The sequence below is a fragment of the Mustela nigripes genome, chromosome 7, assembly GCF_022355385.1.
Source record: "Mustela nigripes isolate SB6536 chromosome 7, MUSNIG.SB6536, whole genome shotgun sequence".
Taxonomy (NCBI): Eukaryota; Metazoa; Chordata; class Mammalia; order Carnivora; family Mustelidae; genus Mustela; species Mustela nigripes.
Window position 1 is genome coordinate 58,308,030 of NC_081563.1, and position 72,089 is coordinate 58,380,118.

Sequence of the window (72,089 nt, forward strand, 5' to 3'; positions counted from 1 at the left end):
AGGTCACTAAGGGAACCTGAGTGCCTGAGTTTTGGAACTAGGAGGTGGGATAGAACGAAAATCATCCCTGACTGCCTCTCCATTAAATCCTCGTCAACTATGACACAGGTACACCTATTTCTTTCATCAGTTTTTCCTAAACTGTTATGCAAGACTTGTCTTCAATCATCACAAAGCCTGCAAACCCGGCTATGCCGCACAGTGACATGACTCTTCCCGCAATGTCTACGCAGCTCTGTTTCCAGGGGAACTACCAATCACAGCCACTTCTGGATGGTTCACTTCCAAAGTACTCTGCCTACAGGAGGAGCGCGGGTGCCTGAAATCCACAGAGGTGGACGGCTCATTACAACCAGCAGCCCCAACCTGCTCTTCAGACCTTGTCACCGCCTGGAACAGCTAATACGGGAGCATTTCCCCTCCGGCCCCCTGCTGCCACCTCCTGCCCTCCGGGAGGGCTGGAGGTGGAAAGGAAAAGGTCAGCACCTCTGAGTTGTCCTCAACCCACACGAGACACCCTGGAATCATCGAGAACCACCTAGATGATATTTTCAGCATCCTCCCTTCATGCTCTGCTTTGCAGATCACTCAACATGCCCTGCGTCATGGATGATTTACCAGCTTTTTTACCAGTTGCATTACTTCACAGTGGGTGGAAGCTTCCATTTGGCCTGTAGCCCTCCCAATCTTCAAAACAAGCCTATTTTCTACCATACTGAGCTCTCCGGCGCCAGCCATCACGTTAATATACCTGAGCCCCAAAGGACCTCCTTAAAATAGGGGAGCTCCAGATAGCTGTCCTGCCACATGGGCCTGTTTCTTGTCTAAATTAAAAACGTCCACATCTATTTTTTCTCCTCTTTCTGGGAAGATGACCTACACAAGTAAGGATGTGCTATAAATGTCTTTCAAGACTCAACTTGTAGGTTCTAATTATAATTAAGAGAATAATAATATTACTTTGCATTTCCCTGTGCCTTTCTTCCAAAGCGCTCGGAGCATTCTCAGCGGCGTGAGGGCAGGTATTACAAGTTCGTTTGTGTCTACCTGCAGATTCTAATTATACCTTCTTTTGATTCTGGTTCTAAACTCATCTCCCTTCCCAGAGCCCGAGGCCCAAGAACGCATCACCCGGGCTCACTTTCCCGGGTGTCTGGCCTGCCCTCCCACCCCGTGTTATCTGATGGAGGCTCTTTTCACCTCTCCGATGCCCTGGTGCTGGGCCTCCGGTGTTTTTAGAAGTGCTGAACCGGCTCTGTCTCATCCCTGCCTCTTGAGCCTCTCCACCTCCGCCCTGGCTCCCCAGACTCCCCGGTGCCAGGGAGGCAGCTCAGCTTCCTGCCTCTGCGCCAGGAAAGGGCCTTTCCTCTGACCGGGCAAAGACTCCCAAACCTGCCCTGGGTGGACCCCGTGCCCTCATTGTCCCGGCTTCAGGGCAGGAATGGGCTCGCTTATGTCCAGGTCCCTGCTACTCTATGTCAATGTGACGGGCCAGAAGCTCTGTTTTGTTTTTCAGGATGCCTTTGAACTTGTAGTGTGGGCTCTTCCCCTGACCTTGGAAAGAAACCCAGGCAGGACCTCCGACTTTTATGGTCCCTCTTAGCAAAAACTAGAGCCCTGTGGTCACTGTAGTCACAAAATAGTCTCAATCCAGAAATTAAAAGGTCCAGTCTTCTGTCATAATGAAAAATCTGAACCAGATTGAAAGTTGAGGCCTCTCCTGGCTCCCAGCTCAGGCCAATTGTTGGGCTGGGGTGGGGGTGGGGAGAGCCCTGATTGATTCTTTCCCTACTTCTCCTCTCTGAAAGCACAAATTGCAGTTTCCCCACATGCTTCCCCCCCCCCCACCTCCCCAACCTTGCCCCCCAACCCCACACAGCTGGAGAAAGGAGAACTGGAGGAGGGAGCAAGAAAGTGCCAGAGTGGACCTTCTCCAGACTTGGCCAATATGACAGTTCCATTTTCTTCAGAGACCCCACCAACCCCCCAGCACTGCTGGGTTCTCTCACCTGTGTGCCTGGGGACAGCAGTGAATGGGACAAGATCCAAGTGGTTTCTTCTACTTCTTTGGTTCCTGGAAATTCAGCGATGTCTATGCTTCTCTTAGCAGAAGTCCTTTCACACTCCACCTCCTAGTAACGCTGCCTTCAAGGTGACTCCCCAGGGTGCAGTGCCCATGCCCCCATACTGGTTCTCTAAACATACACAGTGTGTGGATGTGTTCTTTGTCCTACATGTCCTCGGCCAGTCCTCTTTCCAGCTCTGCCAGCGAGGCCAGCAGCCCTAGTCCATGCAGACTAGTCCAGGTTGGCCCAAGCCACAGTGATCCCCAAACTGAAGGCAACATGCATTAAGTTCTTCATTAGTCCCTCTGTGGGGAGGGGAAGGAGGCGCATCCTGCCTCGGTTCCACAAGTGTGCAAGGATGTGGGAGCCCTCAGCTCAGCATGCCATTGGCTTTCTCCAGAAATCCTTAATGAAAATCTTGCCTCTTAACTCTGTTTTTAAGTTGTCTGTTGAGAGGGCATTATAAATAATTTCTTTGTACCTCTTTTTGAACATGGTTTCTATTGTTCCTGGTTCTTTGGATGTGACCCAAACCTGGTAAGAGAGGGAAGCATGAGCACAGATCCTGGCTGGCCTCCCTTGGGGACTTGAGCATCACACGCTTCCAAGAGCCTTGATTATTAGAACACAGGTCTTCCCCACTTCCAAGTTGGATCTCTCATGATGCAGGAGTGTTGAAACTCTGAAGGAAAATGGAGTTAGGATTTCTTTGTGTGGGCTTTCCTGTGAAAATCAGTAGAGCTAGATCTTCTTGGCCTCTACCAAAATTGACGTAGGTTTTCCAACAAGAACAAGCAAGCCAGCCACAGTATTTGAGCTCGCGTTACAAATGCATCTTGTGGGTGCCTGATATCCTGGAGTGTATCCCCTGTCATCTCAATCTCCTTCCCTAATTAAGACAACTGTAATATGCTTTGGCTTACCTACCCCCTTCCATTAGTATTCTCTGAGTGTCTGAAAGAACACTTTGGAGAAGCATCTAGACATTTTGAAAAATGGTCAGAGACAATGCCTGATATATTACCTAATGTTTTACCTTATGAAGGTAACTGCATGATAAAACATATATCAAAATTGAGTATCAGAGGATATCTCTATCCATACTCGAACTTGTGTGCTTTCTTTTATTTGTCAATGAGAGCTATACAACTTGGTGTATTTCTCATTTTTCTCTGCCTACCAGGAAGCTCAGCACTAAAGTGAATGCTCCATTGCAATAACAGATTCATCCCCAAAAAGCTGGTGTGTCTACCTCATTCTGCTTTTAACTGGTTTCCATTATTTCTTTCTATCTTGAAAAGTTTTGCTATATTTATGGATATATTTTAACATTGTAAACCACCTCTAAACCTTTTTGTACTTTTGTCATCCGGATGTAAATCCTAAATAAATATGAATAAAACTCACATTCATACATTCCTTCAAAAATATTCATTGATCACTTGCCTAGCACTTCCACATTGGTGAAGAGGAGATGGTATCACTAGTTACCTTCCCTCCTCTTGGAACTTTCATCATACTGTAGAGTGAGAAACAATGGTGAGCAAGCCAACCTTCTCTCCCCTCAAAGAGCTCACAGGGAACCAGGATCACATGGAGACGGAGGCACACTAAGAATGCAGGGCACTGGAGATGACCCTGTGAAGGAAAGTCAAGACATGGTGGAGTTATAGAAGCCAAGGGAAATGAGTGTTTCCAAAGAAAGAAAAATCTCCTATGACAAAGAGACCAAGAAAGACAAGAATTGAGGTGTGCCCACCCAGCAACGAGAAGGTCATTAGCTACTCTACCTGGACCAGTTTCACCGCAATATTGGATGGGAGATGAAGAAGTAGAAACAGTAAGTGTAGACAGCTCTTTCAAGAAGCTTGGCTATGGCAGAGAGAGATAGGCTGGAGGAGGGTGTGATGGCTGTGCTGAGAGGGGCTCAGCCTCATCTGCGTAACTTCAAATGATTATTTGAATTTCTGTTGAGTTTTAAGTCTTCTTGTGCTTAGGATGAATACTAATTTTCCAGAAAAGAAAGCACCCCAGGATGTCTGGGCTAGCAGGTCAAGGAGGTAACGAAGGATGCAACACTTGAATTGCTTGCTGGTTGGCTATCTTCTCTTAAATATCACTGTGGCAATGGCTGATATCTTCTCTGAGCAACCAGGATCCCAGGAGCACCTAAGGACTCTATTCTTGACTCCAGTGTCTGGCACACTTGGCTGCCAGTCCACGGCTGGCCTCCATCCCAGCTTGACTTAAGAACACCACAGCTTTCCAAAATCTGCACTATCAATTCCTCCACATAGCAGAAGGAGAAGGTTGCCAACAAGCCCCATGAGCATGGGAAATACATTCACATTCCACTTTCCCAGCCCTGGCTTCAGGTCCCATTTGGGCCTCTGCTGGATGCTTTTTTTGTTGACCCTGCAGTAGCTTGATTCCTATTAAGGATGGCTCTAATGATTTATGAAAGCAATCTGCAGTGTGCTTTTAATGTTGGGAGTCTACAGAAGGAGCCAGATAGTTTTAAGGCAGATAGAGGGGCCATGTGAAGTTTTTCCAAATTTGCTTTCCCAATTGTTGAAGGAAAGTGGTAACTTTCTCAAAATCATAGTGACTCAATATATAATTACACGATATTCCATCCACTCTTACTTTTCTATCATGCACTTAACTTGTATATCACATAAACATTCAATCAACTCTCTCCTATCTTATAGTGAGAGTTCTGTGATTGCTTGCATTTCTTTCTTTGTGTTGGCTTCCAGGAGGCTCATATTTGGGTTTTATTTTCAGATTCAACAATCTTCTTGGATTTTTTTGGTTGACATATTTATTTATCCACTCTGTTTTATTTTATTTTATTTTTTTTATTTTGCTCCTATTTTATTTACTTCCTATACATGACATTTTTGGAAGCTACTTCATTTTTTTTAATGAGGTAGGGAATAAATAAAATCAATAAACCATTTGCAATCCCCTGTTTTGTGAATTCATTCTGCTTTTAACTCACTCTCATTTGTGATGTAGGAGGGATTCTTTTTTTTTTTTTTTAAAGATTTTATTTATTTATTTGACAGACAGAGATCACAAGTAGACAGAGAGGCAGGCAGAGAGAGAGGAGGAAGCCAGCTCCCTGCTGAGCAGAGAGCCCGATGCGGGGCTTGATCCCAGGACCCTGAGATCATGACCTAAGCCGAAGGCAGAGGCTTTAAGCCACTGAGCCACCCAGGCACCCCTGTAGGAGGGATTCTTAACCTGTTTTCAAAGATAAGCTCTTTGCTGTTTCACTGAACACTTCAGGTAGGAGGGTGTATATGTAATAAGACACAGCAATGTGAACTCTGAAGGAAGACTGCCTGGGTTCAAATCCCAAATCCACCACTAACTAGCTGAGTGACTTTAAGTGAGTTCTTTAATTCCATGTACCTTAGCTTAAATTATGAGAATAAGACTTACTTCTTAGTGTGATTGTAAAGATGAAATGTTAAGACATTCACACATGGGAAGTACCTAGAACAGGTGCTCACTTACTGTGAAGAGTTACTGTTGGTGTGGGACAGGCAGGTAATGCTGAAATCAAGGCTCTCTACAGAGGGCGAAGAGGAGGTGGCACCACTAGCTGTCCTCTCTTCCTGGGCCATTAGCTAGTCTGTAGAGAAGAGAGACAGGGCTGGGTGTGCTGACTGGTTTGGAAATCAACCCCCTCTGCCCAGTAGGCCTGTTTCCTAGTGGAGACTCTCACTCACCGCGGTCTGATCTTCATTTTCCAACTTAATGGGTTGGACCAAAAAACTCCTGAGCGAGCTGTGTCTATTCTTAGGTTGAATCCATCTCTCAAGCTTTTAATTCCAATGGCAAGACTTCAAGTTTGGTTCTTTGTTATTATTAGTCAGTCATGGAATCCATTTTTATTTTTATGACGTTACATGTACTCGTTGTTAAAAGAGACAAAGAGTCCTATGTGGGAATCCTCTGTTCTCCTCAGAGAGGTCACTTTCAGCTCTATTAGTTAATTATTTGGGGTTAACTGCTTTCTTTCTAAACAACGTGTTCATATTGTTGTTTCTTGCCTACTTATTAGCTTGGGCAGCTGGCATTACGCTGCAATCCCACTATAGAAGATAAGGGTTGAGTTTGCTTCCACTCATGCTTCCCCACGTCACCCATTCTCCTCACACTCCATCCTTCCTATGGTTATGCTCTCATCTGATTAGATCACTACTCAGTATTTGGATTGTTGTGACTATATAAACACATTTGATGGCCAGGCAGTGTAATGTATGAAGAATACTTTTCCTTTCCAGTAACAGTTTTATTTCCCATGGAACCAATACTTCCTTTTCTCAATTGCTTATTTTCCTATGAATTTATTGCTCATGTAATCCCAAACCCGTTGTTTAAACCTTCTCTTAGCCTGTTCAAATACATCAGGTATCTCATTAGCTACGTCTTTTTCTTATTAAAAGAGGTTTTTATATAGTCAAAATATTAATCCTTTGCTAGTTATGTTTATTTCAAATATCTTCTCTCATTTTATATGTTGCTTTTTCACTCTTTTAGAGGCACGTTATGATGAACTGCTGTTTTACTTTTTTTAACATACTTAAATTGCAAGTAATTTATTTTATGTTTTTACAAATTTTCTGGTTTATGAAAATTTTCCTTCCTTAGTTGTCATAAGAACATTCCACATTTTTTGTAAAATGTTTAAGTTTTGACTTTTTAACACTTAACTATTTCATCTACTTAGAATTGATTTCTGTGTGTGAAATGACATAGAAGCTCAAGTCCCTCCCGCCCCCTTTTTTTAAAGCACATACTTCTATTCACCTCTGACTTTGAGTTTTCTTTTTACTTTTGCAACTTGGTAATTTTCCTTTCTTGACTTCATGCTTAGTTATACACAAAAACATTTTGATTACATTTCATCTAGAAGTTCTATACTGTCCAGAGTAAGTGAAGGGCTTCCACTAGTGTGTTTATTATCTTTAGCCAAAGTCCTCCCTATAACTCTGCAGAACATCTCTCAGTTTCACAAATGAATCAGAGGTTGGAAGTCTGCGATAGAGAGGACAATGTCTGTCTGTCCTTCTGTCATCAGCCCCGTCTGTCTGGGCCAATTCCTATCCTGCTCCTTTGGGGCTTCCTGACTTAATTTGGAATGTCAACAAAGGCACATCTACTTCTTCAATACTCCAATGACTTTTAAGAAGCACTCAGTGAGGGCACTTGGGTGGCCCAGTGGGTTAAAGCCTCTGCCTTTGGCTCAGGTCATGATCCCAGGGTCCTGTGATTGAGCCCTACATTGGGCCTCTCTGCTCAGCAGGGAGCCTGCTTCCCCACCCCTCTCTCTGCCTGCTTCTCTACCTACTTGTGATCTCTGTCAAATAATTAACTGAAATCGTTTTTTTTTTGTTTTTTTTTTTTTAAAAAGCACTCAATGATAGCAGAAGTGAACCCATTGAGAGCTGACTGCTAAGTTTGCAAATATTTGTTATTTCTTTCACGGAAGGAAAAATTGAGAAACATCTGTGATAATAGCCAATAGTGAAACTTTTCTGAACTGCAGATTTCAGGTCTTTATTCCTTCCTCTCTTTTCCTCCTTGCTGTAACAAAAATGCCCGTTAACCCCGGAGGCTATCAGACAAATGTCCATTGTGTTGACCTTGCTTGACTCCCTTTAGAAAAACTGCATACCATTAGAAAGAATTTGCAGAGCTGTGATCTCAGCCAGCAACTACAATGTCAGTTTTCAGCAAGCTCCTGCTGAGTAAGAAAACAGAAGATTTAACCACATTGGTGAGAAAGTCAGATGTTTTACATATAGGCCACAAGACTGTTGCTGGCTGCCTTCTGCAGAAAAAAATCCTAGGCAAACGTATTTCCTCTCTTGAGAGGATCAGACTCCTACAGAACCACTCTCTCTCCCCCGTACGCAGTACAGTCAAGTGAAACAAATCATAGATGATGTAGGAAATGTCTCTGACAGAGAAGGGTAAGCAGAGGATATTTCGCAGAGAATGGCTGGGAAGTTAAACACAGTGCTATCTTGAAGTGAGCAGGAAACAGAGAGTTGGAAGATGCAGCTCTGTTTCTCCATGGGCCTGAGCTAATTTCTGCTCTGTGTCTTTGGGTCCTCATTTGGTGTCAGACTAGATGAGATTCTGAGTGTTCATGACTCTCAAAATAAAAACATGATAAAAGAATCCTATATTCCTATGATCAGATGACATATCTTGTTTAAAAATAATAACGATAAATGCAATCAAATATGAATTAAAAGAGAAATGACTGCATTGGAAGGTGTTTACTTGACACTCGGAGGAAGAGAGGCTGTCTGGCCCCTCCTTCTTTCCAGGGAATGGCAAGTCTGGGAACAGAACGATGGTTTGGGCTCCAGGCGTCATAAGGGATTTCAAGTAGTAGAGGTTTTGCTTCTTTGTAGTCATCAGAGAGATGCCTCAGTCTCAGAGGAAAAAAGCAAGCTGGGGGGCTTGGGAGGTGGGTGGACCCGGTTACTAGGAACTGGAGTTTCAGCCACTGCAACTCTGTGAACTTAAGGAATGAGAGCAGCAGAGAGGCCCCCTCTAAGTGCTTGCATAGTGAGCAAGCACATCAACAAGTGACTGGTGTGAGCGGAAGGCCTCCTGGAAAGTTCTGCTTTGTGTAAGTTTCCTCAGACCCTCCCCTAGCTTGAGGGGAATAGTTTGAATAATGAATAAACTGCAGAGAGTGGAGGCTCAGCATAAGATGTCATTTGATTTAGAAAGCAATCAGAGAGATGTTTTTGCACCTAAGTGTGCTGTTTACAAATACATACACGCCACAAAACCACTGTTTTTCCTTAGCATTTACATGCTGGGATTGGAGTTAAGTTTGACATGCTAACATCTCACAAAAATCATTTCCGTGTATGTATTACCATTAAATTAGACACAGCTTTGATGGGGAGAAATGTCCGACATCCTATATCCTATAGGACAAAAATATTTTAAACCATTTAAACCATTTAATCCTGGGCTGGGAAAAACCAACTGACTCACAGGAAGCCCGCCCGCAGAACCACAGACAAAGGCCTGACGGAGCAGGGGTGGCCCCCACCAAACAAAAACCATTTCATGCCATTACCTCTAGGACTATCCCCACATGCCTGGTGGGGGAAACGAGACATGGGAAGATGAAGCAGCTGCCTACAGTCACCCTGCTGACCATAAAAGAGACAGGAACTGAACTCAAAGTCATCTGGTTTCGAAGTCTATGAAATTTTACTGATGAAATTGATCCTTCTGCCCCTCCCCTTCCCATGATGTTTTGATGGTTTTCCTAAACAGGACCCATTCTCCAACAGGAAAAAAGAACTGCATTTTGACCCCCCGCAATGACCTTGCCGATTGGAAGCGAGAGAGAAACGGCACCAGGAGCTGCGCTGTTATCTGTGGGGTTTTTCTTTTCTCTTTCTTTGGTCCTTTTTAAGCACAGAGCTCTGGAAGCAAGGTGGTGTTAGAGGCACACAGAGCCACATTGATTCGGCTTGTTGCTTCCAAAATGCAGTTTCAGAGCTGCTTCCATTCCCTCTCGCCCCAACCAGCCAGACGTCCTCCCGCCCACCCACCATGTGCTGGCCGTGTGCAGTTAAGCTGCCTGTCCCTAGCACCTCTGCGGGGTGGCACCAGCTCGGTCCTATCAGAGCTTAGCTGCAGAAACCCTGCTGTTCATCAGCACCCCTGCATCTCGAGCTAGAAATAGCCCTGCAGTTTCCAAGTACCAGAAAGAACAGAATCGGGATGGGTGTGGGTAACTGTTTTTTTCAAGCTATTTGGCACTTAATTGTTTTTCTATTAGGCTGCGTATATGAGTCCTTTCCAAAGTCAGTAGCATCTATCCAACCTTTGGGGAAAAGAAGACTTCACCGCCAGCCAGTCCAGAGTCCTGGACTGGCCGGTCCAGAGTCCTGTTTTCTGCTCTCCCATCTCCCTTCATCTTCAGGGAAGCAGGCGGGGCCTTTCTTCTCTTTCTGACAGCTTCGGTTTTAGATGTTTCTTACCAATCTCTCCTGCAGTTACTAGCAGACAGCCATTATCACTCTGAGAACTGAAGGTGCCAGAGTGGGATTATAGGGGTGTGGGTAGGTGAGGGGCAGCAGTCAATGGTTCACAGAGGAAAGTCGTGGGGTGAGCCACCCTCCACCTCACTGATTTCTGATTGAATGCTAAGTGCAGTTTCCCTCTACAATCTCCCTCTAACTTTGTCAGTCTTCCTAAGAACCTGAGGATTCCCCACTGAGAGTGAATGTGGGCCACCTTTGGTCCTTAGTGTGACACAGCCTCTTGCCAGGGTTCATTGCCAAGGAGAAGATCTTGGCTAGATATGCCCTTAGTTGAATGCCCTTGCACAGGGCACAAACTGCACGGCTGTGCGTAGGGTCCCTTGTCCTATCTGCCCATTTCCTCCTGCCAGTGTAGAGATGTCATTTCTCTCATTCACTTCTGCTTTTCAGAGTAGTTTTCCTGAAGGTCAATGAATCAGCTGCATTTTATGCACCTTCTCCTGATCCGTTTTAATCTGAGAGCTATCGAGAAAGGAAGAGTCCCTAGACACCTCGGATATACATTGTAGGAAGGATTCTTAGTTATCAGGTTCTGTTAGCTTGGGCAACCATCACAGAGTCTGCAGTTTTCAAATGCTGGGGGACATAAGTCAGCTTTCAAAATGTATTATTGCCTGAATCTTCTATAAAGAGATCCTTCTATAGGACGGGATATAATAAGGGTTAGTAAAAACAGAAGAAAGACAATTCTAAGTCTTAAATAAACTGAAAGCCCTTTATTCATTATCTGCTCACCAAATATGTATTAAGTGCCCATTGTGTGCCAGCTGCTAGTACACAAAAAAGACATGAGACGTGATTCGTGCCATTATAAAAACGACATAGTAGGAAAGAGAGAATTTAAACAAAGAATCCCACAAAAGCATATCATTAGAAGCCATTCAAGTTCTATGAATGAGCAGTACTCACTGCCCTTTGAGAACACAGAGTATGGCTCATTTGTTCTGGTACCTCCAATGTCTGTTACTTAATAGGTGCTAAATAACTATATATATAGAATCAATGGATGGATAGCTACATAAAAAAAAGAATAACTGCATACCACTAGAACCATCTAAATGTACATGATTAGTGAGATACCGTTATTTCTGGGTGATTTTTTTCACCTGGGTTAAAGTTTCATGTCAATCTCAGATGATCAGATCTCTCTGTGGGTCAGATATAAATTAGGTGCTCCAGAGTCCTAGGCATGCAGCATCTCCTCACCAGACCTTGTTTGCTACTCTCTGAAATTCTTGGACTAGTAACCTGTATGTTCCTGGGAACCATGTACTGGAAATAGTCCTTCAGTAAGGAGAGTCAAAACCTGCATCAGGCATGGTGTATTTCTACCTCATTGTTTTCATAGCCTTCTTTAGGTTTTCCCCTGGGTTTATGGCATTGTGGTCATCTCTGACATTCTGATTCTACTTGTCTGGTTTGAGACTCTTTGGTTATAAAATACTGAAATACATTTAAGGAAACTAAAAAAAAGCAGGGGGGAATCATAAAGAAAGAGAGGGGGTTTCATAGGAGCCAGTTTAGAAAATAGAACCTATCTCTCCTTCTCCCTTTCCCTCTCCCTTCCCCTCCCCTTTTTGCTCTCCCCCAACCATGTCATCTGTGGACAAAAAGTTTGATATTTTCTTTCCCAATCTGTACATCTTTTAATTAATTAATTAAGTCTTATTGCATTTGCAATGCTTTCCAGTGCTATATTGAAAAGGAGACATGAGAAGGGACATCTTTGCTATGCACCTGATCTTAGTGGAAGATCTTTGAGTTTCTTACCACTGAGAAGGATGTTCGTTGTAAGTTTTTTATAGATCGTCTTTATCAAGTTGAGGAAGATATAGATTTTTTTTTGACACATCATTTTTCTCTACCTGAAATTGTAGCTATTTCTTTCAGCATCTTCCCTTAGGCTGTTCTCGGTGGGTCAAGTGCAGAGGCCAGTTCTCACCCATTCTTGGCACTCAAAGACCCACTTATGTTCTTTAGGAGCACACCCCATAGGTCAGATGCTCTGGAGTTCCCTGCTAAATCATGAAGTCCTTTGGGACAGTCCCTCCTTCACTGCTGTCAGTCAACTCCTCCCAGAACACTTTATTATAAATAGGGCACAAGGGGAAGATTCTTCTTCTTCTTCTTTTTTTTTTTTTTTAAAGATTTTATTTATTTATTTGACAGAGATCACAAGTAGGCAGAGAGGCAGGCAGAGAGAGAGAGGAGGAAGCAGGCTCCCTGCTAAGCAGAGAGCCCGATGTGGTGCTCGATCCCAGGACCCTGGGATCATGACCTGAGCCGAAGGCAGAGGCTTTAACCCACTGAGCCACCCAGGCGCCCCGATTCTTCTTCTTCTTGCTGTTGTTCTCTAGTGACTGGACGAGATGGGGATGGCCTCCAAGAGCTAAGGAGGAGGGAAACACTTCAACTACTAAGGATTTGGAGGCAACTGAATCAGATACAGGAGTGTCTCCCAGACCTCTAGTCTCTATGGACAGCATATGAATTAGAAGATGCACGACTTGAATGTAAAACAAAGGGCCATTTTGATCCTACTAAAGAATGAATATGTCAACCAGGAAATTAAAGAAGAATTTAAAAAATACATGGAAGCAAATGAAAATGAAAACACAATAGTTCAGAACCTTTGGGATGCAGCAAAGGTGATCCTAAAAGGGTAGTATATAACTACACAGGCCTTCCTAAAGAACAAGTCTCAAATACACAACCTAACTTTATACCCAAAGGAGCTGGAAAATGAACAGCAAAAAATCTAAATCCAGCAGGAGCCAAAATTAATAAAGATTAGAGCAGAGATCAATGATACAGAAATAAAAAACAAAAGTAGAACAGATCAGTGAAACTAGGAGCCTGTTCTTTGAAAGAATGAATAAGATCAATAAATCCCCAGCCAGACTTATCAAAAAGAAAAGAGAAAAGACCCAAATTAATAAAATCATGAATGAAACAGGAGAGATCACAACAAACAATGAAGAAATACAAACAATTATAAGAACATATAATGAGCAACTATATGCCAATGAATTAGGCAATCTGGAAGAAATGGATGCATTCCTAGAATCATATAAACTACCAAAACCAAAACAAGAAGAAACAGAAAACCTGAACAGATCCGTAACAGCAAAGAAAATGGAATTAGTAATCAAAAATCTCCCAACAAACAAGACTCCAGGACCACACGGCCACCCAGAAGAATTCTCCTAAACATTTAAAGAGGAACTAATACCTATTCTTCTGAAGCTGTTTCAAAAAATAGAAATGGAAGGAAAACTTCCAAACTCATTCTATGATAGGCATTACCTTGATCCCAAAACCAGACAAAGAAAAGAAGAATTACAGGTCAATATCCCTGATGAACATGGATGCAAAAATTCTCATCAAGAGACTCACTAATAGGATCCACTGTACATTAAAAGGATTATTTACCATGACTGAGTGGGATTTATTCCTGGGATTCAAGGGTGGTTCCACATCCACAAAGCAATCACTGTGATACACCACATTAATAAAAGAAAGGACAAGAACCATGTTTTTGACAAAATATAGCATCCTTTCTTGATAAAAACTCTCCACCATGTAGAAATAGAGGGAATATACCTTAATATCATAAAAGCATATATGAAAAACTCACAGCAAATATTATCCTCAATGGGATAGAACTGAGAACTTTTCCCCTAAGATCAGGAATGCGGCAGGGATGTCCACTTTCACCACTGTTGTTCAACATAGTACTGAAAGTTCTAGCCTCAGCAATCAGACAACAAAAAGAAATTAAAGGCATCTAAATTGGCAAAAAAAAAAAAAAAAAAGTCAATCCTTCACTCTTCACAGATGACATGATACTCTATGTAGAAAACCCAAAGACTCCACCAAAATAGTGCTAGAACTCATTCAGGAATTCAGCAAAGCCAAGGATATAAAATCAATGCACAGAAGTCAGTTGCATTTCTACACACTAAAAATTAGACTGAAGAAAGAGATATCAAGGAATCGATCCCATTTACAATTGCACCAAAACCATAAGATGCCTAGGAATAAACCTAACGAAAGAGGTAAAGGATCTGTACTCTGAACTTTTATGTAAGAAATTGAGGAAGACACGAAAAGTAGAAAAAGAGTCTGTGCTCATGGACTTGAATAACAAATACTGTTCAAATGTCTATGCTACCCAAAGCAATCTACACATTCAAAGCAATCACGATAAAAATACCATCAACATTTTTCACAGAGCTAGAACAAATAATCCCCAAATTTGTATGGAAACAGAAAAAACCTCAATAGACAAAGTAACGTTGAAAAAGAAAACTAAAGCTGAAGGTATCACAAATCTGGACTTCAAGCTTTACTACAAAGCTATAATCATCAGACAGTATGGTACTTGCACAAAAACAGACACATTGATCAAAGGAACAGAATAGAGAACCCAGAAATGGACCCTCATGGTTCTATGGTCAGCTAATCTTTGACAAACCAGGAAAAATATCCAATGGAAAAAAGAGAGTCTCTTCAACAAATAGTGTTGGGAAAATTGGACAGCCATATGCAGGAGAATGAAACTAGGACATTTTCTAATACCATAGACAAAAATAAATTCAAAATGGATGAAAGACCTAAAGGTGAGATAGGAATCCAACAAAATTCTAGAGGAGAACACAGGCAGCAACTTCTTTGACCTCTGCCACAGCAACTTCTTGTTAGACATGTCTCCAAGGCAAGAGAAACAAAAACAAAAATAAACTATTGGGACTTCATCATGATAAAAAAAAAATCTTTTGCGCAGCAAAGGAAACAGTCAACAAAACTAAAAGTCAGCCTACTGAATGGGAGAAGATATTTGTAAATGTCTTATCAGATAAAGGGCTAGTAACCAAAATCCTTAAAGAACATATCAAACTCAACCCCCCCCCCCCCAAAATCCAGTCAAGAAATGGGCAGAAGACATGAACAGACATTTCTTCAAAGAAGACATACAAATGGCTAACAAACACATGAAAAAAATGCTCCACATCACTTGGCATCAGGGAAATACAATCAAAACCACAGTGAGACACCACCTGACACTCATCAGAATGGCTAAAATTAACAAGTCAGGAATTGACAGATGTTGGCAAGGATGCAGAGAGAGAGGGGATCCTCTTACACTGCTGATGGGAATGCAAACCAGTACAGCTAGTCTGGAAAACAGTATGGAGGTTAAAATGTTAAAAATAGAGCTACCCTATGTCCCAGCAATCACACTACTAGGTATTTATCCAAAGGATAGAATCATAACAATTCAAATGGGCACATGTACCCTAACATTTATAGCAGTAATATCCACAAGAGCCAAACTATGGAAAGAGCCCAGATGTCCATTGACAGATGAATGAAGAAGATGTAATACACACACGCATACACACACACACACACACACACACACACAGGACTACTACTCAGCCATCAAAAGAATGAAATCTTGCCATTTGCAATGACATGGATGGAACTAGAGGGTATTATGTTGAGCAAAATAAGTCAGTCAAAGAGAGACAAATACCATATGATTTCACTCATATGCTATTTGTAAGAAACAAATAGCATATGAGTAAAACAAAACAGATGAACATAGGGGAAGGGAGGGGAAAAAAATAAAATAAGACAAAAATAGAGAGGGAGGTAAACCATAGGGGATATTGAACTCCAGGTAACAAACTGAGGGCTGCTGGAGGAGAGGTGGGTGTGAAGATGCGGTAATTGGGTGACAGACAGGGAGGACATTTGATGTAATGGGCACTGGGTGTTATATGCAACTGATGAATCACTAAACTCTACCCCTGAAACTAATACAGTATATGCTAACTAAATTGAATTGAAATAAAGATTAAAAAAAAAATTTTTTTTTTAAATGGAAGTCCATTTTGAACATCCTTTTGGATGTTTTACTTGTGCCTGGTGAGCTAAAATAAACCATGGTACCTATCTCTTCCTCTAATAATCAGTAGTTATGGCCTATTTCCCTAGGAAATTTTTGATCACTGTCTCCCACACCAGAATGTAAAGGTCTCCAAGGGTCATAACTGTGTTTGTTTTGGTTCACATGGCAGTCCCTGCCCAGAACAGTGCTTGGCTGCTTGGCACATTGGAGGCCCATGGTAAATATTTGCAAAAGGTCTACATAGTTGACCTGGAAGATGGGAGGCTAAGCGGGCAGCCAGTATTGGAGGATGGGGGAGAGGCTGAGGCTGAGAGAGTATGTAGAACCAAGAGTGAAGCCAGGGTATGGGAGAATGTGGAGCAGGGTCCGAACCAGAGAAGGGGGGCCAACACTGAGTCAAAACATGTAGGAGCCCCAAGGCCGCTGTGGGGAGGCAAGGAATAAATGCAGAGGGTCAGGCAAAGACCGTGACGAAAGTAGGACCAGTAGGCTGAGCAGGCAAGTGAGATGGGTCAGCAATCCAGGGCTGCTGCCTAAAGCAGGTTTCTACTTGCCTGGGTGAGCAGAGCAGACTGCCTTTAATGGTCAAAGGTTAAAGAGGAGGTAGAATGTGATTAAGCAGTGGTTCTCCATCCTGGTTTTGCGGTTAAATCACTGTGGGTATTTTTTAAAATAGAAAGACACCAGGCTCCATGTCCAGAAATTGATTTTTGTTTTCATTCTAAAGGCAAGGAGAAACTACAGAAGGCTTTAAGGATGTGTGTGTGTATGTGTGTGTGTGTATGTGTGTGTGTGTGTGTGTGTGTGTGTACTTGAATAACAGATTGCAGAAACTGGTTAGCAGGGTATTAGGCATATGACTCAAGAATAGGTATTTTGCAAAAGGATCTCATGCATTTAAAATATGCAGTCGGATTGGGAACCTCTGTCCTAAAACAATAGTCTTTAGTCTTGGCTGCACACTGTATTCATCAGGGGGGCTTTAAAATCTTTTGATGTCTGGACCTCGTTCCCAGAAATTCTGATTTAATTCTTTGTGTAGGGATTTTTCAAAAACTCCTCCAGATGTTTATAATGTGCAACCAGGGTTGAGAACCACTAGGTCAGACTCTTGCCACTCTAAGTGTGGTCTGAGGACCAGCAGTGTAGACATCATCAAGGAACTTGTTAGAAAGGCAGAATAGCAAACTCCACCCCAGACCCACTGATTCAGAATCTGCATTTTAAAAAAGATTCCCTGAGTGATTATCGTGTAAAGTTTGAGAAGCATTGGTCTAGAGCAGGAATTCTCAAAGTGTGTTCCTTGAAGCAGGAACAGCAGCATCACTTGAGAACTTGTTAGAAATGCAAATTCATGGGCCGCTGAATTGGACACTCTGGCAGATGAGGTTCAGGATTTCGTTTTAACAGGCCGTCCATTGATGGTTTCAGAACCACAATCCTAAAGGGTTAAAGCAACAATTTCAGATTGCAAATCCACTAGGGAATCTGGGCAGCTGAGTATTTCAGAGAGGTTTGGGGGTTAACTCACTTCTCTAACCTCTCTGTGTAGCTTTGGCTTTCAATCCAAAAGATTTGCAATAAATAACAGTTTCTCCTCTGGGAGACCCTCCTTCCTCCCATCTTGGGACACATCCGGTTAGAGCGATGGCTTGACATTTTTCTCACGATCTCTCTGATCCCCCACTCAGGATCTCTGCCAGAGGTTACACTGACGCCTGCCTGAAGGCTGACTTCCCAATGACCTTCATATTAAATAAAGAAAAGATGTGGCAGAGGGAGCAGCTGCGAGCCTCAAAGGCAAAACCCAAGAAGAACGAAGGAAGGCAAACACTATCTGCTAACAGCAAGTGGGTCTCTCCTTGACGGCTCAGATGCACAGAGCAAGACCTGGGAAAGTGAGAGAGGTCACTGCAGCTGACTAAGGAAAGAGAATTCTCCCCACAGGTGCATTTCTCTGGTTGTCCCCTCCTCGTAACAATGCGCAGCCATAGGTATGGCATACTATACCTAGGACAACCATAGGTTGTCTCAAAGTATCCAGAAATTCTCCTCCATCTTGTGACTAGGCCAGGTTTTTTTTCTTTAAGATTTTTTTTTTTTTTTTTTTTTTTAATTTGAGAGCGAGAGAGAGAGCGTGCACACAAGCAAGAGAGGGGAGGAAGAATTAGGCTCTAGGGAGCCTGACATGGGCCTCGATTCTCGATTCCAGGACCTGGAGACCACAACCAGAGCTGAAGACAGATGCCCAGTCAACTGAGCCACCCAGGCACTCCTTGTGACTAAGCCAGGTTAGCAGGCAGCAGACTGTAGAAAGCATGCAGGTTTTGGCACTGGAATGGGGAGCTATCATCTCAGTAATGAAATCGAGTGGGCTTTCCCTGTTTCTTCATGGGTTTTTAAGCAGTGTGCAGAAGGTCTATAAATGCGCTTCAGGGACAGGCCAGAGGGCTGAGGGTCCACGTGGGTGTTTAATATGGTGCGAGAAGAAGTTTTATGTCCTTTTCATCCCCCTACCCTAGGCAAAGACATAGATTCTTTGCTAGCTTAAGAATGGAGTCACATTAAAGGGGGTTATATATTTCTGTGATGGCATAATTGAGATATTATTCTGAGGTTTAGCCTGGCTAGTTTTCTCCTTCCCTGTTCCAAGAAGGTAGCTGGGCTTTTTGAGTTTTCTTCCAGTAGAAAAAGTGTCCAAACTTGGAAATAGGCAAGAGAGAGTAGAACTGGGTATTATTTTAGAACAGTGCTGGACCTGACTTTCTATTTACTAATTAAGGCTATTTTACAACTATGCAGGGGTAAGGTTAACCTAGAGCTCTTTGTTGGGTAGAGATGCAAATAATTTCTGTCCAGCAGAACAGATAACCCTCAAGGTTATGGTTTGTGGCCCTGTTGGCATTTTAACCAGTTTTGTATCTGACCCAGCAATCTACTAGGTCATGTACAAGATTCTCAGTTGCTGTTTAGAGCAGTTTAGTGTCCTGCCGGTTCCCTCATAAATTGGAGTTGAATACAGTCTTGAACATGTGTTCATTTTATATTTATGTGAAGGCCGTGCCTTTTAACCTTTTGAAAATTCGATGTTCTTTCAAAACCGTTTATGTTACAGACAACTTCTTTCTCTGGCTTTTGTTTTGCCAAAGCCTAAGCTTCTTGGCAGGTTTATGCTAAGTGGGGAGGGAAAGAAGGCAGAAGCAGCAAGACAGAGTGGGGCAGACTCCCCGAGGCTGAGAAGGTTATGGGCCCACAGGTTCTAAAGTTTATGTTGACCTCTAGCCTACTCTCTCTCAAAGAGTCCTGGAAAACTAGCAGGATTTCCAGAGGAGAATGCTGACCAGGGCACCCAGGGAGCTGGATCCCAAGCAGAGCATTCCCAGCCTCCAAGGTGATCTAAGTACAGAGCGTGGCCCCTGATTAAAGTCACTAATCAAAGGGGCCATGCAAGCTTAGATAACAATCTTGAAAAGGGACCAGAGCGAGTTGAAAGACCTGAGGGTCTGTGGGGAATCTTCACACTATCCTGGAGGTATATTAAGATCTCCAATAATGACTGAGCTCAAATTTGGGGAATTTGAGACTTAGAATCACATGTAAATAGAGCAAATTAATGTGACATTTGTCACATAACGTAGATGGTGGGATAAGATTCCTGCCTACCACCTTAGCGGGTTTGTCTTACCTATGTTCCGAACGGAAGTGACTAAAAGACCCACACACCCTCCCACAAAGGAGAGGACAGAGCAGTTAGTAGGGACGTTTCACTAGTTCCTGGGGGACCTGATCAGTCTGTTCAAATCCATCACCAATGTTGAAAAATATTCTCACCAACCGGGGCGGGGGGGGCACCAGCTGGTGTGCCAAGGTAGGATCAATCCAATGTGTGATCAAAATAACCCCCTAGGGTGATGTGAGAGAAGATTTAGCAGAGTCCCCTGCCCAAAATGCCAACCCTGTCACCTAAGCTTCTGAGTCAAAGCAGCTTTCTGTCAAGCCTTCAGATTTGCAGATCTCAAAACATGTGTCCCCGGAAAACCATGAACCCTCGGCCTCTACTTAGTGTTTCTCAGGTGTGTACAATGAAAATACCTGGGTCAGAATCAGCTGGGGAAACTTAATAAAAATACATATTCTTGCGTCCTGCCCCAGACCTCTTGAATCGGCTCCCCTAGGAAAGAGAAGGGGGGAAGGGTACCTGTATTTTCAACTAGTGTCCCACGTGATTCTGAGAGCCTCTGAATTCTGGCAGCCTCTGAGAAGGGGTGAAGGGATAGGGCAACAATTTGGCAATAAGCATGTGGGGCTGGGCTCACTGTCTTGGGTGTCAAAGGAAAGAAGATTGTCCCTTGTGCATATGTGACTGCCATGTGGTGAAGAGTTTGTGGTATCAGCTTCGATGCGGTTTTCAGGTCTTACCTCCATGGGGTCTCAGGCCTTGCTATGCAGGGTGTGGTGGGAGCAACAAAAGCAGCCCATCACCCTGCTTTTAGAAATGCTGACTCTCGGGCCCTGCCCCAGATCTGTGGACTCAGAACTTGCATTTTAACCCATACCCCTGTTAATTCTCTTGCATGTTAAGTTTGAAAAGCACTGCCCTAAGGCGGGTGGGGATGCTGGACGATTGTTCTGGTGCGTTGTTGCAGACCTCCTTCTGGGGCCTTGCAGCTCTGCTTCTGTGTGTGGTTCTGTGGTTTAGCCAGCTGGGGCCTCCCACAGAGCAGCCAGGGCTGGCCCCCCCACCTCCACCCCGCCTGGGCCTCCTCACTCCAGGCTCTCCCCTGTGAAGGTGAGGTTAGCGGTGGGGGGTCGGGGGGGCTGCAGAGGCCCCCTCAACAGCATCCCTCTGCTTTCCTTCCAGGGCAGCTGGGAGCTGTGGCCATCTGCTCCTACAGAAGGGCCCGGTGTCTGTAGGGGCCGGCACCCAGAAGTGGCAGAACGGGGAGGTAATAAGAGAAATGGGTTAAACTGCACCCCCACCCCTTTGGTTAGAGGCTGTGTAGTCAAGGGAAACAAAGGAGAGGGGGGGTGGTGATACCTCTCAGCCCTTTCCCTGCAGACTCCCACGGAGTGTGCTCTTTCTGACTTGGATCTTGGCCGCCCTCCCGCTCGCTGCTCAGTGCTCACCCACACGGGCCTTCCTCTTTCACAACACCTGCCAGAAGACTCGTTACTCGGCTCCCAACATGGAGCTGGCCAGGGGCCAGGGTCTGGCTGCCGACGGACTGCCTAACCACTTAGCCGAAACAATGGCCTCCTCTCCATGAGCAGCTGCCATCTCCTCTTTGGCCTGCAGGCTGCAAGGGAGCCTCCTGGCTCGTCTGGATCTGGGCATGGCTGGGGGCTGCTCTGGTGGTGGGCTTCAAAGTCTCCTTGGTTCCATTCCCTTTGGGAAGGACTCTTTCCCCTCCTCTGCCATCCTTATTCATCTCTAATTCCTTTTGTTATTATTTCTCTCCACTCCACCTCTCAATCATGGTTCCCGCCTGTACACAGACCTGCTTCTGTACCATGCAGCTCTAACATCCCCTTTAACCCCATAGACTCTCTAGCTACTGTCTTCTTCTCTCTCCTCCAATAATACCACTCCTTGGAACAAGGAGTGTTCACATATTCTTTCCCATTCCTCCTTTCCATTTGTTCTTTTTCTCACTGCAGCTGGCCTTCTACCCACAATGCTCCACCCAAACTGTTCTTACAAAGGACCCCGCGCCCACTATGCTGTAAATCTAACAGTCGTTCCAGTCTTTACATACTTGACTTTTCAGTAGCATCTGATACAGTGACACACCCTTGGTCCTGACATGCTCCCTCCCAACTCTTGTCTCCGTGGCAGCCCAGATCCTTTGCTTCCTCTTAGCTCTTTCTTGGGTGGTTTTGTCAACTTCTCATCTGTATGATCTGTAAATGTGGCAATCTGCACTCCGCTCTGGGCCTTCTTTTCTTTTCTACCTGCCTTCTCTTCCTCAAATTAGAGCCAAAATGATTTCCTCATAGAAAAGTAAAGTCATTTTTTTCTAGAGCATCTCATCGTGGACTGAGATTCATTCCTAAAGAACAAGCAGACATAAATCTTTAATTTCAAACCATAATAAGTGCTTTGAAGAAAAAAATTGAAATACAGAGTCCAGTAAAGAGCCTAATTCACACTGATTGATACTGGGGTAGGGGGTAGAGGTGGTGTCTCTGAGAAAGCGGCATTGAAGTTGAGACCCGAAGGATGATAGGGAATTGGGCAGGTGCAGGGTCTAGAGAAAAGGCAAAGACAAAGAAACAAAAAGCAGCAAAGCCTAATGGTGATGACATTCTTATCTTCAACTCAGACATCTTCTTTGTCTACTCCACACCATTCACACCTTCTGGAGATTTCCATTTGGTTATCTCTCAGGTGTCTCAAACTTATGCCCACAACAGAAGTTTGGATTTCTTTACATACACTTGTTTTCTCCCCACATATCCCCCTTTCAGTAAATGGTTTCATCTTCCATTCATTACTCAAACAGAAACTTGAGAGTTCTTATTGACTCCTCACTTTGCCTCACTTCCCAAATCTACCCCAATGGCAAGATATGCTTATTATACCAATAAGATACTTCAAGGATCCATCCACTTGCTCCATTACCCCCCATCTGGTTTGAGCAACCATCTCCTCTCACCTAGAAGGCTGCAATGGCTTCTCAACTGCTGTCCCAACCTGTGCACAGGCTACCCATTCTCCACATAGCAATGGATGTGATCTTTAAAAATTGGGCAGTGTTTACAATACTTTGACACCTTCCAACTCACTTAAAATACAAATTCTCTGACATGTTCTATGCAGTCCTATGCAATCTGACCGCTGCCCATCTTCCCAGTCTCACCTTGGGCTACTTTCCTCCACTCACTGTGCTCCACGTGGCCTCAAGGCCACCTTTCAGTTCTGCAAAACTATCCCATTCTTGTAGGCTGCTTGTTTCAGTTTAGATGATGAAGACATATATTTTTCTCAAAACCATTGAGTTTTCATTCTACAGAAAACATTCTACAGAGTGGTGGAAACTTATCCAAGCCAATCTGGAGCTTCTTGGGTATTGTCTAACTTCCAAACATTTAAGTTGTGCCAGTTTGTTGGAATGGTGAAGGCCCACTGATCTTGACTCTCCTGTTTACAAGGATGTCAACTGAGACATCCTTCATCCTCCTAATTATAGGCCATGGAGACAGGCAGATCACTGTCAAGAGGAGATCCTGGGCTACTTGCCCCTTCACAAGTGGTAGTGGACTCTCACTGTGGCTTTTATGTCTCATTTGGGAGAAAGGACTTTCTGCCTGGAGACAGTGTAAGAACTCTGAGTAAGAACTATTTGTCCAGACTCACTGCACAGCCTTTTTGTAGCCAGGGTCTTGCCTTCACTTGATCCACCCTCTGCACCCACTGGATCTTCAGGACTGATAACATTTCTTGCCTCTTCATGTCCCTCCTCCTACCTTTCCTCAGGCATCACTTCCAGTCCAGGGGAAACACTGCTCCCCTGGCTCTCTGTATCACCCAAATATTTTGACTCTAAACAGAGTCCTCAGAATTCCCTAAGGGCTGTTAGGTTTTTGGAGGCCAATGCCAGAAAGTTTCATTTATTTTTCTCTGTTACATCTGCCTTAAAGAAATGGGCACTAAGTACCAAGTAGCTTGGCTTGAGGGATAGACAAAGGGAGAAAAAAACAGGAAAATGAAACATCATTAAAAGTTCAGGAATATTATTGTACCCATTGTTTCAATGCCTACCTTCCCCACTTTATTAGTTAGGGTTCTCCAGAGAAACAGCACCAATAGGAGACAGATGAGAGAAAGAGGTTTTAAGGAATTCTCTCACACAATGGTGGGAATTAACAAGAAATCTACATGGCAGGCTGAAGACTCAGGGAAGAAGAGTTGATGTTACAGTCAAGCCCAAAGATAGAATTCCTTCCTTCTGGGGGTTCTCAGTCTTTTTTCTTGAGATGTTCAACTGATTGGATGGTCAGGGAGGGGGAGAGATTAACATTTGCTTTGTTAGTGGCTAAACACCTGCTTTTCTGCTTCTGCTTTGTGGGTTATTCTACAGCATCTTCACTCCATGGTGGGGTAGAGGTAATGGAAAACCCAGGAATCCCCCAGCCCACCTGATTATGGTAGCCACTGTAGCTGTGGAATCCCCAGAAGGCCAGCCAGTCAATTGTCATGTCCTGACCCTGCTCCTGAAGCTCAGATGCCCAGGGGCACAGGAATACAGTTGTGTCTTCCAGCTGTGTCTTTGGAGCTACAGCTATATAAGTGAAACTCGCATCCTTAGATGACTTCTATGCAAAGTGGAGTATTATTTATATAGCACTCAATATCTAGTCCAGAGAATAAGAGGTTGATTAAGTGGGAGTTGAGGGCCAGTATTTTAACAAACTCTGGAAGCAAAAATGGGAATTGAAGAAGTAGTTCATAAGAGTTATTGGGATCCATTTACAAATCACATGAGTCTCTTCCAGGTCCACTCTCCTTTGAGTGCCTTAACTTAAATCCTAAGGAGCTACACAAATTCTGTTTATGTTACAGGTTATATAACCAAATAATAAGAATCAGTCAATTCTGATTTTTCAATTTCACTCAGCGTCTCCCTAACCCTGCCTACCTGATAGTGAAATGTACTGACAAGACCAGTCAAACACCCTGATGTCTAGAACACAAGCAAGTATGGTATGAATGAAAAGGTCATAAGTATTCTGTGAGTTCTTTTTTTTTTTAATATTTTATTTATTTATTTGCCAGAGAGAGAGGAGCAAGAGCGAGCACAGGAAGACAGAGTGGCAGGCAGAGGCAGAGGGAGAAGCAGGCTCCCTGCCAAGCAAGGAGCCCGATATGGGACTCGATCCCAGGATGCTGGGATCATGACCTGAGCTGAAGGCAGCTGCTTAACCAACTGAGCCACCCAGGTGTCCCTATTCTGTGAGTTCTTAAGGAAACAGGTCTAATGAGATGATTAGTAACTTCATTACTCCTTCTCTAAGGAACCAGGCTGAACCATTTTTTAAAGTGTGTGGGGGGTATGTGTGTGTATGTGCATTTGGTGTGTGTGTGTGTGTGTGTGTGTGTGTGTGTGTGTGTGTGTATGTGTTTTCCTGAAAGTTCCAGGAATTGGAAAGAATTGAACTAGACAGATTTTAAATATTCGCAGATTGTTGGGTCAAAGTGGTTTCTCTTTTGACCTTTTAGGGGCAGTGAGCACATTTGTGTTCTATCCCATTAAAAACTAAGCAAGTCACTCTCCTCTTTCACTTTCCCCTCCAGAATTCTGAAGACTAAATCTAGGTTCTGTGAAATAGTGTAGACTGGTATTGAGGTCAGATATTTATTTCCTGGATGTAGGTAGATACTAAACTATTGAATTGCCCTGTTTTTAAGGTAAATAGCTTATACAACTTAAAGAACAATTTGACCACCAGTAGTATATTCTAACTTATAAAAACAACAATAATAAATAACAAAAGCATATGAAAGCTGCAAATCTATTAGGTAAGAAATTACTGAAATAGTCTAGAAAATAAAATATATGACCCAAACTATATAATTTGTATAAATGGCATTTTTTACATTTTCAAGTGATAAGGCAAATAGCAGATAAACTAACTAGATCTTTTATATAGAATGGGGATTTTAATTTGTTTCCCTAAGTTTGTAGCAAGCACATTAATTCCTAGCTGATGTCTTTCTATTCACAAATGGAGGATGTGTGATAATGCATCACATCACATTTATTCTGGCTCTGCTCTAAAGAATGAATATGATTAATTCTTTAAAATCGTTCTTTTTGGAAGTTCTAATATTGGAAAGAATGGTTTTCTGTCTCAAACCACTCAATAAGAGTTAATAAGAAAAGAAAGAATGCTATGGGATGAGATTGGTAGTGACCAGCTTGCTGGGGACTCCTACAAGGATCCCATTATCTGTGGGTAATAAAAGAAATGTGGAACTAAGTAATAGTCTACTATTTGAAAATACTTTATTTTGGTCATAAATGGCTTTCCCTATCCTTCTGTGTCAACATATGAAAAATTTTGGAAAATGATTTTTTTTCATGCCAGCAAATTGAGTTGTTTTTTTTTTTTTTTTAATCAGTTAAATTCCTAATTGTTAGAACAGTACTGGCCCAAATTAAAATGTAATACTCCCAAATAATACATTATATATTAATAAAAATAATTTTAAAAATATAATACCCATAGTTTTCAGTTTTCATCCACTTAGAGAAACAATGGATAATGAAAACCAGTCTCAAAGGAAAAAAGAAAACAATATGAAAGCCCCATCCAACATGGAGGCAAGTCATCTGGAATTGGGTTGTGTTCATTTTGGGTGGGCAGCTCTTCCAAATGCTCTCTCTCCATCTCCTTTTGGACTCCATAACTTCACTGGAAACTGAGAAAAAGTGGGGATTCTGCACACAGGACAGATACTGGAAGGATCTATAGCACCAAATGTAGGTTAACTACTGCTTCTATCTTCCACTGAAACAACTGAAGTCTATTTCCCAATGTCCTTTTTTGAAAAAAAATAAATAAAATAAAATGATGAGATGCAAGGAACACCAACCAGATGCCAAATTCATTTAGACAATAAGTCTGAGATTGGTAAAAAGTCCTGCTCTTGGGACGCCTGGGTGGCTCAGTTGGTTAAGCAGCTGCCTTCGGCTCAGGTCATGATCCCAGCGTCCTGGGATCGAGTCCCACATCGGGCTCCTTGCTCGGCAGGGAGCCTGCTACTCCCTCTGCCTCTGCCTGCCATTCTGTCTGCCTGTGCTCGCTCTCTCCCCCCCCCTCTCTCTGATAAATAAATAAAATATTTTTTAAAAAAAAAGTCCTGCTCTTCTCTCCTACATTTGCCCTACCCCCATAAATGACTCACTCAGATCCACACTGGGCCCAGTCACAGAGGAGGCAGTCAAGGGTTCAAAGTGACTAAGCACTTTAGGAAATTAGCACTCTGGTTTCTCAAATGGTGAATCTGATTATATTTTCAAATCTCGAGTCCCGCCTCGCTGTGGCACACCCCCTCCCCCTCAGAGCTGGTATGGAGCAGACACGAAATCCTCCCCAGCTTGAAAAGGACTTTGAGAGACTAATTGTCTATGGACATGAATGGTTACAGTCACAGGGCTCTCGAAACTGGAATGCAGCTTATGAAGAAGAGCGTTATTATTCCAAAACCCACACTCGGCAGACAAAATGGAACTTCTCCAATAGGTTGGTGTGCTGCTCAGTTGTTTACCTCTGGGCTACGTTTCCAAAGGCAGCTTATTTTCCAAGTCTCACTGGCTACAGGAAGAGAAAGCAAGGGTACAAGTTACAAAGAGGTATTTGATTTTAGGCACCACCTGGTTTTGTAGGATATCAACATTCACCGGAGCTCAGAGAGGTTCCTCGGGTTGTTCCGGCCCTGGGCTCTGAGCTTCCTGGCTCCATGTAGAGGCAAGTTTGCCCTGCAGGCCTCAGAAAATACAGGCCTACCAGCTTCAGATCTCCTGCCCTGTCCCATGACTCCAGGACCAGTCTCAACCAGACCGATTAGAAAGTGGCAAGGTCTGATTCTCAAACGTTTTTTGGGACCCTGAGCTCAAACCCTCCCACTCAGGGCAAGTTCTCCATTTCATAAAGGAGTTTAAGGGAAGTCTTTCTTTTCTCTGCCCTTTATTGAGGGCCCTATCTCGACATCCAGAACTTGGAAAAAGGCCTTCTGCAGACCCTCTTTGAAACAAGCGAAACCCTGGTGGTGTCTTGGATGTTTCAGGTCCCTGAACTGGGCCAACAAGTTAGTTCTAGCTGCTGCCCTCACTGCACACAGGTATTTAGGTACCCTCTTCGTGACAATACAATTAAATACAGGCATTCAAACAGGAAATTTACATTTTTCACATTCTTTAGCCAGAGCTGAAGGCTTAGTTTCAATTAGGAATCCGTGCAACATGAGTGTTCTTCGTATTTTTCCCTGCATTGGAAACAATGTTCTCTCTCCATCTTCTTCATCCCCAGGAGTGACAATAGTCTACCTTCCAAGGCCTGCCCTGGAAGCTCGTTGTCTCTTCATCTGGTAACAGCTCTGAAAGAACTAGAACATGGCACAGGGTTTACAGGATCAGCCTTTGGCTTTAGAAACCACTTTCAAATGTTCAGGCTATTCCATCATTTAAAGGGTAAGTCTCGAGGAGGACAAGTCAAGGAGAAAAGAGAAGAACCAGGACAGTTTGGTATCCAAAAGGCCAAGAAAAGTGATTAGCTCCATGCAAAGTGGACAGGTAAGATAGCAAAGTGGACAGGGTCATGAAGGAATTGACTCTTTCTAGCAGCTTCGTTGTGACAGAGCTGGACAGTGGCAGCCTGGCTGGGGAAAGAGTGTGTTTTTTTTGTTTTTTTTTTTTGGTTTTTTTTTTTTTAAGAGAGAAAGGAAAGAGATCACAGGGAGAGAGGAAGGGAAGCAGGCCCCCTGCTGAGCAGAGAGCCCGATGTGGGACTCGATCCCAGGACCCTGAGATCCTGACCTGAGCCGAAGGCAGCAGCTCAACCCACTGAGCCACCCAGGCGCCCCAAGAGTGTGTTATTTTAAGAAGAGAGAGACATGACCATGTTTCTAGGCTGCTGGGAAGGGATCAGAAATGGGGAGAAGAAGGAGAAAGGAGAGAGCAAAAGGCCAGAGTCCCAAAGGAGGCTCTATACAGGAGGAAATCCAGCTCTTCCCTTGAAAGTGGAGGAGAGGGCTGGATGTGATGGCCAGAGAGCTGAAGTTCTGAGGGTGGGAGTTGAAGGAGTTCATAAAATAGAAGCTGCTATGGACTGAATATTTGTGTCCCCACAAAAGTCATATGTTGGGGCACCTGAGTGGCTCAGTTGTTAAGCATCTGCCTTCAGCTCAGGTCATGATCCCAGGGTCCTGGGGTCGAGCCCCTCATTGGGCTTCCTGCTCAGCAGGAAGACTGCTTCTTCCCTTTGATCCCTCCTGCTTGTGTTCCTTTTCTCGCTGTGTCTTCTCTCTCTGTCAAATAAATAAATAAAATATCTTTTAAAAAGTCATATGTTGAAGCTCTAATCCCAAATGTTATGGTATTAGGAGGTGGGGCCTTTGGAGGAGGGGGTAATTAGGCTTTGATGAGCTTATGAATGTGTAGCCCCTATGATGGAATTAGTGCCTTCATAAGAAGAAAAGACCAGAGCTCTCCCTCTGTCTACCATGTGAGGACATGGCAAGAAGGCAGCCATTTGCAAACCAGGAAGAGGGCTCTCACCAGACACTGAATTTGCAAACACTTGATCGTGGACTTCCCAACCTCCACAACTGTGAGAAATCTATTGTTGTTTAAGTCACCTAGTTGAAGGTATTTTGTTATAGCAGCGTGAGCTAAAACAGAAGACTTAGTCATTTGCTAAGAGGAGGGTGGCCATGGCTGGGGAGAGGACAGAGGTGCTGTGGTGAAGGTATAAGATAGCAGTTGGGAGAACAAGGGAGGAAAGGATGTTGACCAAGGGTGGCCATGCTGAGGATCCAGCTGAGGTCAGAGGAGAGACCGCAAGAGTGTGAATTCCTTCTGTTGCCTTCAGGAGCCCTCATGTAGGAAGACAGACAGAAAATAGGTCTATCCACAGGAAAGGATTGCAGGACTGACATAGCAGAAGGTAGGGAACAAGGAGGTAGAGGTTGCTGACAAGAGAGTGACCAAAGGATTGTACCCTGGATGTAGCCATGATGTCAGTGATGAGCTAGGAGACCAGAGTAGAGATGAACAGCCAATAGACTGGGAGAAAGAGGGTGATGGAGCTAAAAGACAAAGGGATGGTGTGATTATACACACACACACACACACACATACACATGTACATACATATGTAATTAGATAGGGATAACAAAGGTAGAACAGGTGTCAGTTGCTAAAGTGGGGTGGGGGTGAAGTTTTAGATGAGATGTTATCAACTAATGCTTCTAGAAGATTAACCTTTTTCTGAAAGTAAGTAGAAGTAAGCATTGCCCTCAGAAGGCTAAGGTAAGAGACCCGATTGGGACGCATGCTGCTATTTTCCCCCGTGCCCATTTATTATTAATAGACATTAATTATTGAACAACCACTATTAATGGACAACCACTCTTTCCTGCTAAACTCAAAATTCTTGTCAACATGGATTCCTATAGCCCCTGCCCATTAACTGGAATTGGTCCATGAGATGGAAACTGCTTTCAGTCTGGGTCCAGATGAAAAGTAATAAGACTGGACTAGGTTTTTGTGTTGGGTGGTTTTTGTTTGTTTGTTTGTTTGTTTTTATATAAATTCAAGTTAGTTAACATACAGTGCAGCAGTGGTTTCGGGAGCAAATTCCAGTGATTCATCACCCACATGCAACACCCAGTGCTCTTCCCAACAGGTTGAGCTAGGTTTTTAATAGCAGGGATGAAGTGATGGGAATGTGGAAGAGACCCAAAAGAAGGAGTAAGAACATCACATGACCCAGCCTCAGCTGACAGGTTCACAGAGCCTGACGGTCAAGGATGTCTCTAGGAATGACCCCAGAATGCAGAATCACCCTGGAAACACCCATAAGTCCAGTTTCTGCTGAAGCCCAGAGCTCACTAGGACTAGTCCTAGTTGTCCCAGATGGAAATCCCATGCCAGGAAGCCTTGGCTAGCTTCCAGAGGTGGAGGAGGAGGCAAATCACAGATCTCATGACTGAGCGATCTTCCACATTGGAATAGATGAGTGTCTCTGGCCCAAGCTTGGTAGAAGTTCGTGGGAGGACGCAGTTAATTCCCTCTAGTCACTCTGGGGCCTAGAGTCCTAAAAGTTAGACCCCGCCTGAGGCTAGAAGAAAACAGAAACTGCTTTGGGCTCATCTCTGAGAAATATCTTCCACTTTCTTCCTCTCTTCCTCTGGGTGGAAGCCTCCTTTCTTCCTCTCTGCTAGAACTCCCTGGTTTTATACCTTTGTTTTCCTTAGCCACAGCGAAATCCATCCTGGTCATCTGGGTAACGTGATGACCATGAGTGAGACTACTCCATCCCATTCAACCCTGGGGTGAGCAGACATTCATATAAAGAGTTAACTATATTAATCCCTGATTTGTCACCACAACTTCCTGTAGATGTTATTCATATCAAACAGAGTAAGTCACCCATCAGCATCCTGGTCTCCACTTGTTTAGGGTTTTTTATTGTTACTTAATGAAATGGCTTTAATGTGATGTAAAATGAAATGGCCCCCCGGGGCCAGTTTTTGCCATTTGTCTCTCTTTTGGGGTTCGTTTCCCCTTAGGCACTTACCGGAAGAACGAAGAGCTGGAGATAGGGCGTCCTCTCTGAGTTCAATGATCCCAAAGGGACTGGTATTTAACCAAAAGCTACAATCTGTAACACCAAAGGCTTACTGAAAGAGTTAACAAGGACAGCCCAACAGTGAGATTGTGTGTGTGTGTGTGTGTGTGTGTGTGTGCGCGCGCAAGTGCATGCACATACACGCGACACCAGGGCACAGGGAGACAAGGAGAGAGAACACAATGTTCTTGTGTGGGCAGGAGGAGGTGTGACTTGAAATACCTCTGAGCAGACACACAAGTGGCAGGTTTGAATCCTGAGAGTAACACGTGATCCCTGTTACCATCGCCCTGGCATTTCCTCAAGGCCGTGCTGTATTAGCATCCAGCCACCCACACTTCTTTTCTGTGTCCTCTCCTAACATAATTAGTAAAAGATTAAGTTTTCCTGGGAAAGTGGCAAAATCTCTTCAGGTGCAGTCTCTTTTGGCTAGGTCCAAAAATAGTGTCCCTGTCATTTCAGATAGCAGTAGGAATCCCGTAATTGATTTACAAACCTGACAACACCCAAGGCAGATGCAAGCTTCCTAAAGCTGAAGGCAACATTCCAAACAAGGCTTTAATGGCTACCCTGGAGGCTCCTGCCCTGTTCCCCTTTAGTTTAACAAAAGGATCTTTCCTTAGCTGCTAGGCATTAATTGAGCACCTATTGATGATTAGGAAGGACACCCAGATGAAGACAAGCTGGGTGTTATATGCAACTGATGAATCACTGAACTCTGCCTCTGAAACTAATAATATACTGTATGTTAATTAATTGAATTTAAATAAAATCTTAAAAAAAAAAAAAAGACAAGTTGACCTTAGTAAGTTTACAGATCTTAGTTTACAGACTGGTTAGGGAGGCAACATTAATGCACCTAGGGCTGTAGGTAGCTGCTCTACAGAGACTGAATGTTTGTGTCCCCCTAAAATTCATATACTGAAAATTCCTCGTGTGACAGCAACCAGAGGTGGGTACTTTTGGAAGGTGATTTGGTCAAGAGGGTGGAGCCCTCAAGAATAGGATGAGTGGAATGCCGGGGTAACTCAGTCATGAAGCCTTCGCTCAGGTCATGATCCCAGGGTGCTGGGATCAAGCCTGGCACTGGGCTCCCAGCTTGGTGGGGGGCCTGCTTCTCCTTCTCCCACACCCCCAGTTTGTGTTCCCTCTCTCGCTATGTCTCTCTCTGTCACATAAATAAATAAAATCTTTAAAAAAAAAAAAAAAAAAGGATGAGTGCCATTACACAAGAGACCCCAGAGAGCTCTCTCATCCCATCCTGCCATGTGAAGACACAGTGAGAAGATGGCCCTCTAGGAAGTGGGCCCTCAGCAGACCCTGAATCTGCCAGCATCTTGATCTTGGACTTTGAGCCTCCAGAACTCTAAGAAATAAATTCCTATTGTTCATAAGCCACCCAGTTTATGGTATTGGTATAGTAGCCTGAAGGGACTAAGACAGCCCCTCTGTGACTCTACCAACAATTAGCAACAAGTGTACAAGATATGCTAAAAGGAAATCTGAGAGGCCCAGAATAAGAAGAAACATTTTCCTGACATGAGCTATGAACAGATTCTAAAAGCAAAGCAATGAATTGTTTAAGTTTTCAAAAACCAAAGTTTTTTGATCATTAAACTAATCACTGTTCAATTTGGAAAATACAGGTTGGGATGCCTGGGTGGCTCAGTTAAGCGTCTGCCTTCAGCTCGGGTCTTGATCTCAGGGTCCTGCTTCTCCCTCTGCCTGCTGCTTGCTTCTCCCTGCTTGTGCTCTCTTTCTCTCACTCTTACAAATAAATAAATAAAATCTTGAAAGGAGGGAGGGAAGAAGGAAGGAAGGAAGGGAATAGAGGTTAAAAAAATTTCAACTCATTAATTCTCCCATGACCCAAAGGTAACTGTTGGACTCCTGCAGCCTAGGCCCTATCCTATTCCTCCTCTTCCCTTTGTCCTACTCTGGTTTGATCTACTTCACATCTGCGAAGTATCTTCCTTGGATTTTATGTCACAACATGTTTCTACTGCTAAAGCAAGTTCAAAAACTACTGCTAACACCTGGGCAAGGTGGCTCTCCTGGAGTCCATCTTTCTTATCTTCACTCTCCTTCTGATTAGCCTCCCGTAGCACCTCCTTGGCTCGGCCATTCAGAGCCCTCTGCTTCTGGCTACAGTCTGCCTTTGCACCCTGGTTTCCCATCACCCCCCTGTAAGACCCTGTTTCTAGAATACAAGATGTATGACACTACTCCCATGTTTTGCTCACATCTTTCCATCACACTGTGGGCCCAAGTCTTCTATTCAAATGTCTGCATTCAAATTCTGCAACCTGAATTTGTCTAGCTTTACTGGCCTATGAGTCATAGCAACAGCAGCTCCCCTACAGTGCTCCGCCTGAGTAATGTAAGCCTAGGAGGCCCCTCAAAGTCACACCCAGAAATTTCACCCCAGGCAGTGTTTGACTCACAATATGCCACAAACAGGTTGATCTCTGCAATATTCTTCCTTTCTCGCTCTAGCCACCCTTATACCCCACATTTATACTTGCAGCTGAGGCCACCACTCCTGTCCAAGCCCTCTGTAAACACCGTACTGTCTTTCCTTCTGGTGAACCCAAGGCTCAGTCCTCAAGAACTGTAGCCTCTGGAGTCCTCAAGGTACAGAGGCGTGGCCAGCCTCCATCCTCTGGATGGCAGAGGACACTACTCTCCGTGACTCAGATCCTTCCTGAACACTGCTCTTTGGACATCTGCCCTCTTTCCAAAGGCTCAGACGGAGTTCTTCCAATTCTCTTGCCCTGAGTCCCACAGAAGCAGTCTTAAAAATTTGCTCATGCAGATGGATACCCAAGAGTTCTTTGCCCAGCTGGCTTGTCAGAGGTGCTCAGAGAGCGTCTAATCTTGCTGGTGGAAAGAGTGTAGGTTCAAACCAGGAATCTCACCACATTCTCTTTAAGAACCTCGGACTCAGCACCAATCTTCATAAAGTTTTTTCTATCTCAGGCTAAACAAACTTACAGGCCTCTGTAGCAATCATGGTTGTACCATTAATTTGGTAATTCATCATGTGTTTCCTGTGACAACTCTCTTCTTCCTTCCTTAAATTGGTGTCAAAAATTTTATTGTACTAGAAAAAAAATGTATTTTAAAGGAATATCTTTCTGAATCTGAGGATACTGTGCAAAAAAAAAAAAAAAAAAGGAAAATCAAGAAAGACAATCCCCTTCCCTATCAGTGCTTAAGAACTTTGGTATAGCTTAAATAATCAAAAAGTATCTGTGTTTTGGGGCGCCTGGTTGGCTCAGTGGGTTAAAGCCTCTGCTTTCAGCTCAGGTCATGATCCCAGGGTCCTGGGATCGAGCCCCGCATCGGGCTCTCTGCTCCTCGGAGAGCCTGCTTCCTCCTCTCTCTCTGTCTGCCTCTCTGCCTGCTTGTGATCTCTGTCTGTCAAATAAATAAATAAGTCTTTAAAAAAAAAAAAGTATCTGTGTTTCATGTTTATGTCTTACTTCATCACTGATGTAAGGACCATAGTTTTTACTACTTTGTATTTATAACCCTGGCTGATATTCAGTAGCCCCTCAGATACTAGTTGGTTCTTTCATTCTGAGGAGGTTTATTTTATTTTTTTTAATTTAAAAAAATATTTTATTTATTTATTTATTTTAAAGATTTTATTTATTTTTTCATTCTGAGGGGGTTTAAAGTCATTATTTGTACCTTAAAGGAGCAGGGGGTAAAGACAAGACAAAGTAAAACAGGACAGAAGAAATCATACAAAATAAAAATTTCCAGAAAGACTAACCAACCACAGAAGAAAGTTTACTTTATCATTTTGGTGATGGGATAGAAGATCCCTAAAGAAATCTCCCATGTTATAGGCATTGCTTTAAATGTACATAGTGAGTATCTCATTCCCCCATTCCACAGACACTTATTAAGGACTTACTATGTATTAAACAGACTTCTAACAAGACAGACAATGTCCCTGCCCTCCAGAAACATCCAGTTTGATGTAGAGACGCAGAGACTAAAACAGATCATTTCAGACTATGATAAATATCATGAAGGTATTAGAGTGGGGAGTAAAGCTGTATCTCCTTTGTGCTAAATGGTCAAGGAACCTCTGAGGAGGTTATATTTGGACTGAAACCAATAGGCACCAATTACATGCAGTCCCACAGGTTGTGCACTGCACATGAACCACATTTACATGGATAAGAGTCATACCCCTAGGGTTGTGTGGTGCAGTAGTTCAGAATGTTCCAGGCATGTGTAAGTCAATTCACTTGTATAATTAATTTACTTAGCTAAAGTAGATTTGCATATTCATCAACATGCACTTAGTCCATCTGGCTACAGTGGCAATCATATCAACCATGTGGTATTCAGACAAGTCAGGAAAATGACCCTCAGCAAATTGCAGGCTATAGTCAATTGTTCAGCTTATGACTATATGTTCTCCACTTCTGGAGACATGGGAGATGAGCCTAGAAACAGACAGACTTTAAGTGAGAGAAGCTTAAGATTATTTTTGGAACCAATCCACTGTCTACTCCTCTAGTCATAATGCCAGCAAAAGGAAATATGAGTAATTGCTGTCCAAGCTTAAAGCTGGTTTTCATGGTGAGAAATCCTCCTGCTTCAGGAATGATCAAATGTGGGGTTTTGAAAATAGCTTTTATAATTACAGACTATACTATTAAAGGCATGCCACTCAATTAACCATTTGCTGCATGGCGTGATGATACTCTATAATGACAGGTTAATGGATTCCATGCTTAATAAAAAGAGACCATTAAACTTCTAGTAAAGACAACTCTGTAACTCTTTGCTGGCCACAGATCCCCTGTTAAAATGTCCTGAAAAGCAGATGTATAAAAACCCTTTAAGATCCCAAACTGGTTTAATAGGTTTCACAGAAGTTGTTCAAAGGTAGCTTTCTCATCAATTTAGGAACGGAGGCTTAAATAGAGGTCACATGTTGACCTCAGTTCATTCCAAAAGCGAGACATCCAGGAACTGACCCCCTATTCCCTGAATATCTCAGCTGATTCTACTTCCTCTCCAAACTGTGCTAATCAGTGTTTGAATCTGTCCAAGTCAGTTCTGAAAAGGAAGTTCCAGTCGCTTCCCGTCCCCCACCACCCTCCAAGTCTGGCACGTAGAACCCAACAGGAGTCCAAGGGGGAGGGGAGTTGGCAGAAACACAGGGCAGGATGGGGCAAAAGTAGTGTACCTGGGAAGGTGCTAAAAATAGAAAGTCATGCCTAAACAGGGGAAGGGAAAATGCCCGCCAGGTTTGGCAGGTGCCATTACACAGGGACTTTCAATTGTTGGGAGCAGGATGGAGGTATCCATCCACCAGTACCAGGTAGAGCAAGGTTATTCTGGGATATCCAATTTAAAATAGGTGGAAAGATGGGTCAAGATGCAAAACCTAAACAATGAGGTTGAGGGACAAACCATGGGTTACAGATAGCTACACAAAGCATGCTTTGCAAAGTCACTGTGCATATGAATCACCTGAAATCTGGCTAAAAATGCAGATTCTGAATCAGTAGGTCTGGGGATCTGCATTTCCACTGAGCTCTCAAGTGATACTGATGCTGCTGGTTCATGCACCATACTTTATTCATTTTTTAAAAAATTTCAGAGGTTTTATTTATTTGACAGAGAGACACAGCAAGAGAGGGAAAAGAAGCAAGGGGAGTGGGTGAGGGAGAAACAGGCTTCCTGCCAACCAGAGAGCCCGATGCGAGGCTTGACCCCAGGACCCCAGGATCATGACCTGAGCCGAAGGCAGACACTTAACGACTGAGCCACCCACGGGCCCCATGCACTATACTTTAAATAGCAAGAGGCTAACATGCTGGGCAAGGTCCTTCCCCCTTTTCTTACTAACCATCACAGGACCAAGAGAAATAGGTTCTGGTACTCTAGATTAGGCAATAATACCACTACTGCCCAGTAACAGTGCTGACATTAGCCCACGGATTGGGAGCAGTCTAAGCCCTCCATTCATTCCAGGGCGGGGACTAAGCAACTGGCTGCTAGATGGGGCCCAGAGCAGAAAACGCCTGAATCAATGGGTATAAGAAAATTAATTGGAAACAAAGATGGCATATCATATCTGGCAAATTAAAAAGGGAGGTTTCCAATCTGTGTCCTTTTTTAACACCTCAGGAAAGGGACTCTCATCACTCCCCCGAGGTCAGGGCTCTGAGTGAGGTCCCCCTGCAGAGTGGAAGTTGGAGTTCATTGAACAAACACTGAGCCAGGCCAGAGCGTGGGGTTTATGGGTTACTGCTCTCACGCGAGCCTTCTAGGAAAATGGAAAAGGAAGATCTCCTCCCAGGCCACGTTTCCGGGCTCTAACTTGGGTGCTGTGATGGTGAGTTTAGTGTGTCAGCTTGGCTCGAGGGTAGTGCCCAGCTGTTCCATTAAACACTAGTCTAGGTGTTGCTGTATTTTGTAATGTGGTTAACATTACAGTCAGCTGGCTGTAAATAAAGGAAATGATTCCTGATCCTCTGGGTGGGCCTCATCCAATCACTTGAAAGGCCTTAAAAGCAGAACTGAAGTTTCCCTGAAGAAGTCGAGATTCCACCTGTTAAGTACAGTTTTGGCTTCTGCTGCAGAATTTCCAGCCTGCTGGCCTGCCCTACAGATTGCAGACTTGCCAGGCCCCACAATCGTGTACACCGGTTCCTTACAACAAGTCTTGTTAGAGATACAGTCAATCCTCATTACTCACAGATCCTATCTTTGTGAATTTGCCTGCTTTGTAACCCCCAAATCCGTACTGACAGAGCTTCTGCAGTCATTCACAGACATGAGCAGAGTGACAAAAAATTTAAGGCACCTAATGCACGTTTCCAGCTGAGGCATGTTTCCAGTGACTCTGCCTTCCTGTTTAGCTCCCATACTGCAAAGAAATGTTTCCTTCTCTATTCAGTCATGACTTTCATCTTTTGTGCTTCTTTGTGTTGATTACGCTGTTTAAAAGAGCCCCTAAGCATAGTCCTACTAAAGTGCTGTCTTGTATTCTTAACACCAGGAGGTTGTGAGGTGCCTTTCGAGAATGTACACATATTAGATGAGCTTCATTTAGGTGTAAGCTGTGGTGTTGTCAGCTGTGAGTTCAGTGGTCATTAATGTACAATATTTATTGAATTAGGTGTCTTTAAAAAGAAACGCAGATAAAATGAGGTCATCTTTTGCTGATGCAATGTCGTGACCAGGGGCTCAAAGGAACCTAACTCTTGTGTTTCTCCCGGGAGCAATGGCTGAGTATTTGCTCATTCAGTGTTTGTGGTGACTTGCTGGAGCATTACTGTGAAGAATAACAGACTGTGTATGTGGAACAAGAAATCCTGTTTCTCTGGACACACCTCACTGGTATAGATGCGGCACCCCTCTCTCCCTCAGGGCTGACGGTGCGGCCCGGACAGTGTGGGTCTTCTGACCCCTGACAAGATTCTGTAGACTGAGGAAAAGGGCCCATGTATGAAACATCTAGTGGATGTTAATAATCCCTTGTTTATTTTATTTTATTTTATTTTATTTATTTGACAGAGAGAGAAAGAGAGATCACAAGTAGGTAGAGAGGCAAGCAGGGAGAGAGGGGGAAGCAGGCTCCCTGCTGAGCAGAGAGCCCGATGCTGGGCTCCATGCCAGGACCCCAAGATCGTGACCTGAGCTGAAGGCAGAGGCTTAATCCTCTGAGCCACCCCAGTTGCCCCATTAATAATCCCTTGTTAAGAGCACAGTTTGTCTCTTATCAGTTCATATTTAGGAACACCGAGTATATGCAGGCCCTGTGATTCCCTGTTACTCCATCTCCCTGATACAGTATGAAGCAAGCACGACTAGGTAATAACTGGAATACAGTTCAGCATTTTTAATGTAATTTGGATGATGAGCCCCGAATTACTTTTCCAATGTAAACCAATCAAGTATATTCCAGTTGGAGTGTCTTCACCAAAAATAAACTTCTTTATGAATGTATAAAAAGATAATTAGACTGTCTCCACATGTCTCCACCGTGTTGGGCCTATTCCCAAAGGCGGAGAGAAGCCAGTATGTCTCAGGGTAAAATGAAGGCACCCACTCTGTGACCCCACTGCCCTTCCTCTCCCCACTTCCGTGGTCAATTTTAGTCGTCTCAGAGGCCGTGTTTATGATCCATCTTGCCAGCCCATGGCTCCAGGCTCCATTCCTCATTCTAAATTTGTCATCTTCCGTGTTGCGCTGCCTGTCACAGGAGGGACTGGCAAAGAGGAGTAATGTCTGAGGTCAAATCCCACCCTGCTCCTGGAACACTGCACAAGCTCACACCCTCTGTGGTGTGGGTCAGCGACACCAGCTCTGCGGGCCCTCCCCTGTGTGCCCACTGACACCTGAATGAGGCTCAAAAAGACTTACAAATCTCTTTTTTACCTCAAGAACATGTCCCAGCTAAGACCAAGCACCATGCATCCATCACTATTGATCCAGAAATAAACTGCTGTCTGGACAAAAAGAGTAAAAGCTTCTTTCATGCACAGCTTCAAGGAAATCAGAACACCATTCATTTCTTAGACTGTCCACAATGTATTTCCAGCGTCAGAAAGTATTCAATATAATGTGTGTGTGTGTATACTGTATATAACAATATCAACTGATATACTAAATAAGAATGATAAACTAAATAAAATTAAAATGAGTGGAAAATGTGTACCCCCATAAAAATTTTGGAAATATATATGTAGTAAACAAACTGAGTCAGATAATTTCAACTCAGAAGAAAATGTCTACATGAAACGGGATTAACTCTTATGAAGTTTGGCTTATAAGGTCCACCTCTCCGACGGCTTTTTGTCCCACCTCTACACATCCTACTGACCACCTCCCCCTACCCCACATCAGGCGCAGGTGCCCCCTTCCCTGCTCACAGCTGGTCGCTCCCTTTGAGAGGATTCAATTAGGTCAGGGGTCAGAAACTACAGCCCACAGGCCGAATGCAGCTCAATTCCTATATTTGTAAGTGAAATTTTATAGGAACCCAGCTGTGCTCATTTGTCATGTACCGTCTATGGCTGTCCCCATCCCACAGTGACAGAGCTAGTAGCAGCAACAGACACCTTATACTGCTTAGAGCTTAAAACATTCACCATCTGATCCTTTGTAGAAAAAGTTTGCTGGCTCCTGGATCAAGTCCTTCACACTAAGGTGTAACAGTTTTGTATGCTACTCTTCCAGGGGCCACTTAGATTTTAATAGGAGGTGATTTTTTGATCTAAAGGAATTGGCTCATAACAGGGTTTCAGTCATCAGCAATGAGATATTAAGGGAACATTTGGGAGCAGGAGAATTTCTCAAGCTCATTATTCATACTCCTCCCACCCATGAACCCAGCCATGGGTCCCCTGTTGAGGACTTTGTTGAAGTTGAGAGGGTTATGATGGCATGGAGAAAGACCCAAAAGAGAGGGAGGTTTGGAAGGATGCTGTAGATAGTGTTCTCTGGTGTGGGGAACACACAGCCCGGGAGACTGGTATTTGTCTCAGTCTGACTGAAACGTTTATCCTTACCATTTACAAATTAACAAACAAAAACATTTTGTAGTTCATTTTAAGGGAGTCAGATTCGTAACTTTGCTTGTCCCCTAATCTTTTGCTTTTTTACTTTTCATGGATATCCAACTTTACATACACACACAAAAACCAACCCAGAAACAAAACGAAAACAAAAACGGAACTTTCGTGGCACATAGAAGATTTTTCTCTCTGAGGTTTCCATGAGCAGCGTTATTTATCTGTAAGGAAGTCTCCTACAAAAGCAAACGAGAGCTCACAGGAGAGCATTCCTTTCAGGACATGGGGGCTCCATTCATACCAGCATCACTGAGTAAACTTCCAAGACTTTGAAGTGGCCACTGCACAACGTGGAAACAAGAACATCTGGTTTCCCATCCCGAGGTGAATCAGAGGCTAAGTGTGCATGGGGAGTAATGATCATGCCTAACATTTGCATTTGTTCAGGATATACAGGTCCCAAAATGCTCTCTGGAAACTCCTCCTGTTTAATCCTCAGTACAGTCCTTTAAAGTAAAAAATGTCATCCCCTTTTAAATAGGTAAGGAAACGAAGGATCTGAAGGTATAAGTGACTCACCCTAGATCAAACAGCTGTTCGAGTTCTCTCAGAGTAGAGGGTTGATTCTTCGGGCCCATACAGGAGGGAGCCTAGGCCCTCATCAAATCCAGATAGACCAGCACCATCCTTCATGGAACGCTTGAATGCCAAGGTTTTGGCTCCCTTTAGGTACAAGAGTACTATATGGCCAACTGAAGAGGCGTAGACTCCACTCAGATGTGCCCATGAGCTATTCATCTTGAGTACCAGGATGCCACTGCACAGGGCTCCTGGCCCCGCCCGGGAAGGTGGTCACATACCACTAGCATTTAAGAGGATTTGCACAAACTAGAAAAATGCAGACCAATTACACAAAGGTATTCCTTTCCCCCAGCTGACCCAGTCCTGGGCCAGAGTTCAGCTCAGGAAGCTGAGCAGGCCAGATCCAGCTGCTGCTTCTGTCCTTCCCCTGACAAGGCATCACTGTCCAGGCACAGCTGGCACAACTGACCTCTGCCACCCCTGTTCAGAGACCTCCCTGTGCTAGGAGGGGACCTTTAAGAAAGAAAAAAAGAAAGAAAGAAAACCTTATTGAGAAGAACTGAATTCATACAGAACAGTAAGTACCACACAGTTTATCAAGAAGGGAATAGTCATGGTCTAAACTTGGTATGGTTTGGGTGGTGATGACAGTCTTTCTGAGCTAGCTAATTAGAGCTGATCACCATCCAGGTCAACCCCCTCCCACCTGGTTCTCTCTCTTAGCCAAGACTTATTCTGTCCCAATCAAGTCTATCTCCCCCATTAATTCAGGTGCTGTCCCATCTAATGGAAGCATCTATGAACTGGAGGGAACATACCACTAGCAGGAGGGTAGAATTTTTCTTGGCAAGTGGGTGGGTGGCCATCCCCTTCAGCATGTCTCTGTCACCCCATGACAGGCAATCCTGCTGAGATAGGACACTTCCTTCAAGTCTACACATTATCAAGAATCCAACCACCATCAGATTTTCTCATCAGAGCATGCTAGATCTCTTTCTGTTCCTCCTCTAAATGTTCTGGGAGCCCGTATAATCCCCTAGTTGAAAGGGCAAAGTCCAGCTGAGCTCAGTACCTCTCTTGCTCAGGGGTCATAGGTAGCAAGAGCTCCCAATCCTGGTGAGTGTCCTCTTCTGGGTGGCAAACTGTCAACTCTTCCTTGTACATGGCCGAGAGCAGAGAGAGGAAGCAAGCTTTCTTGTGGCTCTTTTGAAGCCACTATTCTCATTCTGGAGGGCTCCCTTCACCTGACATCATCAGATCCTAATTATCTCCAAAGGCCTCACCTCCCAGTACCACCACAAGCGGGGTAGGGAGTAGGGTTTCAACATCTGAACTATTGGGCGGGGGGCATCACAAATATTCAGTCCATACGACGGGGACATGCAGGAGTATTAACTATGGCAAGGTAGTTGTGATCTCTTCCTCCCTAGCACATTGCTTGACAAAGAGTAGGAGTTCAGAAAATGGCTATAAAGGCAAACCAAGTTAGTTTTGTCTGTAAGTAGTATGGTTCTACATCTACAAATTGAATAACATGTGTGATGTAGAGGCAGATCATATCTTGCAACCAATTTCCTCCACAACATATTAATCAATATTCTTAGCCAATAAGCGTTTTCCAGAAGAATGGGTTTTTATCACCACAAGCCACCAATGGTACAGAATTACTTAATTTTTACTAGAGGCTAGTAGAAGACGCTTTTGGTTTCCGACACGGGAAATACTAAAGAAAAACAAAACAAAACAAAAACAACAACAAAAAAACCCTTTCAAGGCACTCTGTGGTATAGAGCAAATTTCAAGAAATAGCCCAACAGGGTAAAGGTTGGGGGAAACCTGCCCTAATATTGACCCTAAGACTCACTTCCTGTAATTCATACAGTTCACAGACTTCTCTCTCCTGCATAAACACCTGCAGGACAGCTGCTACATGGAAGGCCTGCAGGGTTCCAGAAAAGGCTCATGGCTGCACAGCTATGGCTGGGTTTCTCATGCTGACAGGTCAGTGTACAAAAGCTGTGAGGCAGCAACGGCAGTCTGCTTTCTTTCCAGCTGTCTGGGGGAAAATGCTGACAGGTCTCGGTACCTCTCTGTCTTCATGCTGACTTGTGTGTGCTCTTGTAATGTCCTCACTTAGGACTCATTCTACTTCATCCCAAAAGAATAATGGAAATGAGGAACGAATCCAGACAACCTGCTAGTTCCAATTCAGGTGAACCCCTCTTAGTGAAGGCAGCCCTGAGTAAATTGTGAGGAGATTATCCACACCACAAAACACTTTCAGAACCCAGAAAAAAAAAAAAAACTGGAAAGAAGTCTGAGAAATCTTCTGTGGGCCTCATCCTCTACTTTCATGGGTGAAGAAAACTTAGCCCACGGAGGGAAAATGACCAGGCCAGTGACCTTCTCATTCCTAACGCATACTTTTCAGAGAGGAAAGTTTTGCCACAGGTATTTCAAATTTTTTGGAACAATCAGCACGACTTTTATTTTGAAATATTTAACTTACACATTCCTGGGGAAGTACCCATACAGAGTGATGGACAAGGGCTCAAGAAACAGGGAGTGGATTTAAGTACAGTAGTACATTTAGATATGTAATTCTAACCCATAGAATAATGGATCCTATTCCACATCCAGATCCATTCTAGTACGTCCGATTTCCAACTTGTTACATATGATGACCAGAATCATCCAGACAGGCAGTTAATGAACATTCTTGGATTATATATTGACACAAATACATGTTTAAAACTTAACAAGAGGCAAACCATGGACAAAGTCAAGTTCACCTCATTTGCTCTTACCAACTTTTGTAGATACCCTCCTGGCTGCCTTCTTAAACCTCTCCAGTGTCACTTCTACACTTTCCACACCTTTTGATTTTTTGAGTAGTAGCTGTGTGAGCAACTAGGCGCACACAGGCACGTGCACACGCACATGCACACGCACACATACAATGGTCCTAGGAACAAAAGCTGGCACAGCACATTAACTCAATTCATTAGGAAAGAAAATGCTTTTCTTTCCTTCTTTCTTTTTTTTAAACCTTAGTGCAGGCACCCTTCTTAGGGGCATGCTGTCAGTCTGGGCTTTTGTCTTGGCTGGCTCCAGATTTTTTAATGCATGCTGAAAATACCACTCATGCAAACTCACTCCGTGAAGGCCACTTTGGATCACTGCCACCTGCCCTCACTGTATTAAGAAGCATGGATCCATTGCTATTATGGAGCCTGAAGCAGAGCCAAGAAGAAATCTCAAAGGACCCTCTCCCTAGACATATGTGAGTAGAATAAAAATGAGACACAAATGATAGCATGAAGACCCCAGCACTCTTGTGGTGAAGAGAGGGGCTGTGTTGTGGACCAAAAGGATGTTCTGGGTTCTTAAGTGAGAACAGAGATTAAAACACGTTATCCTTTACATGTTAAGTTCCTTCAGGCCTATCATCAACAGGGTGGGTCTTTTCTGGGTTTGTTTTTTGTTTTTGTTTTTGTTGTTGTTGTTGTTGTTATTTTTCCTGAGAATGAGAACTGAAATTCCTTAAAGCAAAGGCACACATTCAAGGCTGAGCAGACCCGAGCTAAGAGATGTCTCCATAACTTTCTGAATACCCAAGGGTCCCATCCTTCCCCAGATAACCAAGGATAACGAATATACTTATTTATACCGAAGTATTAGAGATTTAATGTGCGACTTCTCCAAATGGCATCTGTACTCCATAAGTACGTGCTTCCCAGAGGTCCCGGGAGAGCAAATAATGTTTAACCTAGAAGAATATACAGAACTAGTGGTAGAATTCCAGAGCTTTTAAATCACCCTACACCCGAGACCATCTATTAATACAAGTGTGGATCTAAACATATCCGTCTGATGAGGCGACAGGAGAAAAAGGGAGCATCATACATAATAAACCTGGAAGGGTGAGTCTTGATCCCGCTGTATTTTCTTCCTTCTTCTTTTACCAATCATTCTAGCCCTCATAATGGTTTCTGCAACTTCATGCCTCCAATTCCACTGCCCCTATGACGAAACCAGTTCTGAAGATTCAGCAAAGCATATCCCATGTTCTATTGGTAGAGATAAACTCAGTGCTGAGTTCAGTGCAAAATGAAATTAAGGGTCAAAAACAATGCCACGGGGGCGCCTGGTGGCTCAGTGGGTTAAGCCTCTGCCTTCGGCTAAGGTCATGATCTCAGGGTCCTGGGATCGAGCCCCGTGTCCAGCTCTATGCTCAGCAGGAGCCAGCTTCCTCCTGTCTCTCTCTCTGCCTGCCTCTCTGCCTACTTGTGATCTCTGTCTGTCAAATAAATAAATAAAATCTTTAAAACAAACAAACAAACAATGCCATGGAACAGGGGGGAAAAAAGGCAAAAATTCAGGTGGAAATGTTGGGCCACACAAGAGCTGGCACGAATAGCACACGAAACTTCAAGAATCACTAATGTTTTAATGGGAAAGGACACTCAGCTAATGATGCATGATTGTTTTTTTTCCCCCTTTTATTATGAGAGTAAGAAAAAAAAGAAAACCCATTTGGTTGTGTCAGGGTCAAAGGATTTAGCACATATTTGCTGACCAAATGCATCTCAGTGATTTTCTGTCATTCCTTCAAACTTCTGCGTTACTGCCTTTGACTACACCGTTCAGCTCCAGTGAGGCAGGATCTTAGTGATTCTGCTTCTTCGTGGCCCCAGGGCCAGGAGGAGCAGTCCACCCCAGGGGCAAGCAGTCTGGGGTGGTGCCTGGCCTAGAGAAGACTTAAAAGCAATCATAAACCAACTGAAAAGTCAGTCTGCTTTCTGTTAGCACCACAGCAAGCAGTTCTAAAAAAAGTCAGTAATAGGGGCACCTGGATGGCTCAGTGGGTTAAAGCCTCTGCCTTCAGCTCAGGTCATGATCCCAGGGTCCTGGGATCAAGCCCTGCATTGGGCTCTCTGCTCAGCAGGGAGCCTGCTTCTCCCTCTCTCTCTGCCTGTCTTTCTGCCTACTTGTGATTTCTCTCTCTCTGTCAAATAAATAAAATCTTAAAAAAAAAAAAAAAGTCAGTAATATACGGCTCTCCCCCAACCAAAAAAGATCTTTTGTTGGGCTAAGTTCTAAAGAACTGTAGCAATTGCTATTGGGTTTTAATAATATAAGCATAAACTTCAATTTAGCACATTTTTTATTGCTTCTCCTTTAATAAACATATTCTACATGGAAGCTAACTCAGAGAATCAATTCCACACATTCATTCTGAGGGTAAGTACACAGTAAAGCTTGCCCTGGGCCCAAGCCTCCCGTATCTCTCTGGTACTACGTATTCTTACATACAAACAACTGATTCAAAATATATAATGATGGCATAGTTCATTGTAAAGACAAACAGAACTTGGTTTATTTCAATTCTGTCATGCTATGTGACTTCTTGGAGTTTTTTTGTTTGTTTGTTTTTTACTGTGTGTAAAATTTTCTGTTATTTATTGTGAAAGAGGATTTTTACGCATCTCTGCCAAAAATGTCCTTACGTTTAAGACTTTTCCTATTTCTTAAATATGTTGCTTCATGTGAAAGAAGCCTTTCAAAATTAAAATTAATAAAAAGGGTTCTTTGATCAGAGACCGATGTTTCATAGAAATGGGAAGAAAAACAAGTTTGACAAAGTCACTGACAAATTTGCAGAAGTTAATGACAAAAGCAGAAACTGTAGAATTACTGTTCATTATTGTGAAAGACCAAGAAGTAGGCATAGTTTCCATCTGTTTCTTCAAAAAATACGTTAATCAAATTAAAAGTATTATTCCAGAAGACTTTTCCTTTTATGGAATATGATATTTATTTTATTTTTAACTTTTTAATGATAGGATAGAACATTTCATAAAAAGGCATTACTTTTCTGGCCACTATTATTATTGGTTTCACTGTGTGATTATTGCCAAAAATAATTTGGTCCTATAGGAAGGGGGTGTTAGAAATGATCCGCTCTGGGAGTCAAATATTAGCGCCCTAATCTGTTGCCTCTTCTCTTTTGGAGCTCCCTGACTCTGCTTCTCATACAGCTCATCCCCTACCCCACCCACCCCTCCAAACAAGACCTGTTAGTCAAGTGTTAGAGAAGGTAGATTTGATTTACTTTAAATAGTTCATCTCTCCTCCGAAGTTGTTCTTCCATCGTTCTCCCACTTCTTCTTCTAGAGAAGGGACTTCGGTCACAAAATTAGAAGGGTTAAAAAGCATTCCTCGATCTCCACCCCCCACCCCATTAACTGTAGAGTAGAGATAAGCAAAGAATCTGCCTACCCACCTGCATATGAGGCTGGAGAGGGGGTGGGAGGGCAGAGAACTCAGCTAGTCTAAGTCTGCCTGGACTCTTGGGACCCTGGGTCAAGCCATAAGATCTCAGTGGCTTTCCTTTCTGGAGTGAGTCTGATAACCCAAATCTTAGCGCCTTCCTGATACCGCAAGAGTATTTGATCCTAAAATGCTGCATTAATTCGCACATCTCTCTGAGCTTCCACACCCGGACCCCCAGAGTCACCCTGAATCCCTCAGAGAGAAGGGAGTTTACATTTCGGTCCACACACACCTCCTCCTTCCAAACTCTGGTCAGCCTGATGTCCTGAACTCTGAAGAATCAACTCCAAGCAAGAGGGATGCTATTTCCCACCCAAAATTGAGCACACCATCATCATCACACTCCAGTTCTCAGAAGGGCTTGAAGTCATCCAAAGGAGATTCATTATGTTAGTAAGCTAAAATTTCCTTCATGTTGATAACAGGGAAAAGTTATGATATTTATTTTTCATTTTTACTTATGGAGTATAATGAATTCCACTGATGACCTATTTATGAAATCCACCAATCAAAGGAAATTATAAAGTTCACCATAGTAACAGCTCAGTGTCAGTCGCCTGAGTGAGAACCACACTGCATAGGACGCCCGGACCAATCACTGGGCAGAGTAATGTTACCATCTCATAGCAACCAAGAGATCTGCATGGCAACATCAGTTGCTATAGGAAAGAAAAATTAGAAACAATATTCTGCTAGGGAGAAATTAAAGTATTAACTGTTAAGTCATACTTGAGTCACGGTTGGAGGACCTATCCTAAAATATCCACCTAAACATAGCTCCGATAATACCTGTCCAATCCAAGAGTCCATGTGCTAGGAACCCCTCACCCACCACCAATTGGAACCACCAGCATATGAAAGAGTGGGGACTATCCATAGAAAAGACCACTTCTGAGTAGGAAGAGAAAGAGTTCTTTAATACTAGGAGTAACGGGCAGATTTGGAGGGTAAATTGCACATAAATCATCACATTTAATTCTGTGAGGGAGGCAGGGCCGGTGTTATTATCACTAAATTCTCCATTTTCTCCCCCCATCCCAAATCTGGTTCCTCTCCCAGCCTTAACTATCTCACTGAATGGCAACACAACTCTTCCAGTTGCTCAGACTGAAAACCTCACAGGCCTTCTTGACTTTTTCCTATTTCTCACACTCAATCCAGTTCATCATCAAACCCTATTATTTCTACTTTCAAGAAATGTCCAGTATGTAACCAACTCCCAACCCACCTCCACAGCTATTCCCTGGATCCAAACCATTATCATCTTTTCCTCCTAACCCATGTTCCTGCTTCCTGGCCTTGCCCACCCGCAGTCTATTCTAAACACAGCAGCCAGAATGACTCTTCCAGAACACAAGTCCTAGTCTCACAACCCTCCAGTGATTTCCCATCCTCTCTAAAGCAAAAACCCAAGTTCTTACCATGGCCTACAAGACTGCACACAACTCAGCTCCCTCTTGTTCCCTTGACCCCATCTGCTGTCACTGTCTGCTTTGCTCACCTGCTCCAGTCATACTGGTCTTATGCTGCTCTTAGGACACGCCAGCCTCCCTCCTACCTCAGGACCTTTGAACTAGCTATTTCTTTGGTTTGGAACATTCTCCCCCCAGATAGCCTCATGGCTCACTCTCTGATTTCCTTCAAGTGTTCGCTCAAATGTCACCTTCTAAAGGAATCCTTTTCTAACTTCTTTTAAAACTGGACTCTTGGTACCCACACCATTAACCTACAACCCCTAACCCCCTTCTGCCAGCAGTGGACACCCAGAACAATGCCTGGCACTTAATAAGTACCTAACAAATATATCATTGTGAATGAAAGAAGCACTGTTTCACAGATAAAGTAACTGCCTCAAGAAGCTAAATGACTTACTCAGAGGCTCACAGCCAGAACGTATTAAAGTTCAGACTGAACTCAGATTTACCAATGACTCCCCAAACTGTGTTCTGCCCACTCTACCACATTTTGATTTCCTTTTTCAGATTTGGTACCCCTTTTAATAAGTTCCATGAATGCATTAATTCCCTGGGACAGGAAGAGAGACCACTGCACTGATGAGACATCTGTGGGCATGGCCACAACAGCAGGGGAGAGTGGGGGTGAGCTGGCCCAGAGCAGGAGTGATGCATAAGGGGCAACTGCAGGTGCATAAGGAAGTGTGGCTGAGATCATGTCAACTGGGCTAGGATACCCCACTGGTGATGACCTACCCTACCCTTTTGCTTGGTGATAGACCACTCAGCAATTCCTAACTCTTTGTCCACTCAGGTAGAAACAAAGATTTAAATGGAATTTCTAGTCTGTGAAATGTTTCACTTCTTGCTAGTTGGTTCTGAAATAGTCTCAGAGTTGTATTACGTATACATTGCATGACTGGTAGGAAAAAAAACCAACAACAACAAAAGAAAAATCCAATCACCAAATACATTTTTTGGTCCACACAATAGTTTTGGGCGTTTGTTTTTGGTTTTGTTTTTAAGCAGGAGTCACCTAATGTTATGGTATTATATGGAATAGTGTTTTGATTAAAACTATACTAAGAACTGTAGTGGTATGCCTACCATTTCCACCCTGATTCTGATAGCAGGTGATAAGTGCTGGAGTAGGATGACGGAGAAGGAGAAGGTAGAGGCTGCCCAGACACATAACAGGGAGAGGAATAAAGCTAAGGCAGGAATACGTTGCTTCCATGACCTGTACTGATGATCAAGAAATGCTGGTATAGACACAGACACCATCAATAGCCTTGTTGGGCACCTGCTGAATTAAAAATAGTGATAGCCCTTTCACCAGGACACTAGAACATGAAAGACAAAATCAGGGATGATAGTACCTAACCCTCCTTGAGCCCTGATGGTGTGGCAGGCATTTTGCTAGGTACTTTCATAGACTTTTACATATAAGATTCTCAGCAGAACCCTCAACAGGAGGAATTTTCCCCTCAGACCCCCCAGTATATAAAGTAACCTCAGAGAAATGAAATTATTTCCCAAGGTCATACAACTAGAAAATGACAGAGGTTACCCATTTGTTTCCAAAGTCTTTGTACTTAACTGTTACATTACACCCTCTCTCTTCAAAAAGATTAATTCATGGGATATAAATAAACATGGAAGACTCAAGGTGACATAAGGAGGTAGACATAAGGAATCATTAACAACAACAACAACAACAAAACAACTTCAGTGAAAGTACCCATCCTTACAAGTTTCTATCTATGGAGAGCTGGGCTGGTATGTGGAGGCTGTGAAGGGGCCAGGTCTATAGTCCTGCTTCTCATCTCAAAATCAACACCAGCCTCCCTCCATTTCATGCCACAGATTTAGCTCAATATGGACAGAAAAGGAAATGCCAAAGCCATGCTCATAAAGGTTCATGTTGCTAAAGGTTGTCGAATACATATTGTTCTATAATCACTTCCTTGGTGACATAAAACTCCCAAATGAAATGCGTCATAACATCGTGAACCCGGGATGATGAGCTCTTTCCACGCAGCGGGGGCATTAAGGGTGGACATGAAGAACAAATGGAATTTGGAGGCCTCGAATGTTCCACTGAAACTTCTGCCCTGGTGCGGAGGAAAGGACAGGTGTGTGTCGATGTGAAGACCCTTCTCTGCTGCCTCTCCTTCCTTCCAGTATTTATCCTCAGAAGCAGACTTCAACCTAACTAGGGAAAAATGAAAGACCTGTTACAGATTCCTGAATTTAAAAAAAGAAAGAAAGGAAGAAAGAAAGAAAAAATCTAGCCTAACTTTACAGAAAACATGAAGCCAACATGTTATAAGATCTGGCATTCTGACTTACTTCAGGGTTGTTTCTACCCAAGTTAAACTTTCTGGCTTTTTCGCCTGAGAAGCAGATAAATTTCTCTACCTTCAAATGTGATTTTAACTGCATTACTTAATAACAAGGCCATCAGTTCATTTCTCTATTTTTTGAGCAGTGACAGCTCTCACATTTGCAGTGAAGGTACTCTTAACCCACACCGGACCTGAATGCCCTTAACATTTCATTATTTGCACCAAACACCAGACACTCACATATTTGCAAATACTGTAGAAGACAGAGTGATCTCATGGAGAGGGCCCTGCAGTCTGACAGATGGGAGTTCCAGCTCCAGCTCTGAGATTGGCTCATTGAGAACTTTTTGGCAGATTACTTACCCCCCCTCCCCCACAGCTCTGTCATTTGGAGAGTGAATACAAAATACTTGACTTACAGAAGTTTTCGGTGAGGAGTAAATACTGAGGCAGGGCTGAGTCTAGTGCCTGGACATAGCAAATACTCAGTTATTACTTTAAAAGTAAAACAAATGGACCTAGAGATGCCTGACATGGGAATGAAGCTTTCTAACTGGATCTCTCAATCCTTGCTGAGCCCTAATTATGTCTGTACTGGTTTCTCAGGACTGAAGAGCAAGCAATCCCATGCTCGAAAAGGAGACAACTTATCGCCCCAAGTATTGAGATAAGTCGGCTACGTTTCCCTCAAAATTGAACGTCCGTTTTCTTGTCAGCATTCTCAAGGACAAAGCCTCTCAATATCATGTTATTAAATATGAGATTTAGGCTCAAGGCTTTTCTTTTGGTTGTTGCAGCCCTCTGCCTCATCTCACCAAAACTATGGTTAAGGGCAGCTGCATCTTTGATTCACTATCCACAGGTCTTCTGCGAGCCTGTGAGCCCCTAAAAGCTATCTGTATAATCGTGGTGTAGATTTCAGGCTATAAATCCTATTTAAATGCACACGTCCAAACCCAAAGTGGGTGGGAATAGTCTTTTGACAGATGAAGTCTCAATCTTCATAAAACAGGGCTGTATGCTAGCCCCTCTCCCTTCTGACCATCGGGGTCAATGATTTGGCACAGCTCTCAGATGAGTTAGACGGATGCCCTCCAGCCAGTGGGGATTGAAAGACAAGAGTCTGCCCTGGGGTCCATGTGAGTTTATTGTTAGGCACTTGGGACAGATGTATGAAGCTGCTGGCCCTGTCCTTTGATCATTGTTGGAAGGTATAGCTGAGCATGAACTGTAGCAATAAGGGTTAGAGAAGGGGCAATGCTGACACGCAGCCCCAGCTCAGGCATTTGGTAGCCCGGCTGGGAAGCAGAAGCCCTGTTTATTTGCTGAAGGACTCAGTAAGCCCTGAGGGAAAAAGAATGAAAATGGGAACTTTGGAAATGAAGGGATCTTGGAGATGGAGTCAAAATCCCAGATGCCTGAATTCTGCCCAGGGGCCCTGGCTGACTGTTGGTGTGGAAGGATGCTTTCAGATAATACACAGGCTAATGCTACCCAAATATCCTCTGGGCAAACTCGAGGGCTCCTGTCTCATGTTCCCCAGGGAGAGGTCTATTAGGAAATTGAATAAGTCTATCTACTCAGGACGCTAATGAAGGAATCGTTAGAGAGAACTCTCACCCTCAGAGCCGCAGATTAAATCTGCAGACAGAGCAGGAGTGGCCCCAGCGACAATGGCAAGGCAACTTGAATGCCTTCCCAGGAGAAGCTGCAAGACACCCTGCCCTTAGATGCAGGCCGGGGAGGACCATGCTTTGGAGCGCCCCATATGTCACAAACATGAAGAAAAAAAGAAGAAAAAAGTGTTAAAGAGCACATGGGCTTTGTCATTCCGGGTCTGCGTCTCAGCTGTGGTGCTCTGAGACCCCACCCCTCCACATCTGCTTTCCGGACTGACTTTGTTCAGGCCGCCGGGGAAACATTACCCTGCATCCCTTGCCTTGCCTCCAAATGCTGTCACAGATTATGGGTTCTGCTGCGGTGGACTTCAGAAATGAACGCTGCATCAGAAAGGGTGGGTGGGATCTGAGCAGCAAAAGCGCTGGGGTAAGAGAAGCAGAAGATGAACTGGCCCAGTCTTTCTCCTCAGCGTTAATGGGATAGCAGATTGCCTAACAAAGTGTTGTTTTGCAGTAGCTGCTGTAAGACAATTTTCTTGCTTTTTTTTTCTTAATGTTTTAATTTGTGGGTTGAAGAATGGCAGCTATTTTATAATTTGGTAGTTTGATTTAAAACATTTAAATAACTCTGTTGATGTATTTGGCTGAGACTCCACAAATGTCAGGGGTCTGTCTGCGAGTGACCCAGGACCGGCCGCAGGACTGGAGTACCCCAGGCAGTTACCCCGCTGTCAGGCCTTCATTACCTTTATACCCGAGGCTCCTAGGTCTTCTCCCAGAGGGTGTAGCCCAAAAAAGTCACTATTACCAAATACTAAATCCCAAATCATCCTGTTTGGCAGGCATCCTCTAATATTGACGTGGATGCTGCCTGTTTGGCTCCTGCAACAGATCGACTGAGGGAACACGTTGAAGGACTGGCTTGTTTGAGTAGGAACATTTTTACATAGAACTTCCACTCTCCTCTCTTCTTGGGGAATGAAGGGAAGAGGATCTCCAACTTCCATCCCCACCAACTTGCTGTTGCTATCCAAGGGAGGAATGGCTGATTCAGTTGGTCAAACCTTGAATTTATTTTTTTTTAAAGATCTTATTTATTTATTTGACAGAGAGAGATCACAAGTAAGCAGAGAGGCAGGCAGAGAGAGGAGGAAGCAGGCTCCTGGCTGAGCAGAGAGCCCAATGCGGGGCTCGATCCCAGGACCCTAGGATCATGACCTGAGCCGAAAGCAGAGGCATTAACCCACTGAGCCACCCAGGCGCCCCAAACCTTGAATTTATTTTGCCATACTTTTCTAGATGGTGGGATGATTGGGTCTCATAATAGGAGAAACAGTGTCTGGCCTATGAGTTCAGTTCTTCCCGCCCACTGCTATGGTAAGAAAACTAGAAAGGGGTTCTCACAAGGGGAAGAGGAACATTCTCCTTCCCTCTCTGTTCAGCTCTGATGGGTGAGTGAGAGGATGTTTGACCTATCCCAATGGCCAGGTTAGTGTAAACTGTGTCGTAGGTCTTGTCCTGTCCCTGAAGGCACCTGCGATTTCATGAAACCCAAGGCAGAGATTCAGGGTCAGAGAGAGGAGATCATAGATCCAACTCATACTTCCTACCACATTTTGCCAGAATTCCTGTTTTTGAAGGTGTATTAAACAAGGTAGGCTAAGAGGCTATAACTTAAGACCCACTAAATCAGAGAGAGTATGGAATCATCTCTCTTGTGTTTCAACCTAAGGTGACTGGCTCTGGTTCAGCAGACAACTCTGCTCCACACAGTCATTCTGGGTCCCCCATCTTCAACGTGTAGTTTCCAAGGCTGCTCAATTCTAGCTATCCAGAAGAAAGATGAGAGCAGTCCAGGGCCAGACAAGTGAGGTGGAAGTTGACCATATTGCTTTCTCCCACATTTCTCTGACAAGAAATCCTCATCAGCTCTACAGGAGGCTGAGAAATGGGAGCACAGATTTTGGTAGACAGCTAACATTCTCCACCACAGAGGAGTTAGTGAGCCTTGTAAGGAATGCACAGTCTGCACTTTCACTCAAAGGTGGACACCTTACAGGAATATACTAAAATGTTTGTTTGTGTAGTACTACCTCGGTAGTAGACAGGTAAGTTACTCATAAAAATACTCAAGCCCAAACCATCTTTTACCTATAAATTGTTACAGAATTCCCTTCATGTGTTTGCTCAATTACTTGAGCAGATTCAAAGATTTGGGGATAAAAATAAATACAGGTACTTCCTATAGGCCTCATGTAGGCTGTCATAAGATGGAAGACGGATAACCTACCACCCTAAGATTCTCAATTTAATACACCTTAATCAGTTTTACTGACCATTTCTAAAACTAATCAATGATTTTATGACCCATCTCTGGTAAAAAGTAAGCTGCAGCACCTTTTAATGAAGAGACACAGCCTAAAGGATGTATTAGTTTCACTCATTTAGGTTCTCTAAGCAATAATCCTAACTTCCTATATCGTTAACTTCTCTAGGTTAGACAATTAAAAAGTCACATACCTGGGACATTTAATTTGTGTTGCCGTCCCCCAGACCCCACAAAAAAAATTTGTGAGGTTTTTTAAGTTGTGCACTTGAGCTTGTTGAGGCACAATATTTTAAATACTATTTTGGATCAATTATTTTTTTTTCATTAAACAGTAATTGAATACTTTATCCTTTAAGTTACACATGATTTCTTACATAGGCATTCATGCAGTAAATTCCTTCTAAAATCCTAAGCTGGAAAATCTTCTATCTTCAAATGAATATAATGTATCGTTTTTTTTCCTTACAAGAACCATACAATTTACCTATTCCCCTGTTTGTTTTAGTTTCTAAGAAGATTAACATTAAATTTAACAATCAACTATAATAGCTGGTTACATTCTGGTGCCTGAAATCAATGTCCCAGATTGTTTTATGTTTCATAAACTTTTTTACTTTGGAATAATTTTAGATTTATAGAGAAGTTACAAAATAGTACAAATAGTTTCTAAATACCCTTCATCCAGTGTCCCCTAATAATAACATCTTACTTATTCTTCGTATATTTGTCAAAACTAAGAAATTAACATGGTGCAGTATTATTAACTCAGCCACACACTCTGTTTGGACATCACCAGTTTTTCCACTAATGTTCTTTTTCTGCTTGAGGATGCTATAGTGCGTTTAGCCCAGCCTGCATTAATTGAAATATGGCATCCTGGCTGAAAATCACTCCTAAGAAATTTAATGGCTAGGAACTAGAAAGTGTTTGTTTATTTAAAAATTGCAAAAGACTTCTTCTCAAAAAAAAAAAAAGTACATTAATTTATCCCTAGGGCAAACCATTACTTTGTTTGGGAGGAAAATATACTCACATACTTAGTTATACAAATATAAAGCAAGTACCCATACTATGTGTCTGTTGAAGCCTAAGGAACAAACTTAAATAATTTTAAATTGATACTAGCTGTCTGTTTTAAACATAAACTAAGAGGTCTATTATGAAATTTAGTTGGGTTAAAGCTATGTATATGCTGGCTTTGCACCTCTGTGAGAGATGGTCATAAGGAGAAGAATGAAATTTCCTTAAAATGAGAGAATGTTCCCACTGTCACTCATCCTGGGAGAAGACTGCTCTTGGGACAGAGAATTGGGAGGAAAGCCATCGATCTCAGGGATGAGGAGTCTTCCTTCTCTTTCAGACTTGGATTTCAAGTAGTGAAGACAAGCTCAAGGGATTCCCAGAGGCAGGCATTACTACGTGGAGTGGCACTTGCTACTTGGAGACAGATTGAGCTCCACCAGTCCCATGAAGCTGGATTTGGGTCTGCTGGGCTCTAAGAGAAGCAATCATTGAGATATCCACCATCTTGTACTTCCCCTGTGCTAAACTTTCAAACAACTTTCAAACTTTCAAAATTGTAGCTTAGTCTCAGCTGTGCTATGGGAAGTCAGGGGTTAGACTTGGAGTGGAGTGGCAAAGGGGAAATCATTAACCTCTCTCCCAATGCTACAGGCAGTCTGACTAGAAAAAGAGTTGCAGGTTCTACATTTCTAAACACACATGAGCTCTCACTCTTAGGACCCCTAAAAAATACCTGGACGTATTTGATGGGAGTTAACTTCCTGAGTGCCAGGCAGAGACTCAAAGTCATCATAAAGTGGGCATTAAGTGTGAATTAATTTTGTGGTTCCAGATTACTAAGGTCTATATGTATATGTTATACTGGTATTTCTGCTCTGGTTCACTTTTTTTCCCCCCAAGATTTTATTAATTTATTTGAGAGAAGTGGGGGTGGGGGAGAGCACAAGCAAGGGCAGAGACAGAGGGAGAAGCAGACTCCCCACTGAGCAGGGAGCCCAATGTAGGGCTCGAACCCAGGACCCCAAGATCATGACCTGAGCTGAAGGCAGTTGCTTGACTGAGTGAGCCACCCAGACACCCTGCTCTTGTTTACTTTAATTGCTTAAACTCATTTATTCATGCATTCAGACTTATGGAGCACCTACTCTGTGCCAGGCATAGTTCTGGACACTGAGAATGAAAGATAAAAAAAGGAAGACAAATCTGACTTCCTGATAAAGTCCCTACTCTCATGGAGGAAAATACATTGCAAGGTACATTGTGTGCTTTCTAAATCCTAAGGAGTGTAGAGAATTATTTATATTTTAATTGTTAAAAGCTACGATTTCATTTAGTTTTTTTTAAAGGTTTTATTTATTTATTTGACAGGTAGAGATCGCAGGTAGGCAGAGAGGCAGGCAGAGAGAGAGAGGAGGAAGCAGGCTCCCAGCTGAGCAGAGAGCCCGATGCAGGGATCGATCCCAGCACCCTGAGATCATGACCCGAGCCGAAGGCAGAGGCCTTAACCCACTCAGCCACCCAGGCGCCCCTACGATTTCATTTAGATATGGTTTGATACATGATAAAGAACTTTGATTTGGTCCTTAAAAATTAGAAGGATTTAGTAAATGTGGCTCATCAGGAAGGTTTGGGGAACACATCTTCAAACTAAAATAACTTTCTGAGAAGAGAAAGGGCTCTCTTAAGACTTCTGGCTCTCCTGTACCCTAAGCCCAGGGGTACCATTGAGACTTCCTCTTGGCTTATGGCCAAAATCTAAATACTATCTAGGCCCCTCACATCTGAAAAGACAGAACAATGAAGTCCTTAGAAACAGAGTCTTTAGACATTTCTTTTGAAAAGATTACTAGAATAGAGCTTCTAAATCTTCTAATTGCCACTGCTGACGTAGTCTGTTATAAAAACACAATAGTGAATAGGCAAGGACCAGAAGATTCCAAATTGTCTAATATTGGAGAGATACCACAAATCATCTCTCTTAAAAAATATGGCTGTCAAAGCCTGTGATCCTGATTGCAAAGACATCTGTGACTAAATAATGCTGGTTATGGAAATTGCTAAAAAGTTATAAATAAAACGTTAAATAATACAGTACAGCTAATTCCCCAGGTGTTGTTTCTATTCTCAAGTAAGGATCTACATGAACCAAGTGACAGCATACAGCTTTCCTGTGGGTGTAAATCTCTAGCGATATTGTTCACTCACATTTGCTTATGTCCTTTTACTTGATCAGTAACATAACATCATTATTTCTTGTTTTGTTATTTCTTCTCTCCAATTCACATCAGTAGCCTGTTCTTATAAATAATTCAGCATCTGTCTGGGCATTTGTGGGCAATATTATCTTACATGATGTTATACAGGAAGTGGGAGGGCAGTAATGCTTAAATGTGGGGAAATAATGTTTCTTTCAATCGTTCATATTTGCAAAGTGGTTCTGTCACATCCTTTGCCTTTGAACTTACACTGAACTTTCTCTTCCAGAAAGTCTGGTTGCATGGATTCAAGCCTGCTGCAAAATTTGATATAACTGGAACTTGATAAGAAGGTTCAGTGCAGTCAAGTGATCAGAAGATAACTACAAAATGATCTACTCTACCTATAATTTGTGGTGAACTTGCATCTACTTAGATGTTTAAACAGGCTTCAAAGGAAGCACATCAGATCATCTATATACATTACGGGCAAACAGAACCCTTTTTGCCCTCACCAAAATAATAGTTATCAAATATTATTGAAGTATCAATTAATCTCACATAATATCAAAGGAATATGAAAGATTAAGAATATGAAGGATTCAGAACTTGGAATTTAATTTTTTCAAACAATTTGAGATATCACTTTTTAAATTTCCAGGGCAATTTTTATTTTTTTTTAAGAAATTTATTTATTTGTATTAAAGAAAAAGAGTGCACAAGCAGGGGGAGGGGCAGGAGAGGGATGGAGAATCCATGAGCAGGCTCCCCTCTGAACATGGAGCTGGTCATGGGGCTTGATCCCAGGATCCTGAGGTCATGACCTCAGCAGAAACCAAGATCAGCCCCTTAACCAACTGAGCCACCTAGGGGACCCTCCAGGCAATTGAGAGTCAGGTGTTCACATCTGAGGTTTATAGTTGAAACCTTGCTGGCTTACTTCTGACAAGACATCCTGCATATCCTTGGAGCTATTGGGAAGTTCACCATAACTGCAACAGACATTCATCTTCTGGTTTCGAAATACAACTGAGGAAAACAAACTTTGAAAACAGAATGGAGTCCGTTGAAACAGTTATATTTATACCTCTCTTGATTGCCAATGACTAAGCATATACCTTCTCTAAATTATGAAAACCTATAGGAATCCAGGTCAAGTGTTGACTCAGGGTCCTTTGCACGTGCTATTCCCTCTACTCAGAATGCTGTTTCTTTCCCATGCACTCTAACTTCTAATCTAATTTCAATTCACCCTTAGGGTCTTGGCTTCCCTGATAACCTCAGAAGAGGCTGAGAGCCCCAGTATATGCCCATATGCTCCTGTCTTTCTGTACTTTGTAGCACCATCATCTTGTTTTTAGTGGCTAATTGATGTCTGCTTCTCTCAGAAACATAAAGAAAACAGAACCAGATTTGTCTTATTCACCATTGACAAGCCATGTTCAAGGTAGTTGTTCAGAAAGGACTTGAATGGATAAATTGATGCTGTGCTCAGTGTTTTACATGTGAGGATGAACGGATGGATGAACGACCATCAAAAACAAGGACTAGGGGCACCTCGGTGGCTCAGTGGGTTAAGCCTCTGCCTTCAGCTCAGGTCATGATCTCAGGGTCCTGGGATCAAGCCCCACATCAGGCTCTCTACTCAGCGGGGAGCCTTCTTCTCCCTTTCTCTCTGCCTGCCTCTCTGCCTACTTGTGATCCCTCTCTTTGTCAAATAAATAAAATCTAAAAAAAAAACACAAAAAATGAGCACTAAGAACATTAAAATCATCTGAACAGTTGATCCCATCTTAAACAAGTTATGTATGAAAGTTTTTGTTTACATAAAATTTAGAAGAAATTTCAAAGTCCACTGTAATATGATTTACCTGATTTGCATATCAAGGAGAAATATATATATATATGTGTGTGTGTGTGTGTGTGTGTGTGTGTGTAAACTGCCAAGATCAAAGCTTGGAGAAAACCACTCATGATAAAACAAGAGAGTGATAACAGTAGCCAGGGAAAAGAGGAGATAGGAGATAAGAAACCCAGACCAAATGTACATTTATTCACATTCCAAAAGAGGTATGTGACCCAAAAAGAACTGAAAACTAATACTGTCTATTTTGCAAACTACATCTTTCATTTAGTACATGTTGATCATCTTATTATGTCATTAAATGCTCCCCTGCAATATCTTTTCAAGTGACTATAAGAATTCTATTGTAGGCATGTACCATCATTTATTTACTTATTCTCCTAAAGTTGGACAACTTAAATGTTAGGTTAATTCCAGTTTATTTATCAATTTGTAGCTAAATCTTGGCACATATCCAATTATTTGCTTAGGACAAATTTAATATTTTGAAGGGACAAAAATATAAGGACCAATATTTCCAATTGTATTTAAGAAAAACATGAATTCACATATATTTTACCCAGGTTGGGTAAAATATCCTTATCATATCCTTCCTTTGATTCATAGAGCACAAAGCTTGACAACTATGACAGCTTCACAGTAATTAACATTTACATTTTTATCTACACACATTGCATTACTTTACTATTTCTTCATCTTGCCTCAATCAAAGCAACAAAATTTTAGTAATGTTAAATTGAAAAAAATCCTGAAGGTGCTATCTGGGATTGGCAGGACCTTGATCCTATGGTGCATTCCTGACAGTGAATATTTAACATACTTGTTATGATATTTCTTCTAACTGGAGTATTTTAAAATGAATGTAATTGGATGATCATCCTTAAAGCAATCATGGGTCTCTCTACTATGTGTCCAAGAAAAATATCTAGTTTTCTAGAATAATAAGATTTTTTTAAAATCATAACTGAATACTTTTGATTTCTTACCTTCTAAAAGGCAAACCAGGCCATTTGATGGCTTGTCTGATCCAAAGAGAACAGAGATTCTAAAATTAGTATAAAACCAGTCCTACTGTGACATCATAATGAATAGAATCGCTGATTTCATAAATAATGGGACTCAGGGTCCATGGGAAAGTCAGCTGGGCTGACATTCCTGGAGTAACAAAAAGTTGCTAGAAATAGAAGATGAGGAGCCATGATGTTTCCATCTACAAGAAATCTCATTGAATAGGTTGTATTTCAGCAGTGAGCACTCTTCAAGGATAAAGAAGTACAGCTAATGAATTACTCTGTGTAGGATTGGTATTTGTGACATGGGGCCTTCTGTGATGCCAATTGTTACCTTGAAAAGCTTTTTTAAAAAAAGTAATCTCAATCTCAGAAAACACTAAGAGATCCTCCAACCACAAAATCTTCCTTGCCAGCTTTAACTTTTCAAGCCCACATTTGTCAGATGAATAAATGTAATGGATAAGATATGCTTGGTTCCCTTATACTAAAGATTTGATAATTAAGGATCTTGGAAGGAAAAGCTGAACAGTCAAGAAGTTGTCCCAAAAGTTTTATCCCATTTTCATATTTCTAATGAAATTTGGTTTTCAGAGAGGATGCCTGAAGTAGAGAAGTGGCTTCAACAGCACTCTCATGGAGTCTTTTCGTTGTTGTTTGGTTGGTTGTGTGTTTGTTTTGCTTTTGCAAGTTCAGGTGTTTAACTGCTGCTGTTCTTCTAAAGGGGTTGTTTTTCTCCCTGTAGTCCACTGCATCACATCCCTGGATATCATCCTTTAAACAACACCTAGCATAAGCCAAATACTTTATGAAATGCGCACTACACAAACTTGATGACATGAAGCATTAAGACCCGTGGTGCCCTTTTGCTAGAGAGCTAAATTCCACTAAATCTTTTCAGCAGTTTGCTCCTGTCAACATGGCTGCTCATTCTTAGCACACACGATTTATGCATCTTTAACTATGGTACAGATTTGTTGAAGATGTCTCTTTATATCCATAAGATAACTAAGTATCTGAAACATTTGCTCATTAATTAATGCCAAAATAGTAGAGACTAAATCATCCCAGGTTTCCAGCCAAATGAAGATCCTTCCCTCTGGTAGATCACAAAAAAAAAAAAAAAAAAAAAAGGCAAATGTACATTCATGTAACAATACCCATCAATTCCAGAACTGCTCACAACAGAGTCCCCCAGAAATGTTCCTACCAAAAGAACCTAATTGAAAATGTAAGAAAACAGGGCCTGGGGAGGAGGCCAAGGCAACGGAGGAGTAGGAAACCTGAATTTTTTCTGGTCCAAGGAATTCCACTAGATAGCTACCAAACCATTCAGAACACCTACCCTATGAACTCAACTGGAGAATGAAGAAAAGAATAGCAGAGACTCTATGAACAGAAAAGTGACCACTTTCTGTAAGGTAGGTGGTGCGGAGAAGTGAATCTGAGGCCATATAGGAGAAGAGAGATCATGGGGTTTGGGGGTGGGGTGGGGGAGGGAGTTTCCATCAGCTGGCTCCTGGCAAGTGATAGAGCAGAAGAACACAAAATCAGAACTTTTAGAAGTTTGATCTGCTGAAGAACGTCACTCCAGTGGCTAAGTGGGGGGTGGGGTGGGGGAGTGGAACACTTGCTGGGATAGTGTGGTCTCAGGACTCTTGGTGTCACAGAAACATGAGGGAGCCTGAGTGTGGCAGAGCTCCCAGGTGTCAGAGCAGGGGAGCCGGTCACAAAAAGTGAGCCAAGGGGTGGGCTTTCAGCTCAGGGTTGCCATAAACCGGGATCCACTGCACAGGAGGGCCACTGCTCTTGGAGCAGGGGCCCAACAAATGGCAGAACTGGTGAGACTCATCTTTTTCTCCTGGGTGGAACAGCATGAGAATGCACTGTAGGAATCTGCTGGGTCTGGAGACTCCAAATGGGCCAAGCACTAGGGATTAAAAATGCTTTGTCACAGGCCTGGTGAGCACAGAGTGTCAGCTGGAGACCAGGGAGATAGGAGGGATTGACTGCTTTTCTCTGATGGTGCACTGAACTCTTAGGTCCTACCAGGTGGGCAGGAGATTGAGAGGCCGCCATTTTCATTCCTGTCCTCCAAAGCTGTACAGAAAGTGTTCAGGCAACAAAAGCTTCTGAGAATGAACCTGAGCAGATTGCTTAGCCTGGCCCCTGGCAACGGTGGTGCCATTTTGCTGCGGCAAAGACATTTGAGAATCATGGCAAGAGGCCCCACCCTCAGAAGATCAGCAAAAACATAACCCCAAGACCAAGTTTACTGATCAATGAGAAGTGCACATCTCCATTGCTAGGAGAATAAAGCACATAGAACTCATGGTTTTTTTCCATGATTCTTTGGTCTTTCAACTTTAATTTTTAAAATTTTCTCTGAGGGTGCACTGAGAAGGGGGTCTTTTTTTTTTCTTTTTTCTTTTTTTTTTTGAGGTTTTTTTCCTTTTTCAGCCAGCTTTTTAATTCCTTTTTAAAATCTTTTTTAATTTTCATTTTTACAGTCATCTATCCATTCATTGTATTTAGCCTTATGTTTTATGTGTATATAAATTATTTCTTTAAAATTTTGGGATGCAGTTTCTTCTAACAAACAAAAATTTACCCCAAAACTAGTGAATGGCTCTTTTCTATTCATCAACTTGATCATATTCTTTTTTTTTCCTTTTCCCATCAGTTTTGGGTCTTTTCTGAATTGTTTAGTGTACATTTCTCTGGGATCGTAGTTACTCTTTTAACATTTTTTTCCCTTGTTCATCTATTCTTCTCTTGAGAAAATGACAAAATGGAAAAACTCACCTCAAAAAATAGAACAAGAGGTAGTAATGACTGCCAGGGACCTAATCAATACAGACATTACTAAGATGCTGGAACTAGAGTTCAGAATAATGATTCTAAAGATAAAAGATGGGTTTGAAAAAAATAGAAGATATTAGAGAATCCCTTTTTTAGAGAAATAAAATCTAACCAAGTCCAAATCAAAAAGGCTATTAATGAGATGCAATAAAAAATGGAGGCTCTAACTGCTAGGATAAATGAGGCAGAAGAGATAATTAGTCATAAAAGGCCAAATGATGGAGAATAAAGAAACTGAGAAAAAGAGATGAATAAGTACTGGATCACAAGGGGAGAATTTGAGAAATAAGTAATATCATAAAGTGAAACAATATTAGAATAAGTGGGATCCCAGAAGAAGAAGAAAAAAGAGAAAGGGGCAGAAGGCATATTGGAGTAAATTAATATTGGAGCAAATTATAGTAGAGAACTTCCCTAATTTGGGGAAAGAAATCGGTCTCAAAATCCAGGAGGCTCAAAAAACCCCTCAAAAATCAATAAAAATAGGTCAACACCCTGACATCTAATAATAAAACTTACAAATCTCAGAGACAAAGAGAAAATCCTGAAAGCGTGTGGGACCAGAGGTCTGTAACCTCCAACAGTAGAAACATTAGATTGGCAGCAGACTTATCCACAGAGACCTGGCAGGCCAGAAAGGACTGTCATGATATATTCAAGGTACTAATTGAAAAAAATATAAATCCAAGAGTACTCTATCCAGCTGGGTGTCATTGAAAATAGAAGGAGAGACAAAAAGCTTCCAGGACAAACAGAAACTAAAAGAATTTGCAATCACCAAATCAATCTTACAAAAAATATTGAAAGGGGTCCTCTAAGCAAAGAGAGAGCCCAAAACTAACACAGACCAGAAAAGAACAGAGACAGTATACAGTAACAGTCACCTTGCAGGCAATACAATAGTACTAAATTCATATCTTTTAATAGTTACCTTGAATGTAAATGGACTAAATGCTTCAATCAAAAGATACAGGGTATCAGATTAGATTAAAAAAAAAAAGCAAGACCCATCAATATACTTTCTGCAAGCGACTCATTTAAAACCCAAGACATCTCCAGATTTAAAGTGAGGGGATGGAAAACAATTTATCATACTAACAGACATCAAAAGAAAGCTGGGATGCCAATCCTTATATCAGACAAATTAGATTTTAAACCAAAGACTGTAATAAGATATGAGAAAGGACACTATATCATCTGAAAAGGATCTATCCAACAAGAAGATCTAACAATTGTAAATATTTATGCCCCTAACACAAGCCAATTAATAACAAAATCAAAGAAACACGTCAACAATAATAGTAGGGGACTTTAACATCCCCCTAGATGAAACTGATAGATCATCTAAGCAGAAGATCAACAATGAAATAAGGGATTTAAATGACATACTGGACCAGATGGACTTTGCAGATATATTCAGAACATTCCATCCCAAAGCTACAGAAACACATTCTTCTCTACTGCACATGGAACATTCTCCAAAATAGATCACATCGTGGGTCACAAATCAGGTCTCAACCAGTACCAAAAGATTGGGATCATTCCCTACATATTTTCAGACCACAGTGCTTTGAAACTTGAACTCAATCACAAGAGGAAAGTTGGGAAGAACTCAAATACATGGAGGCTAAAGAGCATCCTACTAAAGAATGCATATGTCAACAAGGAAATTAAAGAAGAATTTAAAAAATTCATGGAAACAAATGAAAATGAAAACACAGCTGTTTAAGATCTGTTTAACACATCTTTAAGATGCAGCAAAGGCAGTCCTAAGAAGGAAGTATATAGCAATACAAGCCTTCCTCAAGATACAAGAAAGGGCTGAAATACACAGTCCAACCTTATACTAAAAGAGCTGGAGAAAGAACAGCAAATAAAGCTTAAGCCCAGCAGGAGAAGAGAAATAATAAAGATAAGAGCAAAAATCAATGAAATAGAAACTGAAAGAACAGTAGAACTGATCAATGAAACTAGGAGCTGGCTCTTTGAAAGAATTAATAAGATTGATAAACTCCTGTCCAGACTTATCAGAAAGAAAAGAGAAAGGACCCAAATTGTAAAGTCATGAATCAAAGAGGAGAGATCACAACCAATACCAAAACAAACAAACAAACACCCCCCAAAATTAGAAGAACATATTATGAGCAACTATATGCCAATAAATTAGGCAATCTAGAAGAAATAGATGCATTCCTAGAAACATATAAACTACCAATACTAAACTAGGAAGAAATAGAAAACCTGACAGACCCATAAGCAGCAAGGAAATTGAAGGAGTAATCAAAAAATCTCCCAACAAACACGAGCCCAAGGCCAGATGGCTTCCCAGAGGAATTCGACCAAACATTTAAAGAAGAATTAACACCTATTCTTCTGAAACTATTCCAAAAAATAGAAATGGAAAGAAAACTTCTATACTCATTTTATGAGGCCAGCATTACCATTAAAAGGATTATTCACCAAGATCAAGTGGGATTTATTTCTGGGTTGTGAGGTTGGTTCAACATCTGCAAATCAATCAATGTGATACACTACATGAATAAAAAAAAGGACAAGAACCATATGATCCTCTCAGTAGGTGCAGAAAAAGCACTTGACAAAAAAAGCATTCTTTCTTGATTAAAACTCTTCACAGTGTAGGAATAGAGGGTACATACCTCAATATCATAAAAGCCATCTAAGAAAACCCACAGGGAATATCATTCTCAATGGGGAGAAACTGAGAGCTTTTCCCCTATGGTCAGGAACACAACAGGGATGTCCACTATCACCACTGCTGTTCAACTTAGGACTAGAAGTCCTAGCCTCAGCAATCGAACAACAAAAATAAATGAGACTTCTGAATCAGCAATGAAGTTGTCAAACTCTCATTCTTTGTAGGTGATATGATACTTTATGTGGAATACCCAAAAGACTCCACTCCAAAACTGCTAGAACTCATACAGGAATTCAGAAATGTGTCAGGATATAAAATGAATACATAGAAGTATGTATTTCTATACACCAACAATGAGACAGAAGATAGAGAAATTAAGGAGTCCATCCCATTTACAATTGCACCAAAAACCATAAGATACCTAGGAAAAAATCTGACCAAAGAGGTAAAGGATCTGTACTTAGAAAACTATAGCATACTCATGAAAGAAACTGAGGCAGACACAAAGAAATGGAAAAATATTCCATGCTCATAGACTGAAAAAACAAATATTGTGAAAATGTCTCTGTTACCTAGAGCAATCTACACAATGTAATCTCTATCAAAATACCATCAACTTTTTTTCCCACAGAAATGGAATAATCCTAAAATTTGTATTGAACCAGAAATGATCCTGAGTAGCCAGAGGAATATTAAAAAAGAAAACCAGAGCTGGTGGTATCACAATTCCAGACTTACTCCATTACAAAGCTGTCATCATCAAGACAGTATGGTACTGGCCAAAAACAGACACACACACATCAATGGAACAGAATAGAGAACCCAGAAATGGACTCTATGGTCAACTAATCTTTGACAAAGCAAGAAAGAATATCCAATAGGAAAAAGACTTTCTCTTCAACAAATGGTGTTGGGAAAATTGGACATCCATATTCAGAAGAATGAAACAACCATTTTCTTATGCCATACACAATAATAAACTCAAAATGGATGAAAGACCTCAATGTGAGACTGGAATCCATCAAAATCCTTGAGGAGAACTCTGGCGGCAAACCCTTCAACCTTGGCCACAGCACTTTCTTCTAGACGTATTGTCAAAGGCAAGGGAAGCAAAGACAAAAATGAACTATTGGGACTTTAAGATCAAAAGCCTTTGCACAGCAAAGGAAATAGTCAACAAAACCAAAAGATAACTGACAGAATGGGAGTTATCAGATAAAGAGCTAGTATCCAAAATCTATAAAGAACTTAGCAAACTCAACACTCAAAGAACAGATAATCCAATCAAGAAATGGGCAGAAGGCATGAACAGACATTTCTGCAAAGAAGACATCCAGAATGCCAACAGACATATGAAAAAGTGCTCAACATCATTTGGTATAAGGGAAATAAAAATCAAAACCACAAGTCAGAATGGCTAAAATTAATGTCAGGAAATAACAGATGTTGGTGAAGATGCAGAGAAAGGGGAAACCTCCTGCCCTCTTGGTGGGAATGCAAGCTGGTACAGCCACTATGGAAAGCAGTATGGAGGTTCCTCAAAAAGTTGAAAATAGAACTACCCTATGACCCAGCAATTCCACTACTGGGTATTTACCCCAAAGATACAAATGAAGTAATATAAAATGGCACCTACACTTCAATGTTTATAGCAGTGATGACCACAATAGCTGCACTATGGGAAGAGCCCAGATGTCCACTGACAAATGAATGGATAAAGAAGATGTGAGATTATATATATATATAGGTAGATGGATATATAGATGGAATATTATGCAGTCATCCAAAAACCCGAAAACTTGCCATTTGCAACAACATGGATGGAACTAGAGGGTATTATGCTAAGTGAAATAAGTCAAACAGAAAAAGACAGTTATCATGTGATCACACTGATAAGTGGAATTTGAGAAACAAGGCAGAGGATTATAGGGGAAGAGAGGAAAAAATGAAATAAGATGAAACCAGAGAGGGAGACAAACCATAAGGGTCTTAATCTCCAGAAATGGACTGAAGGTTGCTGGAATGGAGAGGGCTGGGAGGGATGGGGTGGCTGGGTGATGGACATTGGGGAGAGTATGTGTTGTGGTGAGCGCTGTGTATTGTGTAAGACTGATGAATCACAGACCTGTACCCCTGAAACAAATAATATATTATATGTTAATTTAAAAAAAAGGTAGGATACAAATTATTAAAGGCTAGGGAGATCTGGATCCATTGCAACAGTAATAAAGCTGTATTTCTGTACATTTAATTAAAAGAAGTAGAAAACAGGGTCAGTAGAATAAGGCCAAGTATCAATCTTTGGGTAGCTGGCTCTAGACAGGGTAAACTCCATCCCAAAGTTGTTTATAGCATACTGTTATATCTTGGGTTGAGACAGAGTCCAAGGAAGATTTGGCCTGGGGATCTCAGGCATTTTGTATTGCAGGCTCATGGATGCACTTGGCAGAGACCCCCAAAGACCTGAAATTTCCACGGCCACTAGTGATATCATGGTGATATCATGATATCATGGTATCACTATTGTAAGACCCAAGGTTAGGTCTGGTGCCATGTTTGAAATAAAAAAGGGACAGTATGCTGCTCTGAGTTCATAATGCAGACTTGTATGAACCATGCCATGCTCTGACCCAGAAAAATGTGATCAGCTTAGCAGAAGAGGAAGAGGTCATTTTCCCTACTGGTTGAATTCCAACAGAATTTCCTAAAAGGCAAGAAGGAATCATGCTATGTTTCCCTGTAAATAAAGTAGAGTGGGAAAGAATGATTAAGTACTCAGGAGTGAGTTTTGGCACACAAAGAAATTTTAAAAACATGTAGATGGAGATATAGGCATTCTTAGAGGTGAAATAGAGTCTCACAGAGATGCAAAATGAAGGAGATGTTTAGAATAGAACATCCACAGTTCAGGAACACCATGCCTCTACTTGCTCTGTATATCACAGACACTCAAAAAATGCCTGGTGACTTGAATTAACATGCTTCGTAGTTCTAAAATGTAGTCCAAGGCCTAATTAGCTAGTCCATGCAAGCCCTCCAGAACAAAAGTCATTCTTAATGTACCTCCATTTTATATTTAGAGAATGAGAGACATGAAATGGTTAAGTGACATCTTCAGGTCACCCTATGATTTAGAGGCAGAGTCAAACAAGAGTCCACATGCAAAAACACCCACCAGCTACCACAGAACTGGCCAGATACTAACAAGGCCAGTTGCTGAGGGGGCAGGAACTCTAAGATAAAAGGACTCTAAAGTCTAGACTCAGAGAATTTTTAGCTCCCTCGACAGATGAAAGAACTTGAAATTAACTCATCAAACTCTCCCAATGCTTGGCTCAGGAAATTGGAGCTTCCAAGTTCAAGTGAGAAGTTATTGAGGAAGAATTCTAAGATGGCACAAGAAAGACTAATTGACAAATGGCAAGGTCTCACAGAAAGTACATGAGCTCTGGAGGCAGACAGTCCTGGCTTGAAATCCAACTCTACCACTCACCACCCTTACAGCTGTGACCTGAAGCAATTTATCAACCTCTCCAAGACTCAGTCTCCTCTTCTATAAAACAAAAATTGTAATAACCATCTTACAGAGTTGATGTTGAAATTGAAGGTATTTTATAAGCTCCAAATATGAACACTAGTCCATGATAGGCACTCAAGACAAATCAATAAACAAAATGCAATTACAACACTGATTCCATTAAGAACAGCAGATCATTATACATTTAGAAGATGTGAGAAGGTTTCCACCAACCTGATGAAAGGAAACCTAAAGCCTAAAATAAGATACATGGACAGGGAGGCACTCAGTCTAAAGATCACAAGGATAATTTTTTCCATCTGAGAAAAATACTATGCAGCAACTCATGAGCAGATGTCACCCTGGAGTGGTGCCCTTGACACAGAGCAGGCTGACTTTCATGATCTGTTCTCTCTCTTTCTCTTCCAGTTATGGTTTTAATATTTGATGTTCATCAGATACACCACATACTGCATGGTGGTATATCCATATGCCGTATAGATTGTGTTTCTTTATTAACTGAAGTATAGTTGACAAAATGTCACCTTTCAGATTGTATTTTTAATACAGAGTCCCAAGATTGAGGAAAGATGTAATAAATGCTTAAATTTTCCCAAAGACTTAAAGAGTTTAATTACTTAATGTTGTATCCAATGGCAAGATTTGTGGCAGAATTGGCTACAAAAATGGCCTTTGGGGATTCTCACCTCCCAACCAAAAATTACATTAAACCAAGATAGTGAGGTGCGTTTAGAATTTTATTTGGCAACATAATGGTGGATATTATCTATATCTCTGCATTAAAGGGAAACCATTTCCTTTCACATGGAACTGATTTCAAGAGGAGTTACATTTTTGAGAGAGAGATACTCAAGAGATCTGTACCTGGAAGCCTTTGAGACTACAGATATTAAATAGTATCAGTGTTGAAAGAACCTCAGTGGTCTGCTGAACGCCTTGAAATATGTACCAATTACACACTCAACTGCCCTCCAGGTGCCATCTAAAGATCTATGGTTGTACAGTGACCATTTAGAGTAATTTAAGAATTATCTCCAAAGAGCAATCACATTAACAACACAAAACAAAGCAAAACAAAACAAGATAGGGAAAACAATGTGATTCCCATTAAAAAGTTAAAAATCCTTGTAACTTTCTCACTTCTTTAGGCTGATATAAGTCAGAAGACTTCGGGTTAAGGTAAGCCAGGAGTGTAAAATCCAGGGTAGGTTTTTAAATTAAATTTACCAATTTACAGTTTCCTTTAACATGATCAAAGCCAAAATTTTAGAGGGACATTT

General features: G+C 42.3%; 1 long non-coding RNA gene across 1 annotated transcript; it reads right to left on the reverse strand.

The window, feature by feature from the left end:
• Positions 1-26,880: 26,880 nt before the first annotated feature.
• LOC132022540 (uncharacterized) lies at positions 26,881-41,707 on the reverse strand. The gene is made up of 3 exons (XR_009405614.1): positions 41,573-41,707; positions 27,993-28,194; positions 26,881-27,404 (listed from the first exon to the last, which is right to left on the reverse strand). It is a non-coding gene; the product is annotated as an uncharacterized LOC132022540 (long non-coding RNA).
• Between the last annotated feature and the right edge of the window lie 30,382 nt (positions 41,708-72,089).